Source organism: Equus quagga, unplaced genomic scaffold (genome assembly GCF_021613505.1).
Source record: "Equus quagga isolate Etosha38 unplaced genomic scaffold, UCLA_HA_Equagga_1.0 72115_RagTag, whole genome shotgun sequence".
Classification (NCBI taxonomy): Eukaryota; Metazoa; Chordata; class Mammalia; order Perissodactyla; family Equidae; genus Equus; species Equus quagga.
Genome location: NW_025802337.1, coordinates 260,466 through 321,692, shown reverse-complemented (window position 1 = coordinate 321,692; position 61,227 = coordinate 260,466). Strand labels below are relative to the sequence as shown.

Below are 61,227 nucleotides of genomic sequence, written 5' to 3'. Positions count from 1 at the left end.
CTTTATAAGTCTCTGCTTCTGAGAATATACTGAATGTCTGTTAAGACTTATGTGCCCACACTCTACCCACATTAATTTAGCACTGGTGATTTCCTGTCTTCCAACACATGTCCATATAATGTGGTTCCACTGTCCCCTGACACGGACTGGATCTTGGATGGACATCTGACCCACACTAGGCCAAAGGGAACACCTTGCACATTTTGATTGAATGGCTGACTGATATGTAGCCAGTTATACCTGATTAGTAGCAGGTATTCATGGGAGCTGTGGGAAGGCAGTTTCTATCCACAGTGTGGTCTAGAGAAGCTAAAGGAGGGAGATCTACAGAGAGATTAGACTGAAGGAGGTGTGCAGAGAGAAGGGTTCAAGATGGAGAGAGTTTGAGCAACTTTCCCATCTTTGGTTCCAGTGCCTTTGGGGCCTAGTTTTATTTGTGCTGTGTGTTCTGAAATTTGTTTTCTTATGAGAAGGTAAATATATTGGTCACTATTGCTGCAGCCCTGAAAATTAGCAAATAACGCAACCGTTTTCATATGCTTATTGATTCCATGAGTCAGTAATTTGGAATTTGCACAGGACAGAGTAGAAATAATTTTTATGTGTGGCAAGATGTCTTAGCCTCACCCGGAAGAAATTTGCAACTTGAGGTGACTCAAGGAAGGAACTCACCCTCTAGGTTTATTCTTCTCATGACAGAGAATGATTGGGTCAAGTTGTCATATCTGAAGTGGCACACCCTAGTTGGACCTTGTCTCCTGCTAAGCTACTGTGTGGGCACTGGGTCCTCCTCATGCTCAGAACACATGTGTTTCCCTCTGCCTCAGGTAAGCTACCACAGGAGTTGAGGCCAGGCTTCACTGGATGCTTCTGGCACAAACCTCCCCATAATTCCCTGGGCCTTATTTTCTTCAGGTATAAGCTGTAGTCAGACCAGGCTCTTAGACTCTCACAGCCCCCTCTTCTGTCCTTTCCCAAGAGCAACCCAGTCCTGGAAGGATACTGTGGAGCCATTGCTAGTGTGTTAATTTCACAGTTTTGAGTTGAACCAGAAAGAAATTGGAGGCCTGCAGGGGAAGAACCTAGACTCTTGAGGGAAATGTGAAGAAATGTGCCTCAGGAAGATTATTAAGAAGATTAAGAAATCTCTAGAATGGCCTGATTGGGGTCTGTGGGGTATGGAAGGGGAGCATTGTGTGGGTGTAGGGGGTGTTGGACTGAATAGATCCATCTACTGGCAGAACATGAAGCCCAACTAGAAAGTCTTTCTTTGCTGCCATCTTTCTGTCCCACTAGAGAGAAAGGAGTTTTGCCTCTCAGTATCCTCAGCATCTGTCCCTCAATGGTTTTGAATGAATGACAAGGCCTACAGTCTACTACTGCAGCTGCTGTCTTGCTTCCTTCTCTACCCTTGTGACCCCTCCCTGTGTCTCCCTTTATGTCTCCACTGCCCCTACAAACAGAGGGTTGCTTGCTTTTACCTCATCACCTCCCCATCCCAACCCCATCCACCACTGCATACATACTTCTACACACAGAGGCCTTTCCTCCTGGTTAGCACCACCACAACCCTTGGGGAATCTCAAGGTTTTGCAAAAAAGATGAAAGTATCTTGCTCCTGAAAACAGAAAAAGGAAATAAAAAGGCCAGATCATCTCAAAAGGCTATTTGCAGCTGTGCAATTTTAAAGATTTTTGTATATTCTATATAGTACCTGGGAGAAGGCAGGCTCAGAGATATGATTGGCTGGCTGACACAAAGCCAGCAAATCCTGATCTCTAAATCATTCACTGGAAATCTTGGGACTTTGTGGTCACATAGTGGACAGAGTCCTAGGTCCAGCAGCCCCACACACTGTGAGTAACAAGGAGATAAGAAAATTATCTTTTCTGCTTCCTACAGTTTGTTCTCTGGTTGTGACTGTGCACATGAGCAGGTTGGAGAGAAGAAGTATAAGCAGAAAAACGTCATTTGAGCGTCAGATGAGAAAAGGAAATGCAGAAGCAAATTCTAGAAGTTAGGAAATGGAGGGGAAGCCCTACAGCTCTCGGGTGTGGGTGGGGTGGTAAGTAGAGGAAGGGAACCTGATGACAGAAAAGGTGGGGTCCCCTGGAGAAGGGGAAACTTCCTGGCTGCCAGAATAGAGACTCACAGGAGGATAACCCAGAGATTAGTGATAGCAGGAAGCTGTTATCACTCCTAAAGATTGAGGGACAGTGGGAAGAGGTGGCATGAGAGCACAGAGCAGGGGTTGGAACAGTGACAGTGGATGCCCCAGGGATGAGCAGCATGAGCTGGGATGCCAGAGGGAGGATATCAAGTCAGGGAATGGATGCAGCTGCTGCAGAAAATGCTGCAGGAAGCAGAGAGAAAGGAGAAATATCCTGGTTTCTGCTTTCCTCCTGCATGCCAATCTTTCCTCAGTCTTCTCCTTGGCTAAACCAAAAGCCAGAGAGCAAGGGAGTCTGGGAAATGTGGTTCCTTGTGACACAGAGCAGAGCAAGTGAAGAGTGGGGAATGAATCTGACAAGAGGCAATTTGATTGACACAAGACCCCTCCCAGCTATGATCAAAGTATTACATCTACAAAAAAATTATTTGAATAAATCTGCAAATGAATCTTCTAGTAGAGTTTGCCATTTGGACCAATTCCTTCAGGATTTTCGATGTGAGTTCTGATCCTGGGAGACAGTTCATTTTGCTCTCAGACAATGTCTTTTAAATTTAGCCCAGACCATCTGCTCCCTTATGCAGGTAAGGCAATTTCTTGAAGGAAATTCTACCTCAGATGACAGACTCCCTAAGGACCCTTGAGTTTAATTTTCTCTGCTGTAAAGTGAGGCTCCTGACACTGCTAAAGTCCACTGACAAAAGACCTCTAGGGACACACCTGTGGTCAAACAGAGTCAGGTTTAACTCGCTGCGGCAGGGAGAGCGCCCCCTGGAGGAACTGTGGGGCATCTGGCTAAGAGGGAGCTGGGAGAAGCTTATTCTCAGGAGGGTGTAAGGAAATCAGACATCAGTTCTGAACTGGGTGTTGTCAGGAAGCGGGACAATTTAGTGACTGGGTATCTTAGTAATTTTTACCCAGGAGGAGGGAGAAGTAAAGTGGGGCTGGACATGTCATTGGTCAGAAAGCACAGTCCCTCTGCTAAGATGGAAAAGGGGGTGCTAACTTATTTTTGTGATTCAGTGCCCATAAATAAGGTTTTTTGGGGACACGGCCATGTCCATTAATCTATGGCTGTGCTATGAGAGTAGTTATGACAGAGCACATGTGTCCTGCCAGCTGAAAATATACAATATCCAGACCTTTAGAGAAAAAAACTTCCAGCTCCCTGGGCTAGAGGAAAGTGTTTTCTCCAAGACAGAGGTAGCTACTCCTGTCTTGGTGTTGAACCACATCCAGACTGTCACAGGGGTAGCGCAGGTTTAGGCAGACAGAAGGATCTGAGTGTCCCATGAGCACTGCTGCCCAAGGCCCCAGCCCATGCAGCCCACAGACATGAGTGCCTAGCAGTAACCTGAGTGCCTGGTGGCCTTCAGCAACAACTGCAGGCCAGCTGACCTGCCTGTGTCTCTGCCTCTGTTCTCTGGAGGCCCAGCTGGAGATCTGTTCTTGAGTTCCACAAGTTACCAGTGCATCTTTATAATAATATATTACATTCTTTTATTTTTCTCCTTAGCTGAGTTGGAATTGCATTGTTAGAAACTAAAGTATTAGAATATGAAAACTCAACCTGTATTGTGTGTATGTGTGTGTGCTACTTTAAAAGAAATATTCTTTTCATTTTCTAGACAGTGTATCCTCTTAGCAGAAAAGTAAACAGACTCTTTTTTTTTTTTTTTTGAGGAAGATTAGCCCTGAGCTAACATCTGCTGCCAATCCTCCTATTTTTGGCAGAGGAAGACTGGCCCTGAGCTATCATCCGTGTCCATCTTCCACTACATTATATGTGGGATTCCCGCCAGGGCATGGCTTGAGAAGCTATGCATAGTTTCGCACTCAGGATCTGAACCTGTGGACCTCGGGCTGCTGAAGCAGAAGGTGTGAACTTAACTGCTGCGCCACCAGGCCGGCCCCTTAACAGACTCTTCTGTAGTTCTAGTGACTCATTCATTCTTTTAACAAAAATTTATTATTGGCCTGCTATGTGACAGACACTTTTCTTGACTCGGGATACTTCAGTTAAGAAAACAACTAAAACAAACAAAAAAATTCTTCTGTTGGATGTTGCTAGGCCTGGCTATGATCACAGGCACAACTACAGCTATCTTTGAACATGAGGAGAGCTAATCTGATTTGCTAAGCCTGCAAAGTATACAGATGGAAAGAACCTGGATCCTTGATGACATGCTCTGGAGTTGAACAGGGTTCAGTTGCAGAAAATAGAATGCACTTTGGTTTTTCTAAGCAGGAAAGGATTTATTACAAGGTACTCTCTATATTGAGCATTCAGAACTGACTCCCGAAGCTATGCTGCAGAACTGAGCCACCAAGGGGGCTGCTGGCTCTTCTGTAATCAGCACTACAATGCCACTGCCACAGCCAAGGAAGGGCTTCCTACCATTAGGAAGCCCTGCTCGCTGCCACCTCCCGAACCGTGCAGCACCTGCTACCATCCGCTTCAGCAAAGCAGATACCTTCCAGCTTGCCTTTCAATTCTTACAAAATCAATAATAGGTTACTGAGGACTCTGCTAACACCACACAGGAAAACCAAAGTGATGTCGAACCTCTTAATCTCAAGTCCATGTGCCTGAGGTGCAGTAAGCCTATCACTGAGACATGGATGCTTGGAGATGAAGACAGGTTTATTCGAATTGGCAAAAATGAGAAGGCGGAAGGATAGGTTCTCTCAAATCCACCTTAATGAGAAAAGAAAGCAGGGGGTTTTATAGAGCTAAGGGGCTTGGCAGGAGGAGTTTTGCAGAAACAAAGGGGTAATACTGTCTCTTTCACTGCAAATAAGCCCTTGGGTAATCTGACTTCTGGGCATCAGTGGCAGCTGGGGGCTGGTTATCTGGTGATCATAACTTCCTTGAAGGCATTCTCTTTCTTATGTAAAACAAGCTCATAAATCCGTGTGACCCTTGAGTCACCCCTCAGGCTAAACAAGAAAACAGCAAATTGACAAGATTAACTTCTTTTCATCTATGTCTCTGTTGGGAACAAGGTCTAAAGGTGATCTTATTGAATATTTACAGTAACCCTCAGGTACTCAGCTTCAAAACAACACTCAAAACTGCAGGAGTGCAGCCCCTGACCCATTTCCATCCTCCACATCCCACATGAGTTGGTCTGATTTGCCAAAACTAAATCTCTACCAAATCGTAGCTGCATGGAACCTGAGAAATGTAGTTTTTAGTTTTCCCGCTTCTCCAGTACAGAAAAGACCACTAGAGGGAGCGAGGATGGCTGTGGCCATATCCTCCTCATGTCCTACTGCAGGACCTCCTATTAAATGAGAAAAATATTCCTTCTTATTTAAGCTGATAAAGCAATCTGACACCCAATGGTATGCAATCAGTTAGTGATGGTTGGAGTGTGGGAGCTTACATCTTCTCAGCCTCAACCTCATTCTCCCACATCCACCATCCCTCTTTAACCTTCCTCTTTATATCTCTTCCTTCACTCATGTGTAGTTACAATGTAACCGTGGGCCCTCCAGGACCAGTTCAACTGACCCCTTCTTATCAACAAAGTGATTAAGAATTGCCTTTGAGAAAATTTGCAAAGTCATGTAGTCATAGCATGCGCAGAAGAAAAAATCTTGACCTGAAATGACTGTGGAACCAAAGCTTCTCCTTCCCACAGAACCAAAGGACAAGGACAGGACTGGAACTTAAAAGCTGGACTCTCATCAGAAGGGAGGGGCCCCTCATTCAGGAAGATCCAGTGTTCAAACTCCTTCCCCACCCTATCATAAATGTTTAAAACCTCACCATAAATGCTTAGAACCTTATCATAAATGTTTAGAACCTTACCATAAATGCTTGAAGCCCACCAATCAAAACCTGTCCCACTAGTTTTTCCAACCAGGGCTTGTTCTCGCTAACCTCTTAAATTTTGCCCCAAATTCTGAATGAGAGTGACAGATCTGAGGGCACACACCTCCTGTCTTCCTGCAGATTGATCTCACAGAATAAAGCTGATTTCTCTGCCAAAAAGTGATGCCATAATTAATTGACTTATTTATGTGAATCTGTTGGAGAACCCCATTTTGTGCAGTAACATCAACATTAAGTAAAAGAGCTCAGAGATGAGACTTTCTAGAGGAGATGGTATCACAGTTGAGTTAAATTAAGAGAGATCCTTCTAACAGATGACTGAAATGGAATTTCTGAGCTCTGACTTCATTTAATCAGAAACACAAGACTGACCCAGCTTCTTTCTCCATGGAAGAAGGTAGAAAGACAAGTTTCTCAGGGAGATCGCCATGAGAAAACAAAGGTAGATATTGGGGTGATGCTTCTACAGGCCAAAAAATGCCAAAGGCTGCAGGCAAACCACTGAAGGCTAGTGTGGAGGCCTGGAGCAGATTCTCCCTCAACCTCATCGGAAAGCACCAACCCTGCTGACACGTTGATCCCAGACTTCTAGCCTCCAGAACTGTGAGAAGATAAATTTCTGTTGTTGAAGTCACCCAGTTTGTGGCACTTTCTGCAGCCCTGGGAATCTAGTACACATCTATACAATGATTTGACATAGATGTGTGGTTTGCAGTATTTTATATATATGAGGGGGAGAGGGAGGCAAGAAAATACTAAGAAATGTTAACCCATGTGTTTATCCTTTTTCATGAGAAAACTGTCTGCTTTGCCTCATGCGCAAAAGAATCTTACACCATTAATATGAAGAGAAATAAGAGAATAAAAATATGCATTTTTTAACTTTCAGAATTATTATTTTTTATTATACTTTTTTTTTTGGTGAGAAAGAGTGGCCCTGAGTTAATATCTGTTGCCGATCTTCCTGGTTTTTTACTCCCCAAAGCCCCAGTACATAGTTGTATATCCTAGTTGTAGGTCATTCTAGTTCTTCTATGTGGGATGCCTCCACAGCATGGCTTGGTGAGCAGTGCGTAATTCCATGCCCAGGATACAAACTGGTGAATCCCCGGCCACCAGGGTGTGGAAACAGATCATAAGAACTTAACGACTTGGCCATGGGACTGGCCCCCAAAATTATTTTTAAAATCCCATGTCAAAAACTAAAATTTGAGAGTAGATTTTTGAGTCTCAAAACTGTCTTTTGGGTAACAAAAGCACAGCCCTGCAGGACTTGGGGCATAATGTTTATGTTGTAAGAAAACAACCACAGAATAGTGCTTTCAACCTGCAGTTCCTGGTCCATCAATGGATTGTGAAATCAATATATTGAGTAGTGACCAACACTTAAAAAACACCAAATAGAACAGAATGGAAATATAAGAGCATGCAGTATATATAAATTTGAATGTGTGTCCTGAATCGTGATATAAAATGTAGTTCTTATTATATCACAGTAAGAAAAAGGTTTGGGATGACATTAGAACTAAGATGTAGGAACTTATCAGGACACAGCTGTGGGGGAAAGGCCTGAGGCTGAACCACTGGGTGGAAGGGAAGCTCCGCAGGTTCCCCATTGGCTCCCTGGGCATGGATGTGGGTGTGGGTCACAGAGGCCAAGAACACCTCGCCAAGATGTGGAGGAAAAAAGCCAGGATGTCAGTAGTTCCGCGTGGAGAAACCAGGGCACAAGGATGTGGAAGCAGATGCCGAGAGGACAGGTGACAATGGAGAGCGGGTGACTCTTCCCTTAACCTGGACAAGACAGATCTTGTCTTTTCACCCCAAACTGAGATACTGTTGAGGAAATGGGGAGCCCCAAAATCGATTGATGAAGTCCTGAATTGACTAAGACAAAGCCCGCTGACTTAGGCATTGTCAGAAAAGGACGCTGGGGACTGAAATTAATCTCAGTTTACTTAGAAATAAATGCACAGATTTAACTTCTGTGTTTGCGGCCTACAGAATTCAAACTTATTCAAGAGAACTTCCAATTCTGTTATCGCTTTCTTGCGGGGGAAACCCACCTCTGTGCATGGCCCTTGGCTCCCTCTTTGTAGGCCTCTCCTACATCTGTTGGGAAGTGGTTCCGTTTCCCAGGCACACAGCGCACACAGTGACGCGCGGTGGCCACTAGGGGGCGGAGAAGCCTAAAGATTATCTTCTGAGACATGGGAGGAGGAAGAGACAAGAGGAGGAGCAGGCAAAGTGACAGAGTGGGAAGGAGAGGGAGAAGGAAGACTAAAGAGGAAGAAGGAGGAGGAGAGGGAGGGGGACAAGTGGGAGGAAAAGGTAAGAGGAAGCAGCAGAGGAAGGAAGGGGAAGGAGGAGGAAGAGGTGAGTAGGAGGGCTGGAAGGAGGAATGAGAGGTGGAAAGAGCAGGGGAGGGGAAAGCAGGCTACTGAAGGGAAAAATAACTTTCCAGACAGCGGTTAGTGACATTTGTAGGTCTTTTACATTTTACAACATGTTATAGATTCTCTTTCATATTCTCCTGGCAATAACAACCCAGTTGGATAATGATTCCCATGCACATTTTATTTTATTTTCAACCTGAAATATTGTGGATTAAAAAATATACATTTACTTTATATATGACGAAGTGAAGAGAAACATTTGTGGGAATGTCAAGATGAATGGACCTTTACTATGTTTCACAGTTATTAAATCCATTTCTGCGGGAATTCTGAATGACATCAGAAGGTGCAATCCTCATGTCACAGCTCAGACACAGAGGCGACAGGATAGAGCAGAGTCTTTTCGAATACCTGGTCTACTCAGACAAGGGAAACAAAAGAAAAAATAAACAAATGAGACTACATCAGACTACAAAGCTTCTGCAAGGCAAAGGAAACCATGAACAAAAAGAAAACACAACACAACAACTGTAAGAAAATGTTTGCAAATCATATACCCAACAAGGGGTTAATTTCCAAAATATATGAAGAACTCATACAACAAAAAAATGAACAACCTGGTCAAAAAACGGGCAGAGGATGTGAAGAGACATTTTTACAAAGAAGATGTACAAATAGCCAACAGGCACATGAAAAGATGTTCAACATCACTAACTATTAGGGAAATGCAAATCAAAACTACAACGAGATATCACCTCATATCTGTCAGATGGCCATAATAAAGAAGACAAAAAATAACACATGTTGGAGAGGATGTGGAGAAAAGGGAACCCTCATACACCGCTGGTGGGAATGCAAACTGGTGCAGCCACTATGGATAACAGAATGGAGAGTTCTCAAAAAATTAAAAATATAAATATCATATGATCCAGCTATCACACTATTGGATATTTATCCAAAGAACATAAAACCAACAATACAAAGAGATCTATGCACCCTTATGTTCATTGCAGCATTATTCACAATAGCGAAGACTTGGAAGCAACCATCAATGGATGAATGGATAAAGAAGATGTGGTATATATGTATATATACAATGGAATACTACTCAACCATAAAAAAGACAAAATCGTCCCATTTACCACAACGTGGATGGACCTTGAAGGTATTATGTTAAGTGAAATAAGGCAGACAAAGACAAACAGCATATGATTTCACTCATATGTGGAAGATGAGCAAAGACATGGATGAAGAGAACAGATTAGTGGTTACCAGAGGGGTTGGGAGTGGCAGGTGGGCAAAAGGGATAAAGGGACACATATGTATGGTGACAGATAAAAATTAGACTATTGGTGGTGAGCACAATGCAGTATATACAGAAACTGATATATAATAGTGTACACCTGAAATTACACAATGTTGTAAGCTAATATGACCTCAATCAAATAATTTTTTTAAAAAGTCTGCCCTTAGGGAGTTGGCATGCTAGTGAGAGGATGAGAGAAAATAAATCAGTAACATATACAGCATGTCAGATGGTGACCTAAATGTTATGGAGGAAAATTAATCATAGAAGAGAGACAAAGAGGGGCAGGGCAGAGGGAGTGGTCAGGGAGGGTTTTGAGCAGTGTCCCCATCTGTGACGTGGGGACAACACCCCCCACCTCATAGGGTTCTGATGAGGAACAAAGGAGTTATTGTAGGTCTTAGAAAGTGCTCCATAAACGTGAACAATAAAAAGAGAAATTGAGAGAGTTTATTACTGTAATTGAAACATTTGGAGCTGTAATGTTTGAGGGATTGGATTAATTTTGATTAGCTCCACAGAGCAGAACTGCAAATAAAAATGAAAAGTACACAGAGGCAGATTTTGCTCTGTGGGAGAAAAAAATTTCTCACAATTAGGCTTGTCCATTTTGTGAGATAGTGAGCTCCCCATATGGGAAATGTTTAAGCAGAAATCTGATGGCTGCCACTGAAGGATGTTGTTGAGAGGTTTTCTGCACTTTGTAGGCAATGAAATTAGCTAAGTTTTATAATTCTTTCCAAATATCAGACTTTATGATTCAACTAAAATTTACCCATAAATTAATCTGACATGTATCGAATGACACACATTCACTCAATACATCCCTTTTGAACTCTTCTGTTGGTCATTTTTGGAGATTAAGCTTTGAGTTTAAAAACAACAAGAAACAAACACATAGATAAAGAGAACAGATTGGTGGTTACGAGAGGGGAAGGGAGGAGGGTGAAAGGGGTGACAGGGCACACATGTGTGATGATGGATGGTGATAAGTCTGTGGGTGGTGAACATGACGTAGTCCACACAGAAACTGAAATATAATGATGTACACTTCAAACTTATATGATGTTATAAACTAATGTTACTGCCGTAAAAATAAATTAAAAAGAAAAAAAAAGTAAAACAAAAGCACAGAGCTTACAGTCTAGTGGAAATACAACTGTTACATTGCATCATGCTCACAGTCAGCAGGGGGCATAACACATTTCTGCATAACTTTCATAAAGTGAAAATGTTTTCCTTCATGGTTTATTTGTGTTATAATACCTATAACCTGAATAATTGTCCACCGTTATCTCTATTATCATGCAGATTCAGAACAGCATAAAGGTCAGGATCAGAAACTTTGGGATGAGACATCTGGTTTTAAATCTCAGCAAAGTGTTCCTCTTTCGGTGAGCTGGGGCAGGTGACTCAGCTTCTCTGGGCCTCGGGTGTCTTATCAGCAGAATGAGTTTACCATTTACAGTTTAAAGGTGATGTTTTCAGGATTACATGTGATAATGCCTGTATAAAATGCTAGCACAGTGCCTGTGGAAGAATAAGCCAATAGACAGCAGTTAATAAAACTAGTTTTCATCCCCAGCCCCCAAACACCACTGACTACGACACACCCTAAATGACACTGATCTGACCTTGTTTGGACCCTGATTTGAAGAAACCAATTATAAAAACATTTTTGAGATAATTGGGGAAATTCGTATATGACTAGCTTTAGATGACTCAAAGAAACTGCAGTATGATTAATTTTTACTAGGCACAATAAAGGCATTGCGGTTATGTAAAAACGTCCTTATCTATGCAGATTTATCTTTATGGATGAACTCACATAGTGTGGTGGGGTGGAAGTCAAGGTGAAGAGATAAAATACTTTTCATCTGGCAAAATGTTAAAGTTGTGGAAGCTGGGGATGGACACATGAGGGACTCGTTATATTATCTTCTCTACTCTGTATGTTTGAAAATTTTCATAATAAAAAGTTTTAAATTATACTGAAAAAAAATGGCATAAAAATCTTCCTAGAACATTGCTAAGTATAAAAAGGCAGGCCATAAAACATTAAGAATTCATTTGGAAGAAAAACACATTCATTCATTGATCCATTCCACAACACCTACCATGTGTCAGGTACTGTTCAAAGTGCTGGGACAGAGGTGACCAAGACATGCACAAGTTCACACTCTAGAATGATGATAAACAAGTAAACAAGGTAATGTTAGAGAGTGATAAACCAGAGGTAGGAAGGAAACAAAAGGGTCAAGAGAGAGCAGTGGTTCTCAGCTGGAGACTGGGGATGATTGATCCTCCAGGGAACATTTGGCAACATCTAGAGGCATTTTTGATTATTAAAAATTGGCAGAGGAGGCTATGCTACTGGCATCTAGAGGGGAGAGTCCAGGGATGCTACTAAACATCCTACAATGTATAGGATAGCTCCCCACTGTCAATAGTGCTGAGGTTGAGAAACTCCCAAGTAAGATGGGGCTGGGGGCTTGGGTGCTCAGGAATAGACTGTTTGAGGAGATGATGGTTGAGATGAACATGAACAACAAGAAGGAGTAAGCCAGGTGCAGAGCTGAGAGGGGAGAATCCAGGCAGAGAAAGCAGAATGTTTGGAGCAGGAAGAGATCTCTGTGGGAGAGGAATAGAGAGAAGGCCTGTTATAGGCTGTGGTTGAAAGGAAGGGGTGGACCAGATCAGATAGGGTGTTCCACTAGGGTCTGTGAACCAGAAGCACCAAGCTCGCTGGAAATGCCAAATCTCAGGCCCCACTCCAGACTCACTGAGTCAGTCTACATTTTAATAAGATCCCTGCCCAGTTGACTGATATCCCATTACAGTTAGAGAAGCACTGCTCTGGAGTATGGTAAGGAATTTGGATGTTATTTGAACTACAAGGACCATTGGAGGGTATAGGTAGGAACCCAACATGGTAAAGTTCACTCTATCAGTTGTGTGGTGGGTACACGATATATCTGTTGTGTGGTGGGTACATGCTGTGTCTGCTGTGTTGTGGGTACCTGTTGTGTCTATCTTGTGGTGGGTCCCTGGGGCAGGAACAAGTGCGGAGGAAGGAGACCAATTAGGAAACAGTTGCAGTTGGCTATGCCTGAGCTGATGATGCAGGTTTGGACCATGGTGGTTACCATGGAATTGCAGAACATAATGGATTCCAGCTTTATCTGGAGATAGAATTTGCTAATGGATTAGATGCTGGGAGTGAGTGAAGGATAGAAGCAAGGATGACTTTTAGGTTTTGGCTTGAACATCTGGGTGGGTGGTGGGAGACTAGGAGAAAAGTATTTCAGTTGTGTTTCCTTATTGGTGGGGTTATGTATGCTCTGTGAGCTTGTGTGCAGGTGCATGTGTGTGTATTTCTGGTGTGTGCGTTTAGCACATGTTACTTTTGTGGTCAGAGCTCTCTCCTCTGGTGGATAGGCTCACTGTCCCCAGTTCTCCTGTTGTCAGCCATGAGTCTTTGCAGTGCCACACCTCAGTGACTTTGGGTTCGACTTTGTCAATTGCTTGGTCAATGGAATGTCAGTGAAATAGAGGCTAGAAATAGGCTTGCATGGTTTTGCCTGGCTCCTTTGCTTCTGCCATCTGCCAGGACTGGGAGAAGCACATGTCTTGTAGCTTCTGGTCCCAGCATAAAGAGACCTCTGAAGTTGACAAGAGCCCAACCTTCAGCCTGGAATCCAATCTAGTCAGTCAAGCCCTGGTGAGCTCACCCTAACCAGCTGCAGTACAGTCACCCTGCAGACCCATGAAGGAGAAAAGTAAATGTTGATATAATTTCCTGAGATGTTCTGTGTCTGTTTTGAGACATGATTGCAATAGAAACCTGTCTAATACACATACCCATGCAGAGTAAATGTTATTTCCATTATTGCTTTTTTTTTTAAAGTAATAATGGTAACTTCTCGACACTGATTGGTTAAGGGCTATCTTGGCTGGGTCTGAGGTTCCCTATTTTGTTCATCAGAGCAGCTTAATCATCTTGATAAGCACAAATGTGGGGAAGGAACAGGAGGAGGAAGGGCTCTTGCTCTCCTTCCCCCAAAGGGAAAGTGTTGAAAACAGGATTAACTCCAGGGCAGGATTTGGATAAAGGATAATCCAGAGGTGAGAAGACTCCCTTGCACCAGAAGACTCCCACCTGCTTCCTGTTGCCTGGAGTCTGTCTAAGGAGGGAGAGAGCCTTTATTCCACAATGAGAAAGACTTCACATGCAGTGGAAAAGAAGTACAACAAATGAGTTTTTAAGGTCTCTTAATTTTAAAACCCCACAAGTTCAAAGATAAAATTATTAAGAATTTCAAGTGATGACGATAATTTCTCTTTCTCGCTTTCTTTCTCTTTTTGTTCAACCTTTTTTTGGGCTCCTATCTTTCTTTCAGGCACTAACTCCATTCCTTCAAGCGTGCAAATGTGAAATACATAAGGGTCTTGCTTTGCAGGAGGTTGTCTGATAAGGGATAGAGTTAAAAATTGAGCAGGCCCTGGGCATCTGAAACTGAGTACCAAGTGGAGACTGGATATCCTGAAGTCGAGCTTCTCCAGTTCCACAAATTGTCCTCAGGTAGTCTATTTTTGAAACAAAGAGAAATACTGTTTAAAGGTACGTGCTTCATTTAGTGTCTGTGGCAGCCTTTGCAAGTGCTCTGACTCTGTTAGAAATTACCATCTCTGGAGCTGAGACTAACAATTCTGAAGAGTGCCCTCTTTTGGCTAATGAAAGCCATATAGAAAAAAACAAACCAAAAAACAAAGTAGACAAGAGATTTTCTGCAACATTTATTTGCTCTTCCCAGTGTAATCAGAAAGTGGGATTTGCGCTTAATGTGTGGTCTGAATACCAGCTTTGCCCCCTGAGGCTGAGAAACCTAACTGTCCACCACAATTCATGTTTTTACCTCCCATAATATAGAGTTACCATTGGTAATCAGTTGTCCTGCCAGGGAATTCATTTCCCAGCAGCCCTTGCATCTAGGTGAGTCCACGGACTGTTTCTCACCAATGGAATAAGGGTGGAAGAGAGGTGCGTCTCTCAGAGCCAAACCTTAAGGAGGTGGCCACTTTCTCTTCCTTCTTTCTAGCTAGATGCAAGGGACTTCTTTTTGCATTTAAGCAAGGTTTTATTCCAAAGGGAAGCATGACCTCTAGGTGCTGTCAGCACCCAAATTTACTCAGTCGTAGATGTGATTGGCTTACTCAGTACATACCCTGAGTTTCACTGAACCCCCATGCACATGGATCCACTGGAAACCTGTGCTCATGGGGTATCAGAAATGCTATTTGTGAATGGATTGGCAAGGAATGGTAGACATGCATATTGTACATACATGCTTTACTCATGAACATGCTCTGTTCGTCCACTGGATTTCACTTAAAAAACACAAGTTCACTGGACAGCCACATGTAAAAGAATGAAACTGGACCATTATCTTACACCATACACAGAAATTAACTCAAAATGGATTAAAGACTTGAACATAAGACCTGAAACCGTAAAACTCCCAGAAGAAAATATAGGCAGTAAGTTCCTTGATGTTACTCTTGGGGATGATTTTTTGGACTTGACACCAACAGCAAAAGCAACAAAAGCAAAAACAATTGGATGGGACTACATCAAACTAAAAAGTGTCTGCACAGCAAAGGAAACCATCAACAAAATGAAAGGCAATCTACTGAGTGAGAGAAAATATTTGCAAATCATATATTTGACAGAGGTTAATATCTCAAATATATAAAGAACTCATGTAACTCAATAGGAAAAAAAAGCAAACAATCCAATTTAAAAATGAGCAGAGGAACTAAATAGACATTTTTCCCAAGAAGACATACAGATGGCCAAGAAGTACGTGAAAAGATGCTCAACATCACTAATCATCAGGGAAATGCAAATCAAAACCACAATGAGATATCGCCTCACACTTGTTGGAATGACAATAAGTAAAAAGATTAGAGATGACAAGTGTTGGTGAATGTGGAGAAAATGGAACCCTCCTGCACTGTTGGTGGGAATGTAAATTGGTACAGCCCCTATGGAAACAGCATGGATGCTCCTCAAAAATTGAAAAGAGAAGTACCATGTGATTCAGTAAATCCATTCTAGGTATTCATCTGAAGAAAACAATTACACTAACTTGAAAAGTTATAGACTCCCCCATGTTCATTGCAGTGTTATTTACAATAGACAAGATACAGAAACAACCAAAGTGCCCATCAATTGATGAATGAATAAAGAAAATGTGGTATGTATATATATCATAGAATATTACTTAGCTGTGAGAAAGAAGAAAATCTTGCCTGTTGCAACAACATAAATGGACCAGATTAAACTAAGTGAAATAAGTCAGACAGAGAAAGACAAGTCCTGAATGACCTCACTTGTTTATGGAATCTAAAAGAAATCCTAAAAACCCAAACTCAGACACAAAATACAGATTGGTGGTTGCCAGAGTCAGGGGGTGGGAGTGGATGAAATGGGTGAAGGGAGTCAAAAGGTACAAAGTTCCTGTTATAAAATAAATAAGTCATGGGGATGTAATGTCATAACAATGTATGGTATACTTGAAAGTGGCTAAGAGAGTAGGTACTAAAAGTTCTCGTCACAAGGAAAAGAAAATTTGTAGCTGCGGATGGTGATAGATGTTAACTAGACTTATTGTGGTGATCATTTTGCAATATATATAAACAGCAAATTGTTATTTTTTACACCCAGAACTAATATAATGTTATATGTCAATTATCTCTTAATTTTAAAACCCCACAAGTTCAAAGATAAAATTATTAAGAATTTCAAGATGGCAACAGCAGAGCATTAAACCAAGTGTGGGACCCTTCTGAACACGGGGTCCTGTGCAACTGCACAGGTGATACCCTGTGAAGTCAGCCCTGTTTCTTTCTCTTTACTGCCTCTTGGAACTGCCCCTTCTCTTCAGGCCCCTGGCCTCTGTGCAAGTTACTGTAATTTCTCCACTGGACTGTTACAATAGTTTCCCTACATTCTGTTTCCTTTCCTATCCTGCCTCCTCTTTGTCCTGAGAGAGACCTTCATAAAGCACACATTTTATCTGGGGCTCTAATCCCCTCTCCTTTTAAATGTCCATGAGAATAAAGTATAACATGCTAAGCATGGCATTCAAGGCCCTCTATGACCTGCCCCATCTGCCTCTACTGTCTCATCTTCTCCAGTCTCCATACAAGGAAACACCTGATTGATGGAGGGTGTCGCCAGAGTAAGCAAATAAAAATACAGGATGCCTATTTAAACTTGTCCCATGCAATGTTGGGCTAATAATTATAAAAAGAAATTATTTGTTGTTTATCTTAATTCAAATTTTAACATGGGCATTAACTGTATTAGTCACTCTCTCTCTTTCTCTCCAAGTCACACCTCAGAGGCCACCCCTCCTGGAAGTCTGCCTGGCCTCTCCCATCACTATCATGGCACCAACACATGGCTCCTTGTTAGTATAGTCCGTGCTGCTTGGCCCCCAGCAGACACTGGGACCAAACAGCCTGATTTCAAAGTCTAGAAAGAGTCACTCTTCACTAATTGTGACAAGTTGCTTAATCTCTCTCTGCCTTACTTCCTACATCTGTAAAATGAGCATGATGAGGATGGTGGTGATGAGGGTAACAGTGCCTGCCTCTGAGTGTTGTTGTAAGGACTCAGGAGTTGACATGTGTATAAATCACTTAGAACGATTTCAGGCACATGGTAAATGGTAATTATTTGCTGTTTGATGAGTTCACTGTGAATTCCTGGCCAGCAGCAACTGTGTTCTATTTATTGCACCCCTGGCTCCTCATGCAATCCCTGGCACACAATGAGGTGTGCTTATTGAATACATTTGTCTGCTTTAGACTCCAACCTAGAATCTTGAGAAGGAACATTATAAAAGCTTACCTGGCCTAGGACCTTATCCAGGGTCAAGAAGGCTCCTGTTGACAGAGCTCCATCTTTTCCGGGTCCCCTGGGTGTCCTTCCTGGGGCAGCTCTCCACCCTGGCTTCTGCTCCTTTCACACACCTGCCTGTTTCTAGGTCTCATCACCTCCCTGGCTTTGCCCTTCTGCTGTCTCAGCGGCTGTGTTTGTTGGGTCTGCAGCTGAGCCGTCTCTGCAGGCAGAGAGAGGGGCTACTGTGCACCTCCCTGCCTACCCTCTCCTGGTCCAGCCTCTGAGCCAGGCTCTTCTGCTCCTGTGACCCAACTCTGACAAACTCCAGAGAATAAATGTTTCATATCACTCAGTCTGAGGTGCTAGAAGACAGGCGAAGTAGAAGGACAAAGGGGAGGTGGGCAAGGAACAGTCTGCGTGAGGTAAGTATCGGGGAAAGCCTGAGAGGGAACCAGAAACCCATATTATCCCTTTCACTCTACTGTCTTTGGGCAAATAAACTCTGGAGGTGCTCGGGGCCAGGGAAAAGACCTCCTGTGCTTTGGCCAAGGACGTCTGCACTGCTGTGTGTTTTCAGTTGGCCAGCACTTTCTCTCCTGCTCTCATTGGCTGGCTGTGGTCATCAGGGACCTGTGCCAGACTGAGCTGAGGTCCTGCTTCCCCAGGGTCAGTGTGAGTGGTCACAGCAGACCAAGGTAATGACGGTAGGGCCTGCTGCACAGAGGAACTATACAGAGGTCAGGGTTTGCAGTCAGAGTTGGGTTCAACTCTGGCATTGCTGCACACTAGCCAAGTACTTTGATCCAGTCTTTCAACTTCTCTCAGCCACAGTTTCCTGAAAAAATTGGGATCATGGTATACCTCTCTGGCAGATTTGGTGCAACGAGAAGGATAAACAAAAACTCATCTGCTGGGGCTTGCTTGAGTCATGAGGATGCACACAGCCTCTAGAGCAGGGGGAGCACTGAGTAACCACTGGGTGTTATTATTGGGGTCTTAGATAGAGGGCACAACAAGGATGCTGAAGTGTGATCTTTTCCCAGGAAGGAACAAAGTTTGGCAAAATGAAGGAGAGACTCTTTCCCTCCTCTTCTGTGATCTTCCTCACTTCAGAGAACTCTCTAATCTTCGTGTGAGAAGACAATGGGAGGCTCAAGATTTCTCTATAGAGGGGCAGGTCTGTGTGTGTCTTGTGGGCCTAAAACTGCACATACACAGAACTTCTCATGCAGTTGAAGACAATGTCAACAGAATAAAGAATGGACGATGATGAAGATTTGGGAGGCATGAATGTCCTCCATAGTCCCCAACTTTGTTAAACATGTTTTCATAATACAATGATTGGGAAGGCAATGTTTGAGGTGAAGAACACTGGCAGTGAGTTGGAATAACAGTCACAAATTTAGTCAGAAAAGTCCAGACCTGTTACTGTGTTAAGGGATGTTAAGGAAAAGAGTCATTAAGCCACCCAGGGTCTGGGTTATTGCTTGTTTATGTAAGTTGAAGGGGCGGGGATTAGACTGGAAGACCAACAAGGATCCTACAGTTGTAGCATTCACAGATCCATAATAGCAGCTTGGCTGAATGAGAATATCCTAGAGACGTGTACTGTTCTAGGAAGAACAGTCTGCATTAATTTGTGGGAATGTTCATCCCATTCTTGGTGTGGCCGCTATTCTAGTTGCAGAAAAAATTTTTGAGAAGGGTGGTTCTTACTTGAAATCTTTAGTTGCAAGCCAGAGGTAGGGGATGGGATATAGGAGAACAGAAGGAGTTTTGACTAAGCAGTCTGGAAAGAGACTGATGATGGAGCTTAAGGAGTGCTGCCCACAACAAGAAGTTTCACTGAGAAGTGAGACTGAAACCTTGCCTTTCCCCATCTCCACTACCTCCTCTTCCTCATCAGACCCTGCTTCTCCATTCCATTTTGGTGCATTCCTTACCTGTGCCTAGGCATTTCCTGTCTCATCATAGACCCCCGCCCTTGCACCATCCAGGAGATCCCTTCATCTTCTATGCATGGAATGATCTTTTGGAGAGGAAGGCTCTCTGCTTGAATACAAAGGCAAAACTTCAGGTTCACGGCCTCACATTCCTGGGTCCAAGGAGTCTTTCTCTCTGAGAACCTCCGGATCTGACCCTCAGAGTTAAGCAGGAGCAGCTTGGGGCCAGAGAAAGATCCCTAGGGGCCTTAACTAACTCTGACCTTGAACAAGTCCTTTAAAGCATCTTGGTCTCGACTGCCTTCTGCAAAAGTGTAACCATGGGCCCTCTAGGACCAGTCCAAACTGATCCCATCTTATCAACAGTGTAGTTAAGAGTTATTTTTCAGGAACTGAGACCTCTTGTCCAGTTCAGGCCAGTTGAGACCACCAACCCAATAACGGCCTGTGCAAATGTCTGATAATTGAAACTTTTGATGTCACAGGGCTGAAAACTCCACCCTCAGATCATACTAACACCACCATTTGTGAAGATGCATGCTATGAGGAGCCATGAAGCTTGACTACGCTTGTGCAGATGATCAATTACGTCACTTCTGCTCACCTCCAATCATCTATCTCCGTACTTCAGACCACACTGCCCTTCATCCCATAAGTCTTGCCCCAAGCCCTGGATCAGGCACACAGATCTGAGATAAGCCTCCTGTCTCCTTGCAGATAAATCTCACAGTAAAGTTGTTTTCTTTTCCCAAAAGCTGATGCTGTAATAACTGACTATTTTATGTGCATTGGATAGGAGAACCCCATATTTGTGTGGTAACAAAAGGATAGGGAGAAAGGAGAAAGGGAGCCTATTGTTGCACTAGACCAGTGATATTATGCATTCTGAGGAAGACTAGGTTCTAAAGTGGCTGAGTTGACTGGATTAGTGGCATTCCAGGTCCCTTTCTTAACTCATAAAGTGCTTTGAACATTCATAAGAAAGAGAACTTTTCCCTGGCTATAAAGATGAAGGAAAGTTTTCCTGGATAAGGTGACATTTGAAGACATGAACAAATGAGTTAGATAAAGCACCAAATCAGTCACAGTCCTGGCAGGAAATCAGGCAAAGTCCAGAAGGCAAGTGAAGAGAGGTTAATGGAGGGACCATTTGCAAAGGTCAGTGGAAGGTTTCAGGGGTATCACCAAGGAATGCTGACACACCCTAGGGCTACAGCAGGAACTATCTGCACTGGGTCTAATGGAGACTATTTCACAGCAGATGAGACTTGAAGCCTTGGTAGACAGTCCTGACAGAGCTGTGGCTTCTAGAACTGGAAGGTGGCCACTGTCGCTTGCTGCCCAGTATGGAGGGAGCTAGGAGAATAGATACTCTGGAGTCTCTGGCTTTCCACCCTTTGATCTTCTGCTGTTGTCTCCTTTTGGCAGGTCTCCACCAGAATCCAGACTGTAGAGGCTGCTGCACAGTCCTCAGAGGCCAGCCTGCGGGGCACAGAGCTGACTGGAAAAGATTTAGAGAGTAGATTGGGGTGATGGGAGGGAGAGAGAAGTGCAAATAAAGATTATCTAGGCCAGGCATTTCTCTTGAAGGATTTGCAATCTAGAGAGATAGCTAGGTGTTAATAAGTAACCATGTTATCAAGTAAATTGGAGTAAGAGTTATTAGAGCAATCACTTAGATTTACTGATCATCCTGTACCAGGTACTGCACATATACCCTTGTTCCATCTTCACAGCCTTCCCATGAAACCATCAGTACAATTCAACCCATTTTGTAGAGGAGACTTACAGAGATCGGTAATATGCCCAACTTCACACAGCCAGTGAAGTTAGTGGAGCCACCTGTGACTCCAGATGGTGTAACCCCGGAGCTCACACACTTAACCAAAATGCTGTGCCCCTCAGTCAAGAGCACAATTACTACCTGCATCTGGGTCTGTTGACCTTAGATGCTGCCACTGCCACACAGACGTTCAGATTTTGAAGGAAAGCCTTCAGAGCATTTATCCCACCAAAGTTGACTGAGGGTATTAATGCTTGATGACTCATTTGATCTGTATCTTCCCTGGGTTCTCACTGCTCCAGAGTCTCATTTCTGTAGCTTCAGAATTGATTCAGAATTCTGAATGATTTCAGTAGCAACAGAGTCATTTCTGTAACTTCACCCATTTACCTGCCTGCCACTAAAGTTCTCTCTTAATAAAAAAATTGCACAGTCTCTGACTTCATCCCTACTTGACCTTGTTGCCTAGCAACAGCTCCTTGTCCCCATTGTCTCCCACCCTCTAGCAAATCCTTGTAGGACCAAGGAAGTCAAAAGTGTTTAGCAGATGTATCTTGAAGTCTGGTTTATTTTCGGTTTTGTTTTAATACAAAATTGTTTTTTTCCAGCTTGTTCTCATTCCTGGGACCCCCAGCTTCATCATCTGTCCTCCCCAAGCACACATCAGGGATTGCCAACAGGCCCACTGAGCTCAAAAACCTCATGCCCACTGGTGCTAGTGCCAGATGGGCAGTGCTGTGGAGAGACTGATTACTCCAGGTCTGTGTAGGACAATCTCCTCACTTGGTTTCTTTCCCTGAAATCATTGAAACTTTATGTCAGAAGTGTAGGGAGAAGGGGTACACAGTCCAGAGTTCATCCCTGTCATCATCTCCTTGAGCACTGGGGGCAGGCTCAGATATGGGGCATCTAGGCCCAACACAAATATACATGGCATCCTCAGGGGAGCCCTGCTGATGGCAAAACCTGGCCCCTGAACACTCTCCTGCCTCTGACAGTATCCCAGTTCGAGACACTGGAGGCAGTGGAGAGTCCTGACTGAGGCCATGACCCAGCCCAGAGTGATCACACACAAGAGGGTGTGAGCATGAGGTCAGAGGGCTCCTTGAAGGCCAGGGCTCTCTCCCACTCTTCTCTTTACTGCTCCTACCCAATCTATTTGCTCAGCACAGAGTCTGGCTCACAGCAAACAGATAGAGGTCTCTGCTTATAACCTCAACTCCGCTCCTCTTTTCTCCTCTGCCTCCTGCCCTATTTGATTTCTCTGTTTCAAGTCAGAGCTCCTAGTAGAAAACGGTACTCATTCACTCTACAAATATTTACTGAGGGTCCACTTTGTTGATGGTTGTCAGATTTAGCAAATACAAACACAGTGTAGTTTACCTGACAATCCATCTTACCTTCTGTTTTAGGTGCTGGGAATCCAGCAGAAGACAAGTCAGACAAAAATTTCTGCCCCTGTGGAGTTTACATGCAAGAACAAGGAGACAGATAATAAACAAAGAGAAATATTAATTGGTTATAACTAAGTGTTATGGACAAAAAGAAGGAGATCTCACATTGTGTATATTCCCCAGACTTCTGAAGGAAAGCATGACCCATCTTGAGGTTAGTCCAGGGTCCTCCCTTTACTCACGTGTCTCCACCTCGTCTCCCTCTTACTGGTTGGTAACCATCCCTGTGGCCAGGGAGTGACCCTTGATGTGACTTATTTTCTGGCCGAAGTGTGAAGTACAGTGAGCTTCCCTGCCCCTCTCCCTGGAGGTGAGACTCAAGCACATGGAGGTACAACAGCTGTAGGTGCATCCTCTCTGGTCATGGGCTCGACAAGGACGGGACCCATCAGCGCCACGGAGGAGAGGCCTGTAGTATGTCCACCAGGAGATGCTAAGTCAGAGTCCTTGAATGTTAGCCATTTTACAAGGAGGTAACCTCACTGATGCCACTGCTGGACAGGACGAGGCAGGTGAGCATGCTGTTTAGAGGGATGAAGAGTGTGCATGAGTGTAGTCCTCTCTCTTCATCTGAGGCTCTTTGCAAATGGTGTGATCATTTCTAGAAATCACTTTTGATCTTTTCTCAGTGCCCCTTAGGCAGTATTTCTTGGGAAACAGTCTGTTCATCTGTTTCATATTTTATCTAATATTTGCTGCCTTTGTGTGAACCACCACCTCCTGCTTTGTCCTCAACACTGTAGAAGAAAGAAAGAAAGAAGATCAGCCAGGAAAAACTGTGAAAGACTTTCAAATGGTCGAAAAAGCTGACTGGGTATCTTTTCAATGGAATACTGGCATTGTCTCATGGATTCCACACCGAGGATCTCTGAATTTTTTTTTTTTTGAGGAAGATTAGCCCTGAGCTAACTGCTGCCAATCCTCCTCTTTTCGCTGAGGAAGACTGGCCCTGAGCTAACATCCATGCCCATCTTCCTCTACTTTATATGTGAGACGCCTACCACAGCATGGCATGCCAAGCGGTACCATGTCTGCACCCGGGATCGAACCAGCGAACCCTGGGCCACCGAGGCAGAACGTGCGCACCTAACCGCCACACCACAGGGCCTGCCTGGATCTCTGTTTCTATAGGAGTGTGCCCTTGATTCTTTTTCTAGGTTATTTTACAGCCTTGTAGCAACAGATGTTAACTCATGGAACACTGACAAGAATACAAATAATTTCTGTCTTGAGCAATGCACACGATTTCTCTCTGATAGAGAACGTAAGTTTCTGAAAATCAAATCCTCATTTGAACCACTCAACACTTTTACTGGTTTCTTCATTAATTAACAAGTTAAGTGAAATCTTTGGCACCTGTTTTTAATATATATTTAGCTTTTTTGAAACTTATATTTTATCAGGCCATATGGGATTTTCACTCTAAAGCTGTTACCAGAAGGAACAAAACCGTACAAAATCTAGGGTTAAATTTTGGGGGTGAAGACTATAAACCCAGAAATGAGGAAGTCCTGTGTGAGCTACTCTGGAAGGTAAAGATCAACCAAACAAAAACATGATGTTCAAGTTTCAGGGGAAATTACCAGAAACTACTTTATTAATAAAAAAATTCCACCATATTAGAAAGATAGCAATACCTCATTGTTCACTGTTCCTTTAACCCTCACAACAACAACGTTTGTTAGATATTTGGAGGAAATTTATTTCTGGCGCATGCCTTGACCCTAGACTGTTGCATTTATGTCCGTTTATCATTTTGTTCTGGCTGTATGGGTAGGGGTAGTTTTTATTTGGTTAATTTAACTTTTCCTATGCATAGGATATTTCACTGAATTGGCAACACCTCCTTGAAAAGGCCTTTTAGTCGCATGGAATTCTTTTTCTGAAAGACAAACAAAGGATTCACACTCTCATTTTTTTCAACTCAATGGCATTTATTGGGTGCTTACAAAATGACTAGCGTTTGCTACGTGCAAAGAAAAATTCACAAGAAACACATGCGTAAAAGTTCGTCTACATGGTCCAGTTCTCTTCTCACAGTTTTCTTGTTGATCTGAGAGTGCCAATAGCACAAGTAACATTACTGAGCTCTCCATTTTAGGTAGGAAATCAAGACACAGAGATGCTAGATGGATTGGCTGAAACCACACGTAGAGTAAGCAGCGGCGACGGAAGTAGTACTCAGGGCTTCTCATTCCTACTGTCTTCTCCTTCCCTGCCAAAAATACACTTCAATCAACAATTGCATGTAACTTGAGGGTCTCCCAGGTTCAAGGTAATTCTCAGTTAAAGGCTGTTCCTCCCACGATTTGAGGAAAAGGGAACAATGTCCACCCATTCCTGCAGATCTCAGGTTCATTTCCATGTTTCAGGGGTGATTTGTGCTTCCCTTAAGTCCCAAGGGTTTTTGTTTTGTGTTGTTTTTTTCACAATGACTCTCAAGGTTTCTTGGTTTCCCAACCATCCAGTGGGAGAGAGTGGGGCAAAGCTAAAGTCGCTATCCCAGCCAGCCCCCTCCCTGCCATCGGGCTGGACCAGGAATCTTGGACAGTCGTAGAAGCATCTCTGTGTGCCCCAGCACCCCGCTGTCTTTGGGTCTTTCCTCCTTTTCTCTGAAGGAATAATGCTCAGCTGTTCTGGCTCAGCTATGTTCTTCCCGAAGAACTTTCCTTGGGCAGCAGCTCAGAATTCATTCTTGCTTCTTCTGTGACTTCTCCTGGTGGGTGCACTGTGTTTCATCTGGAAACTTCATCAGGAGAAAGAGCGAGAATGCCAGACCAAAGGTAAAGCAATCAAAAGACCAAGACAGTGAGGTCGAAAAAAAGAATGTTGAAGAGGGGATTGGACACAGGGGAAAGGAAAAGGACAAAGATGAAGAGGATCAGGACCTGTTTTAATTGAGACATTTAATGCGGTCCTGAATCGCTCACTACCACCAACCCTGATCCATTTCCTTCCCCCTCCTGTGACCCTGACTGTGCCCCAGGATTCCTAGTTCTGAGCAGCTCCCAGGACTCACTGAACAGACAGCCCAGGAAGGGGTGTCCCGGAGGCCACTTTGCCCAGTAGACCTGGCTCCTCTGCTATGGACAGTATTGATTAATTTATAGTCTTTTTGCAGAGAAACTCCAAAGAGAACCCAGTAAGTTCTGTGCTTCCCTCCCCTCTGTGTAGGATTTAAGAACCTCTCAAGTGCCAGCTAGCTCATGAGATTTCTTTTTTCTACTTCAGGCTGGAGAAAAGCCCAAAAGTGGCTGGTGACTAAATTGGAATTCTTGTTTTTCATCTAAGACTTCATCTGCCTCATTTAATAGGTGTTTTTAACCTGATTCTTTCCCCTGAGGCCTTGCTCACTCCTACAGTATTTGGATTTACCTCGTATAATCCCAATATTTCTGGCTCACACCTCATGGATGCCCCAAAGTTTTTTAAATCCTCTGTCTAAAACTGAACTTCATGTCCTTTCCTGTCACCTGTTCTTCCTCCTGTGCACCCTTGATTTCTCAAGGCTGCCACCACCCACCCAGGTGGGCTCCTTTCTCACCTACCCCTCAGGGAAAGTCCTTTTTACTGCTTAGCCTGGGGCCCTTTCTCAGCATGGACCACCTCCCCTGGTTTTTCTCTCTTCTTTTATCACAGAACCCCTTCTATTCACAGCCGTCACCAACAAACCACTCTACCTTTTTGGTTTCTGCTTCCCTTTCTCCAAGAGCTACTGCTGTCCTTTTCCTCTAAAGACTCAAGACTAAATAAATAGGAAATGAGAAACAGGCAAGAGATCTGGAAAAGAACCAGCATAAACAACACATTGCTTTTGAAAAGTTATTACAGTGTTGGCCACTGTCTAGAGTCTCAGAGTAAGCTTAGAAAACAGACATCTGATTATATTCCTGAGTTCCCAAACCTCCTGTAGCTTCCCATTGCTTTCTGCAGTGTTAGTAGGGTAGGGGCTGCTATGGAGATTTGTAAATTCTAAAAGAATTTTTAATATTTTTGAAAAATTGTCTTAATGTCAAATTTACTGTAAACAAATACAACCTAAGCAGACTCTGTATTACCTGGTTAATCTCCTTGTAAACAATTAGCTGAGTGGTTCCAGTTTCCAAGCCAACTGCTATGTATATAATCCCATCAGTAACAAATGAACTCCCTAATGACAGATTTTTATTTTATTTATTTATTTGTATTTAACTTATTTTTTATTTTATTGCAGTAACATTGGAATATAACATTATATAGCTTCCAGATGTACATCATAATATATTTTGAATTCCGTGTAGATTACATCATGTTCACCATCCAAAAACCAATTATATTCCATCCCCTCACATGTGAACCTATTGCCCTCCCTCCTGCCCTCTTCCCCTATGGTAATCACCAATCCAATCTCTGTTGCTATGTGTTTGTTTCTCGTCGTCTTTGTATTCTACTTATGAGTGAGATCATACAGTATTTGACTTTCTCCCTCTGACTTATTTCACTTAGCATAATACCCTCAAGGTCCATCCATGTTGTCATAAATGAAATAAATCATTTCTTATGGCTAAGTAGTATTCCATTGTGCATATATACCACATCTTCTTTATCCATTCATCCCTTGATGGGCACCTAGGTTGCTTCCAAGTCTTGGCTATTGTGAATAATGCTGCAATGAACATAGCGATGTATGTATCTTTACGTCTTTGTATTTTCAAATTCTTTGGATAAATACCCAGCAGTGGGATACCTGGATCATATGGTAGATCTATTCTTAATTTTCTGAGGATACTCCATACTGCTTTCCATAGTGGCTGCACCAGTTTGCACTCCCATCAGCAGTGTACGAGGATTCCCTTCTCTCCACATCCTCTCCAACACTTGTTGTTTGCTGTCTTGTTAATTATAGCCATTCTTACTGGAGTGAGGTGATGCCTCATTGTAGTTTTAATTTGCATTTCCCTGATAGCTAATGATGTTGAGCATCTTTTCATATGCCTGTTGGCCATCTGTATATCTTCTTTGGAGAAATCTCTGTTCAGATCTTTTGCCCATTTTTTAATTGGATTCGTGGGTGTTTTTTTGTTGAGATGTATGAGTTCGTTGCATATTTTGGATATTAACCCCTTATCTGATATATGGTTTGCAAATACCTTCTCCCAATTGTTAGGTTCTCTTTTCGTTTTGTTGATGGTTTCCTTTACTGTGCAGAAGCTTTTTAGTTTGATGTAGTCCCATTTGTTCATTTTTTCTTTTGTTTCCCTTGCCCAGGCAGACATGATACTTGAAAATATGCTGCTAAGACTGATGTCAAAGAGAGTGCTGCATATGTTTTCTTCTAGAAGTTTCATGGTTTTGGGTCTTACATTCAAGTCTTTAATCCATTTTGAGTTGATTTCTGTGCCATGGTGTAAGGTGATGGTCTGCCTTCATTCTTTTGCATGTGACAGTCCAGTTTTCCCAACACCATTTATGGAAAAGACTCTCCTTTCTGCATTGTATGCTCTTGGCTCCCTTGTCAAATATTAGCTGTCCATAAATGTGTGGGTTTATTTCTGGGCTCTCTATTCTATTCCATTGATCTGTGTGTCTGTTTTTGTGCCAGTACCACACCGTTTTGGTTACTATGGCTTTGTAGTATATTTTGAAATCAGGGTGTGTGATACCTCCAGCTTTGTTCTTTTTTCTCAGGAATCCTTTAGATATTTGGGGTCTTTTGTTCTTCCATATAAATTTTAGGATTCTTTGTTCTATTTCTGTGAAAAATCTTGTTGGAACTTTGAGAGGGATTGCATTGAATCTATAGATTGTTTAAGGAAGTATGGACATTTTAACTATGTTAATTCTTCCAATCCAAGAGCATGGAATATCTTTCCACTTCTTTGTGTCTTCTTTGATTTGTTTTAACAATATTTTATAGTTTTCAGTGTACAGATCTTTCATCTTTTGGTTAAGTTTATTCCTAGGTATTTTATTCTGTGTTGCAGTTGTAAATAGAATTGTATTCTTAATTTCTCTTTCTGCTACTTTGTTGTTACTGTATAGAAATGCAACTGATTTTTGTGTGTTGATTTTGTATCCTGGGAAATACTGTATTCATTTATTATTTCTAAAAGGTTTTTAGTGGATTCTTTAGGGTTTTCTATATATAAAATCATGTCATCTGCAAAGAGTGACAGCTTCCCTTCTTCTTTTCCAATTTGGATCCTTTTTATTTCATTTTCTTGCCTGAGTGCCCTGGCTAGGACTTCCAATACTATATTAAATAAGAGTGGTGACAGTGGGCATCCTTGTCTTGTTCCTGTTCTTAGAGGGATAGCTTTCAGTTTTTCTCCATTGAGAATGATATCTGCTGTGGGTTTATCATATATGTCCTTTATTATGTTGAAGTGTTTTCCTTCTATACCCACTTTATTTACAGTTTTTATCATAAATGGATGCTGTATCTTGACAAATGCTTTCTCTGCATCTATTAAAATGATCATGTGATTTTTATTCTTCATTTTTTTAATGTGGTGTATCATGTTCATAGATTTGTGGGTGTTGAACCATCCCTGCATCCCTGGAATGAAATCCACTTGATCATGATATATGATCTTTTTAATGTATTGTTGTATTCGATTTGCTAGTATTTTGTTGAGGATTTTTGCATCGATGTTCATCAGTGATATTGGCCTGTAATTTTCTTTTTTTGTCTTGTCCTTGGCTGGTTTTGGGTATCAGGATAATGTTGGCTTCATCGAATGAATTAGGAAGCCTCCCCTCCTCTTCAATTTTTTGGAAGAATTTGACAAGGATAGGTATTAAGTCTTCTTTGAATGTTTGGTGGAATTCACTAGGGAAGTCATCTGGTCTTGGACTTTTAGTTTTTGGGAGTTTTTTGATTGCTGTTTCGATCTCACTACTGGTGATTGGTCTATTCAAATTCTCTACTTCTTCTTGGTCCAGTTTTGGAAAGTTGTATAATTCTAACAATTTATCCATTTCTTCTAGAATATCCAATTTATTGGTGTATAGCTTTCCATAGTATTATCTTATTATCTTTTGTATTTCTGAAGTGTCCATTGTAATTTATCCTCTTTCATTTCTGATTTTATTTATTTGAATCTTCTCTTTTTCTTGATGAGTCTAGCTAAGAGTTTCTCAATTTTGTTTATCTGAACTCTTGGTTTCATTAATTATTTCTACTGTTTTTTCAGTTTCTATTTCATTTATTTCTGCTCTGATTTTTATTATTTCCTTCCTTCTGCTGATTTTGAACTTTGTTTGTTCTTCTTTTTCCAGTACCTCTAGATGCACTGTTAGATTGTTTATTTGTGATTTTTCTTGTTTGTTGAGGTAGGCCTGAATTGCTATAAACTTCCCTCTTAGAACTGCTTTTGCTGTATCCCATAGATTTTGGCATGTTGTATTTTCATTTTCATTTGTCTCCAGGAATTTTTTGATGTCTCCTTTGATTTCTCATTTGACCCAATCATTGTTCAGTAGCATCTTGTGTAATCTCCACATTTTTGTGGCTTTTCTGATTTTCTTCCTGTAGTTGATTTCTAGTTTCATATCTTTGTGGTCAGAAAAGATGCATGTATAATTTCGATCTTCTTATATTTATTGAGACTTGTTTTGTGGTCTAAGATGTGATCAATCCTGGAGAATGTCGCATGTGCATTTGAAAAGAATGTGTATTCTGTGGTTTTTGGATGGGATATTTTACATATATCCACTAAGTCCATCTGGTCAGATATGTCGTTTAACCCCAGTGTTTCCTTCTTGATCTTGTTTTGATAATCTATCTGTTGGTGTAAGTGGAGTGTTGAAGTCCCCTACTATTATTGTGTTGCTGTCTATTTCTCCTTTTATGTCTGTTAATAATTGCTTTATATATTTAGGTGCTCCTATGTTGGGTGCATAGATATTTACAAGTGTTATCTCTTCTTGTTGGATTGTTCCCTTTATCATTATGTGGTGCCCTTCTTGTGTCTTGTTTCACTTTTTGTTTTAGAGTCTATTTTGTCTGATATAAGTATTGCTACCCCCGCTTTCTTTTCTTTGCCATTTGCGTGGAGTATCTTTTTCCATCCTTTCCATTTCAGTTTGTGAGTGTCTTTAGGTCTGAAGTGTGTCTCTTGTATGCAGCATATATATGGGTCTTGTTTTTTTATCCAATTGGCCAGCCTAAGCCTTTTGATTGCAATGTTTAATCCATTGACATTTAAAGTAGCTATTGATAAATGTGTATTTCTTTCAATTTTGTTACTTTTTTTTCTGGTTGTTTTCTGTTTCTGTTCCTTTCTTTTTCTCTTGCTCTCTTCCCTTGTGGTTTGATGGCTTTCTTTAGTAATATGTTTGATTTATTTTGTCTTACTTATTATAGGTTTCTGATTTGTGATTACCATGAGGAGCCTATATAATATGCTATGTGTGTAACAGTCTATATTGAGTTGATAGACTCTTTAGCTTGACATCTTTCTAAAAGCTCTACTTTTTCACTCCCTCCTCCCGCATTTCATGTTTTTGAAATAATACCTTATCTCTTGTTTTTCTTGTGTCTATCCATTACCCTCTTATCATTGAAATAGGTAATTTTAGTACTTTTGTCTTTTAACCTTCATATTGTCTTCACAGGTGATTGATCTGCTACCTTTACTATATTTTTACCTTTACCAGTGATTTTATTGCCTGGTTTATTTTATTTTATTTTTTTTGATAACTTTTTTATCCCCATTTGTGGTCATTGCTTTCCCACTTGAATAAGGCCCTTCAGTATTTCTTATAGAACTGGTTTCTTGGTGATAAACTCCTTTAATTTTTGCTTGTCTGGGAAGCTCTTTATCTCTCCTTCCATTCTGAATGATAACCTTGATGGATAGAGTATTCTTGGCTGTAGGTTTTTCCTTTTAGCACTTTAAATATGTCATGCCATTCTCTCCTTGCCTGTAGGGTTTCAGCTGAGAAGACAGCTGATAGCCTTGTGGGCTCTCCTTTGTATGTCACTTGTTGCCTTTCTCTTGCTGCTTTTAGGATTCTCTCTTTATCTTTAATCTTAGACATTTTAGTTATAATGTGTCTTGGTGTGGGCCTCTTTGGGCTTATCTTGTTTGGAGCTCTCTGTGCTTCCTGTACTTGAATGTCTGTTTCCTTCCTTAGGTTAGGAAACTTTTCAGCTATTATTTCTTCAAATAAATTTTCTACCCCTTTGTCTCTCTCTTCTCCTTCTGGGACACCTATAATACGAATGTTAGTGTGCTTGATATTGTCCCAGAGTTCCCTCAGACTGTTCTCATTCTGTCTAATTATTTTTTTTCTGTTCATTTTGGGTGATTTCCTATAGTCTTTCATCTAGCTTGCTGATCCATTCTTTAAGTTTATCTTTTTAATGATTGGCACCTGGGCTAACAATTGTTGCCAATCTTCTTTTTGTTTTTTGCCCTTCTTCTTCTCTCCAAAGCCCCCCAGTACATAGTTGTATATTCTAGTCATGAGTGTCTCTGGTTGTGCTATGTGGGACAGCACCTCAGTGTGGCCTGATTACCCATGCCATGTCCATGCCCATGCCCATGCCAAGGATCCAAACCAGTGAAAAAAATTTTAGCTTTTACTGTTGCATTTTCAAATTGGCTCCCTTAGGGTTTGAAGATATATTTTCAGATGTGTTCTAGAAATTAGTTTTTGTCTAGGCAAGTTTTTTCTTTTTAAAGATTGGCACCTGAGTTAACAACTGTTGCCAATCTTCTTGTTTTTTTTCTTCTTTTTTTTTCTGCTTTTTCTCCCCAAATCCCCCAAGTACATAGTTGTATATTTTAGTTGTGGGTCCTTCTAGTTATGGTATGTGGGAAGCCATCTCAACATGGCCTAATGAGCAGTGCCATGTCCACGCCCAGAATCCGAACCAGTGAAACCCTGGGCCACAAAGCGGAGTGCGCAAACTTAACCGCTTGACCACTGGGCCTGCCCCTAGGCAAGTTTTTTATATAACTTAGTGGAAGAAACAGTACCCTAAAAAAATAAAGTCCAATCCCTGGATGTTTTATCCTTGCAATACAGGCATTCAGCAGTCCAGTCCTCCTATTTTGGCTCCATCCTTGGATACTCCCTGCCATGTGCCATCCTGCACTGCCCTGACCACACCACCTGCAGTGCCTCATACACATCACTGTGTTTCACACTTCTGTGCCCAGTTCCTCTGTTGATTCAACACCCCTGGTTGGCCCTTGAATATCCCACTTACATAGACAAATGGAGACAGGTTCCTTACCCTAGCTGAAATTCTATTTTCCTCACCTATGAAGTGAGTTAATTGCACCCACTTCTATGAGCAGAGGTTAGGGAATGAGATAAAATGTGGAGAGCACCCAGTAAAGAACAGAATACACAGCTATGATCAGTGAACATTAGCCATTATCCTCATCACCTCATCCTTTCCCTACGTCTCTGATGAGGATGCAACCCCCCACTTCAGAGATAAGACAGAAGATGGAGGTCTCAAAACCCCCTTCTCCACCACCTGCACCTGCCCTTCCTGATCTGTTTCCTCTGATTTCAAGGGAGCACATGTCCTTTCTCCTGTCTTAGGCTATGTCTTCACCCTCATCCTGGACCACCCACTCTCCAGCTTCCCTGAGGGTTTCTCTATTCTGTCCATTCTTTCATTCATTCACTCAATAAAGATCCACGAGCACTAACTCTGTGCCAGTTACTATTACAGTAGCCCGGGGTACAGAAGTGAACAAAAGAGAAATTCCCCATTCACCAAGAACCTACCTTCTAGTCGGTGAGACAGACAGAAAAGTAAATAAATAGTAAAACATGCGGTGTGGCACATGATGATGAGTACTCAGGAGATAAATCAATTAGAGGAAGGAATATTGCGTCAGAAGTGCAATTTAAAATAATGTGGTGATGACCTAGGGGAGCAAGCCACAGACTACCTGTGGAAAAGCATTTCAGGTAGACAGAAAATCACAGCCAAAGCCCAGAAGCAGAAGCAAATGTGGCCTGTTTGAAGATCAGAAAGAGGCTGGTATGGCTAGAGGACAGTGAGTGACCTGGGAAATTGGAGCAGACAGTGTCAGAGTGGTTTGGCCTTGAAAGCCATCATCTGGCCATGGCTTTGTCTCTGAGAGGGGAGCCACTGAAAGGTTTTAAGCAGAGAAGGGACTGGAGCTGACTTTGGTTTTAAGAAGTTACTTCAGATGCTAAGCTGAGCCTAGGCTATGAAGAGGGGTGTCAGGATAGAATCCTGACAGCCAGCTGGGAGCTACTGCAGGGATCCAGGTGAGAGAAGAGAATGCCTTATACCACGGGAAGCAGTGGAAGTGGTCGGGACTGGATTTACTTTTAAATACAGTAAAAAGGCTTTGCTGATGGACTTAGATTTGGAATAAGAATAAAGAAGTGGATCAAGAATGACTCTGAGGTCTTAGGCCTAAGAAACTGTAAAGATGAAGTTGCCATTTACTGAGATGGGGAAACTGAGAGAGAAGCCAGTTGTCAGGGACAAGGCGGGGAGCTGCACAGGATTGGAAGTTCCACTGTGGCTCTGTCAAGGTTGAGGTGCCTATTAGGTATCCAAGTGGAGATGCAGAGTAGGCAGTTGGAGAACCAAGTGCACAGGCCAGACAAGAGGTCAGGGCTAGAGATACAAATTAGTCTTTTTGCTCCTCTGAATCCTCACTGTTGTTCCCACTGTCTCTTTTTCCTTCCTTATGTATTAGTTATCTATAGCTGCATAACAAAATTACCATCAACTTAGTAGTTTAAAACGGCACACATGCATCATTTCACAGTTTCTGTGGGTCTGAAGTCCAGGCACTGCTGAACTTGGTCCTCTGCTCAGGGTTTCACAGGGCTGCAATTAAGGTGTCAGCCAGGCTGTAGTGTCCTCATCCGGAGTCTCCACTAGGGAAGAATCCACTTCCAAGCTCACTCAGGTAGTTGGCAGAATTAATTTCCTTACAGCTGTACGACCAAAGCCCCAACTTCTTACTGGCTGTTGTCTGGAGGCTGCTCTCACCTCCAAGAGGCCACCTTCAGCATCTTGCAATGTGGGCCTCCCACCATGACGGCTTTCTTCTTCAAATCCAGGAGGGGAGAGGGAGCCTCTAGAGTGGGCCAGCTGGCAAAATAGACTCTTATACAACAATGTGATCATGGAAGTGACTGCCCATCATCTTTTCCAGACTTTACTGAGTAGAAGCAAGTCACCGGTTCAGCCCACAGTCAGAAGGATGAGATTACCCAAGGATGTGAACTACAAGATGAGTAACCACAGGGGGCCACAACAGAGTCTTCTGCCATACAACCAGCTAGAAGAACAAGCTTCTCCTATCTTCACCAGCTCCTTCCTTCCCCTTCCCTTTGCAATATGCTCCTCTTCACTTCTCTCTAGGACTCTAATTCCACACAAGGAAGGTCTCAGCAAAGAGAACGCATACATGGCCTCCACTGTCTTGTCTGCCATGATGGCTGACCTCCCCTCTACCACACCATAAAATAGTTCCTGCCAGTCACTAAAGCCTCCCAGTCACTAAATCCATGTGCATTTCTTGATCCTTTCTTCATGGAACTCCCTAAGTAGGTCTTCCTCCCTAATTTGGCATCTGCCTCACCAATTCCCAGGAACTTCTCCTGGTTCTTTCCCTACCCACTGGGGAGCTCCCTCTCAGAATTCTTGCCCCTCTTTCCCCATTACTGCTGATATTCCTCAGGCTTCAGCGCTGGGCTCTCTTGTCATACTACACACATTCCCTGCAGGGGCCAATCCATTTTCAGGGCTCTACCCCGTAAGCTGACCACCCCTCCCCTGCCGTCCCCTGATTTCTGGCTCTAGGCTCACTCACTGCCTCAGCCCAATGTTCACAGGACCTCTCCCTGTAGAGGCCTTGAAGGCATCTCACAGTCAGTGAATCCAACTCTAAAGTCCCACCAACCCTGCCGTACCTCTCTATCTGAGTTAATGACACCATCTAAAAATCATTTTCAACTCCTCTCACTCACTCTCATCCACCACATCTGACTAACAGCCAAATCCTGCTGTTGGCACTTCCTTCAAAACAGTGCTTAGTGCTTAGAGCACAGACTCTGGGGCAAAACTGCCTGGACTCAATTCCCAGCTCAGCCAGTAACCACTTGTGTGACCTTGGGTGAGTTATTTAACCTCCCTGAACCTCAGCTTCCTCATGCATAAAATGTGGGAAGTAAGAATATCTACCTCTCACTGTTGTTAATAGATGTAAAACCCTAAGCAAAATGCCAAGCTCATAGTAGGTTCTATATAAGTATTAGCTATGATTATTAGTAGTAAATAAATCCACTACTCTCTTTTCTGACCCCAAATCCAGGGCCTTGCTTCAAGTCTTCATCATTTCTTGCCTGGAGTGTTACAGCAGCTTCTCCTTGATCTCCCTGCTTCCTCCTATCTGGCTCTCCAATAAGGACTTGCTACATTGTGCAATCCCAGGAGGCATCATAACAGAGAATAAAATGTAAATGATGCCCCTGCCTCCCATCTGCCCCTACACCTGACCTACTGTGATTTTCGATGTACACATATTCTCATGTCAAAATTTCGGAGGCTCTTCTTCACTTTTGGACAAAGACCCCAATCCAACACCAGGCTCCTGATGACGCTGTCTCCTGGGAAAGTAGACTTGGGAGTTAACAGTGCAGGGGTCGTGAATGAACCTTTCAAAATGGAGGACAATGACATTCACAGAGCATTAACATGCATGGGTACTGTTCTAAGTTGTCCCCAGATGACTTAAGAAGCAAATGTTTGTGTTATTCCCTCCTAGAGATGAAGAAATAGAGACACTGATTAGTTAGTTAACCGACTTTTGGTTTTATGCCTAATGAGTCATGGATAACATATGGAGATAGAGACAGAAACTGTGGGCTAGTAGACAATAAGCCATAGGGCCTGCAACACAAAAGCCCCTCCCCAGGTAAAGCTATAAAACAAATTTATGTTCCTGGGAGTTTCTAATGGCCTCAAGAAGTGACATATTAACCATGAGAAATAGATGCTTCCTGCTGAGGCTAATTAAGTCAAAGAGACATTTGGGTCCCTTTGGGAGTTGGCTACACACTGCATGCAGGACACTGCACTAGGTCTTGGAAAAGATTAAGAAGATGGGATCAAGTCCCTAACCAGGTGAGTGAATGGACCAAGATCACTGTGAAGAGATTGGTGAATCCTCCATAGTTCTTTTCTGCATCCAGGATTGTGTCTCACACAATGGCAGACTTGACATGAGTTTGCACATGCTGGTGCCTTTCAGATACTGAGTAACAAAGTCATATATTTTAAGGAAGGAGAAGAGATGAGTAAGGAGCTCCCAGTGGAGTCCAAGCCTGTGCTCAGGGACCAAGAAGGGGAAATAGAAGAGTCTATTTCCTCTGGCCTCCCTCGACCTGGACACACCCTTGTGAGGAACATGGTGAAAGGTATCCAGGAATTTGCTGGAGATGACTGAAGAGGGCACCAAGGAGGGGAAGGAAAGGTAGCTTGGGCACAGAAAAGGCCAAAAATTATCTGGCTCTAGCCATGGAGCTCTCACCTCTCATTTTTCTGTTTTAGATTGGAGAAAAGCCCAGTCCTATGCTGGTGAGTCACTATGTCATTTCTATGGTCTAAGGATCCGGACTCCATCAGAAAAGATCTTCGTGTTCTTTCTCCATCTTACAGTTCTAAATAGTGGCGTAGCTGCGTGGGCCATGGATGGTGACCCAGGAAGATCCACACGGCACCTTGGCCAAGTTTCGCCCCATCCCAGTTCAGCACCTGTGTCTTTTCATTTCCAAATTTAGACCTTTTCTTTTTACATTCTTAAAGTCCTCCCACCCCACTCTCTCTTGGATTTTTCTACTTCTCAACACTTTCAGCACTATAGGCCTAAGGGTACAACTAGAAAGTCTCCATTCAAATGACATTCAGTCTCAGTAGGTTCTGTGCATCTTAGAGCAGACCTGGGACCTCTCTATACCTACATGCCTGTCTCCTCAGGGCAGAGGCACCACTTCATATTGGTTCCCTCATTGAGGACCCTACAAAGGAGGGACAATATAACCTTGTACCTTGTCTTTTTAAATAGGTAACTTTTATTGAGCAGCTACTACCATGTGCCAGGCATAGTCTGAGTTCTTTACATATATTCTCCTATTTATTGACCCTCACAACAGCCATAAGAGGTAGGTGCTATTATTATATCCATTTACAACAGAGGAAATTAATCTACAAAGACAGTAAAAACCTTGCTCAAATAATACATCCAGGAAGGGGTGACATTAGGACATAAACCCAGGAAGTCTGGTCCCACACTCCTCTGCTCATATTAGGTAGTGTTGGAATCAATCTACTCTGAACCCTTATGCTTAGCATGAAGAAAGCCCAGTGATTTCAAGTAACCTGTTCAAGGTCACACAAATGATTAATTCTGACTTAAGAGACGCTGACTCTTCTTCCACGTCTACCTCCTAAGTGTGAGTGTTCCCCAGGTGGTCCTGGGTCCATTTGTCCCTTTACACATCCTCCCTGGAAAATCTGCATGTGGATACTCCTGCATTCTTATCTTGACTTCTTTCCCAAGCTCCACTTCCACCAGCACCCTAAAATTTGTCTATCTGGATTGTCTCATGGCAACTCAGACAAATTTAAATTCAAAATTCTCCCAACCCATCCAAAACACTCTTACACTCTCTGCTTCTCTGGTATTTGTATTAATGACACCATTGTCTACTGCACAAGGAAGAACTTCAATCACCCAGGATTCCTCTTTCTTTATCATTCCATTTTAATCGGCTAGCCAATCCTTTCAGATCTTCTTTCTAAGTTGCCCTCAACTTCATCGTTTACTCTCCTTGCATTGCTCTACACCCGATAACTCTTTGTACTGTATCATTTCTCTCTTGTTCTGGCCTCACTTATGCAATATGTATTAACTAAGTGCTTTTCATTTGCTAGACCATAAAGGAAATTAAGTCGGTGCAGGAATAGAGAATAAAGGAGATGGACTTAATAGAGGAGGGAGGTCAGGGAACATCCTTCTCAGAAGATGACATTTAAGACAAGACACAATGGATAGAAAGGAATCAAGATATTAAGACACAGGACTTCCCCCATTCCAGAAAGAGTGGGGGGCAGATAAAAGGTCCCAAGTTGGGAAAGTTCTAGAGTGTATGAGGAACTTACAGGAGGCCCATGTACCTGGAAGGGGCAGTGTGAGTGGGTCTAGAGATGACAGGAGATGTAGTGCAAGAGATAAGCTGGGTTGTATCATGAAACATCTTACAGACTATGGTGAAGTCTTTGGGTTTATTTTAAGTGTGATGGGAAACCACTGTGGACTTCTGAGCTTCAGAACGACATCATTTGATTTATGGTTTTTAAGATAACTTTGACACCAGCTGTGTTGAGAATAGAGTGTAGAGAGACAAGATGGGAAAGAAGTAATTCAATTAGAAGGGTACAGTGGGAATCCAGGCAAGATATCATGGTGGCTTTGATGAAGATGGTGAAAAGTGGTTGTTGGATTTGAGATATGTTTTGAAGGAAGAGTTGAAAAAAGTTACTGATAAGTCCATTTCATAGGTCCTGCTTAGATTTTCAGCTCAAGCAACTGGGTAAATTGATAGGGAATTTATAGGATGAAATTAAAAGCTTTCTTTTGGAGTGGAGTCAAGTAGGCATTTGGATGTATGAGCCTGGAATGCCTGGATGATGGAAACTTGGGAGTCATGTGTGCACCTGTGGAATTTAAAATTATCTGATTGGATAAGATTCCTTAGGGAGAGTGTTCAGAGAGAAAAGAACAGAAGCTCAAAGCACATTCAGAGATTGGGAAAGGGAAGATCCAGCAAAGGAGATTGAGAAAAGTAACCAGTAGAATAAGAAGAATATTGCTGGAGGGTGTGTGTCCCAGAATCAGAGGAAAGAAAATATATCAAGGAGGAGGTAATGCTTATGTCAAATGTGGCTGAGAGTTTGAAGAAGGTGGGAACTGACAGTTGACGATTGGATTTGACAAATGAAAGTGAGTGCTGAACTTTTATGAAAAACAAATAAAGAATCAGAGACATAGTGAGGGGTAGGTTGGTTTTACTGCTCGGCCAGGAAGAGAAGCTGTGATCCAGGAAAGAGTTGTTTGGTTCTGTGGTGTGGGCTCCAGATGAACCACCAAGGAGACAGTTTAAGCTTTGGAAACAGACGTGCATAAGTATACTTAAGAGGGAAGGAATCAACTATAAAGGATTCTCTGAAATATATAAAATAGAGAACAAAACATAAATTTGAGGGCTTTTAGATGGAAGAACTGACAGGATTTTATAGATTTTCTCTTTGAAGTGATATTTGCTTCTTTACTTGGCAGGGACCTTATGTTACCATCTGTGAGTCCTCAGTATCTAGCACATAGGAAAACTGTCCACAGAAACAAACTGTGAAGCGAGTTGACTTTCAGTAATGGCCTGTATTGGTCAGGGTAGACTAACTGTTGTAACAAACAACCCCAACATCTCAGTAGATAAACATAATAAAACTATATTTCTCTATCTCTTCAGACTTCAGGACAGATCGTATAGGGAGGTGAGCTCTGCTTCACACAGATTTTCAGGGCCTCACTATCCTCTATATTCAGCCAGCAGATGGGGAAAAAGGGGTGGAAATACTGTGCAGAAGATTTCTCATGGGCCAGGCCTGGAAGGGGCCAACTCTTCTCCTCGGTACCCAAGGGAGGCTGGGAAATGTTCTTGCTGTGTCCCCCAGAGGACAGGGTCTACTGTTTGGTGTACACATAAAAGTGTCAACACAAATAATCCATAACCAATCTATAAGTGAAAACTGGGCTGGGTTTATTCTAAGCCAAATGTGAGGATCATGTAGCCTGGGAGAGTCCTTCCACAAAGGAACAGAGAACTCCAAAGAAGTGGGAGTGTACAGAGTGTTTATATACCATCAAAGAGCATGTATCACACATGACTGAAATGTCCCTTTTAAAATAGTCATGAGATTGCCTTGTCGGCACAGTGATTGACAGACATAGCGTGTAGTAGGGTCTGCTGTCTCCATGGACAGCAGAAAGCAAGTTTGTTGTCTTCAGCTGGGTGGTCACAGGTGAGCTGGGCAGTCACAGGTGAGTGCAGCAATCAATTCCTAGTCTGCAGAGAGATCTTTATCCTTAAGGAAAGGCTAATGGGGGGATAGTTGCACCCTTACCTTAAGGGCATTTGTTCTTGCCTTTGGGACATTGGAAATGCTCAAAGCAGATATACAATGCATGCTCAACAGCCATGTCAGGCCCTTTTGGAAAAGAAAATAAAGTTAGGCCAATCAGCTTTACAACCAACGGCTTCCTCATATACTACAATATATCCTATTACTTGTTATTTTTATCAAAAGTTTCTCTCATCTGATTCTTCCAAGCTATGAGATTCTGGGAAAGTGTGTTAAAGATGGGTATTGATCAGATCAGGGATCCTACACAGCTGGCTGAAAAGCCCTGGCCAACTAGTCCCCTGTGGCATCCCCTGGGGCTTCAGGCTGGCAGAGAGGGATGGCTGCAGGCTCTCCACAAAGACCTTCTCCATTCCTTCATTCTACAAACGTTAAGCACCACTTGAGAGCCAGGGACTGACTGCATTAGACAGTGAGAATGCAGTGATGAACACACAGTCTCTGCTTTCTCAGCTCCAAGTCTAGCCGAGAGACATATGAAACAAGTAATAACAGTACAGTGATGTGAGAGATTTGTACAAAATGCTATGGGATCCTTCAGTTTTGCATTCCTTCAGTATCACTTGCAGTCATCTCCCTCTTCTCAAGGGGAAATTCCAACCTATCAACTCTGAGAAGGAGAATCAAATCTACTTTTTATTTCACATACATTTTTGTGGTTTATTCTTTTTTTTTTAAGATTTTATTTTTTTCTTTTTTCTCCCCAAAGCCCCCCAGTACATAGTTGTATATTCTTCGTTGTGAATCCTTCTAGTTGTGGCATGTGGGATGCTGCCTCAGCATGGTTTGATGAGCAGTGCCATGTCCGCGCCCAGGATTCGAACCAACGAAACACTGGGTCGCCTGCAGTGGAGTGCGCGAACTTAACCACTCGGCCACGGGGCCAGCCCCTTTTGTGGTTTATTCTTTATGAAACACTGGTGTAAGAAAATTGCCTGAATTATCTCATTTCATCCTAACAACAGCAACCCAAAAAGGCAGACACTATTATTTCCCTTATTTTACAGATAAGAAAGTTAAGGCAAAGAGAGGACAAGTAAGTGGCCCAAGATCACACAGCTAGTAGAGCTCACCCAGGCAACCAGGCTTCAGAGTCTACGGTTAACCTAATCCATTATGCCGTCTCTTCTCAGCAACTCTAAGTTCAACGCTGATACCTACTAGATGGTAGGTTTTCAAAAAAAATTTGTTGAATTAATGAATTTTTACTGCCCTGTTTCATATACATTTATCTCTCAGAGCTTCATGTAAAGATCTGGATGAGCATTCAACCCAGGGCCCTATTTCCTTGGAAACCACAAAGTTAAGAGATACAAAATGTTGTACCCAGAACCCCCGTATCTGAAGTTCAGCATCTAGGCTGGAAATCAAGGCTGCTCTTCTGGGTCAAAGTAACTTGGATCCTCCAAACATGGATGGAATGGTTCATTCTTACTGGTATGATTTCCAGCAGCAAAGCTTTTGACAGACTCTGAGTTTTTATTTTTTTTAATTTTTACTTTTCAATTGTTTTATTGAGGTCATATTTGCTTATAACTTTGGATGTATTTTAGGTGTACATTATGATATTTCAATTTATGTATAGGCTGCACTGTCTTTACCACCAATAGTCCAGTTTTTATTCATCACCTTATATACATGCCCCATAACCCGTTTTCCCCTCCACCACCATTTCTCTGGTAATCACTAATCGGTTCTTCTTATCTATGAGTTTGTTTGTTTATCCTCCATATACAAGTGTAATCATATGGTATTTGTCTTTCTGTCTGACTTATTTCACCTAGCATAATATCCTTAAAGTCCATCCACAGTTTCACAAATGGCACCATTTTGTCTTTTTCTTATGACTGTGTAGTATTCCATTGATTGTATACATGTGTTCTTTATCCATTCATCCAGTGATGGGCACTTGAGTTGCCTTCATGCCTCGGCAATTGTGAGTAACGCTGTGATGAACACAGCGGTGCACAAATCTTTTTTGATTATTGATTTCATGTTCTTTGGATAAATATCTAATAGTTAAATGGCAGGATCATATGTTATTTCTATTTTTAATTTTTTGAGAAATCTCCATATTGTTCTCCCTTACTGGTTGTGTGACTTTGCATTCTGACCAATTGTGTATGAGGGTTCCCTTTTCTCCACATCTTCTCCAACCTGTGCTGTTTCTTGCTTTTCTAGCCATTCTGATAGGTGTGAGGTGATATCTCACTGTAGTTTTGATTCGAATTTCCCTAAAATTAGTGATATAGAACATCTTTTCATTTGCATGTTGGTCATCTATGTATTTTCTTTGGAAAAATGAAAAATATCTGTTCATATCTTCTGCTCATTTTTTGATCAGGTTGTTAATTTTTTGTTGTTGTTGAGTTGTGTGAGTTCTTTACCTGTTTTGGAAATTAACTCCTTGTTGGATATATGATTTGCAAATATTTTCTCCCAATCAGTGGGCTGTCTTTTCATTTTGTTGATGATTTCCTTTGCCCTGCAGAAGCTTTTTAGTCTGATGTAGTCTTACTTGTTTATTTTTTCTTTTGTTTCCTTTGCCTGAGTAGACATGATATTTGAAAAGATACCGCTAAGACCGAAGTCAAAGAGAATACTGTCCATGTTTTCTTGTAGAAATTTTATGGTTTCAGGTGTTACATTTAAGGCTTTAATCCTTTCTGAGTTAATTTTTGTGTATGGTGTAAGATAATGGATAGCTAGTCTTCGAAAAGGGTCCAAGACCATTCAGTGCAGAAGGGAAGGAAAGTCTCTTCAATAAATGGCATTTGGAAAACTGGACAGCCACTTGCAAAAGAATGAATGTAGACTGAATTTTTAAAAGAAAGTTTCACAGTGAGTGAGAAAGCAGGAAGCACTCAGAGCAGGGGGTTGTTTTTTCCCTTTGCAGCTGCAGCATGATCTTGGGAGAAATATTATTTCTGTTAGCTATGTAGTTGACTTTATCAAACATGTCTGTTATCCCAACCTGATGACTGGCAGGGCAGATTGTAACATTCTGAGCTAATTTTTACATTCTTACCCCGCTGTAATGGAATGCCCACTCTCCTATTTTGTTTTGTCTCTGAACTCAACCCCATGCCTCTCTTCAGCTTCCTTCAAAGGTGATTTTATGCCTGCTTTTCTTCAAGTGATTTGTGGGGCCGTACATCCTACAGGTCCTCCGGAACATCTATTCCCTTCTTGTGGTACCAGCGGAGGAGAGAGCACTTCTCTCAGCAGATGCCAGGGAATGGACACGGGATGCCTGAGGCAGTGCTTGTCCCTGTCTCAAGCTGTTCCTGAGAGGCAGTCCTGGAGTCTCCTGCTTACACAGTCTCCGGAGGGAGCCTGACTCTTACTGGGAGGGGCCAGGTGCCTGGGGCCAGACGGTCAATGAGGATGGATAGGCATTTAGGAGCTAGAGATACCCAGATAAACATATCCCACTGTTCACTTTAGAACATATAACTATAAAGTACTCCTATGTTTGTAATTCAAACAGAGCATTGGTGCCTCAAGCATTTCAGAAATCTCTTCTTCTACATGACAGGTGTACTGAAGTATCCAGGTGAAAGTGTATTGATGTTTGCAACTTACTGTAAAAGGCATCAAATAAATAAATAAGAATTTAAATAAAAAATGAGGATGGATGGGGGATGAACATAAGGACAGACTATAATAAAGCAAGTGTCATAAAATTCGCACTGTAAAATCTAGATAGTAGGTGTATTTGGTGTTCATTGGAAAAGGCTTTCATCTTTGCTCTATGCTTGAAAAGTTTCATGATAAACTGTTGATAGTGGGGTGTAGGGAGGGAAAAATTCCATTTTGCTGCTGATAACAGACACCGGAAATACCACTGGCTTCAACAAAACAAAGCTTTATTTTCCTTTCCAGTAAAAGGAATTCAGAAGGCAGCAGTCCAGAGCTGGTCTGGCAGCTCAGAGGTGCATCCATGCCCCAGCCTCTTTCTGTCTTTATTCTCTGCTATCTCAGCATGTCGCCTCTGTTCTCAAGGTCGCCTCTTGTTAACCAGATGGTCGCTGCACTCCAGCTCCAAGGACCAAGTTTTAGAGGCAAAAAGACGAAGGAAGTGGGAAGAATATAGACCTCTCTCGAGAAACACAACGCGACAACTTCCACTTACAAATCATGGCCTCAAACTTAGTCCTTTGGTCTCCCCTATTCTATAAGGGGGATGGGCACACTGCAGTACTCCCCCAAAATGGGTTTGATTAATAAGAAGAACCTGGGAATAAATACTGTACAACCACCAGCCATGTCTACCACAAAGCCTAAATTCAAACTGCTGGAATTTAATCAAGTTCCATTAGCCAAATTCACTTCAAGCCCTAGAAGCTTTAATCACTGTCTCAAGATGACAATAAAGTATCTTGGGAAGCCCTGGGCCACAGGTAGAATCAGTTATTCCCAAAGACACCTTACAGAAACAGCCTTCTCAGCCTATTCAGAGACTAACCTCAGAGAATATAGAATTCTGCAGGCAGAGGAGAAACAAATACATGTGAAAATACAAATGTAGCACAAATAAGGCACAGAGGGTGGATGGGTGAAGCTGCTCAGCAACACTCCAAATAAGAATGCTCTGAAAATGTAAGACATGCTCATCATTCACTGGCAGCACTGACTATGGAAACCAGAAAATTATATGATTTGCTCATGGATCTGAGACTTGAGTTTCAGAGGTGCTGAAACAGTAGAGTGGATCTGGTTTTCTTTCTGTTCGTACTTCCATTTGGCTCTGTTGTAAAAGATGTCCTCCTCCATGTGTCCACCTACGTGCACACAGGCATTAGCAAATGACCACAGAAATGTTGTAATTAATGCATCTCTTCCTCCCTTCACTCTTTAAAATCTCCTAATTTTTCTGATTAGTTCTGCTGATAAAACTATTGAGATATAAAAGACATAAAACAAGTGTATACAATGAAATACTGATATACACAAACATACAATGATTCAACTAGGTAAACACAAACAGTGTGGAAATTAGGGCTGTAATCTTTCTTCTTTTGTACAATCCAATACAGTTTCAGTTTTCCTTCTACCTTCCGCGTTGGTTTCTGTCCAGCAACTGATAAGGAACCCTCTTCTGAGCCAATCAGAAAACGAATTCTTCCAAAGAGGGACTCTGTTTCTGTTTCTCACAAGGAGCAGCTTTTCTTTCTTTTCTCTTTCCTCCAGAGCAGACTGTTAACTATAATGGAGAACTATTGATTACCTTCATTCCATGGGCTGTGATTTTCAGATGGGAATGCCAAGGGGTAAGTGGGGGAAATGGGTAAAAGCCAGGGCCAAGGCCCTGGAAAGAGGGAGGCTACAAAGCTAAGAGTGCGTACAGGGAAGTCCTCACCCAGAGAAAGTGATTTGGTGCTTGTGTGTGTGGTGAGGGGGCAGGTGGCAGTGCAAAAGGCAAGGACCTGCACCAGGAAATTTGGTAGAAAGGAGACAACCTGAATGAAGAAACTTGCCAACTGCATATTCTTAAGAACTTACTCTGGTCAGAAGAGAGCAAAGGACTCAGTCTCTCCTGGTCATGTCTGGGAACGTATCCTAAGACACTCTAAAAAAAAAAATGTGCCTCAAAAACTTATATGTAAACATGTTCATTACAGAATTATTTATAACATAGAAAGATCTGAACCAACCTCCATATACAATATACAATATACATATACATATACAGCAGTTGGAGCATGAATAAACAACGCATTGTCTAATCATAGAGGGCTTATCATACAGTCATTAGGAATCACGTTTTTAATAAAGAGCTTAGTTTATAATTGTAACAAAATTGGATTCACCTTGGATATCTAAATTGTGTATACAGTATGCTATTGTAGATTTTACTGTGTTCAACAGCCTTAAACAGAACTGTTTGTGTTAACATCTGATTGCTTTTCTTTAAGAGTAATTTGTATAAGTGGAATTTCTGGGTCAAACGATGGAACATTTCTGAGGTATTTGGTATATATATACTGCCAAAATACTTCCAGAAATATTTACATTCTTGTAAAGTGAAGTTTATCATTACCATTACAGATTATTTAAATTATATATTTTTCCCTATTTTAAAATTTACCATAATCAGGAACAAAAAACAAGAAATACCCTAAGAAATAAGTGTAAACATATTCCCCACTTGGAGGACAGCAGGGAAGTTGTACCGATTATAATAAGACTACTGTCCTCGCTGTACTAGCGAAGAAGAGTTTGAAGAGGAGCGGGTGCAGTGAAAGGCAATAGTTTGTCTGAGGTTGTGTCCAGGTGTCAGGAAAGGGTCCGAAGGAGCGCCAACTGCATAGACTTCTGCTCCCTTGTCCCCTGGTAGTTCCCGGACTTGCAGGCACTATGACTGGGGCCTCATGCTGGTCTGTTTTGGAGGAGTTGGTATTTTCTGAACAACTAATACATTGCAGGCACTGTAATTACTTGTAATAATTATTAATTGTTAAGTTATACACGAAAACTTAAAATTTAAAACATTCACATAATTTTCAAAGTATAGGGTACAAAGGACAAAAGTATTTTTCACTTTGTCCCCAACTCTCAGTGTAGCATGTATCCTTTCAGACGTTTTTTAAGGCAATGACATAAACACATGTATACAAATTTATAGCTTTGTTTATTTTTTAATAGAATCATTAGTATTGTTCTGCAATGTGCTTTTTATTCACTCAATATATCTTGATTATCTGGGTTAGTGATTATAAGTTGGTCTTAACTACCTCATTGAATTCCTTCATAGGTATGAGCCATTATTTAACTAACCAGTCTCCAATGGTCAGGTTCTTGATCGCTTTTTTACTTTTAAAAATAATGCTGCAGTGTCATCCTTATACGTACTTCTCTCTGGACTCATGCAAGTGCTTTGCTGACCCAGATCTCAAAGTGGAACTGCTGGGCTAATTCTGCACATTCCACAGGTCATATTTCACATTGTTTCATGAGTGACTGAAGTTCAAATAGGTTTGTCAAATGGCTGTTTTTACACAGTTTGTGAATCCTAGTGCCATTACCTAGTTTCCACACCCTTTTTGTCCCTACACCTGACACAGAGTGGGTGTGGTACATAATGTGCGTTTAGTAAATGTTTGCTGAATGAACGAATGATAAGATGGGTGAGACCTGGTCTTATTCATAGCTCTCCCATTCACTGGTCTTGTGATTAAGAAGTGGTATGTTCAGCCTCTGACTCCAGAGCCTCCACCAGGGAGTCTGCCTGGATCTTAAGCAGAGTCTGATGGGGATGTGATTAGAAGTTGGTGATGGGTATGGGTTGGGGCTTAGAGGAGTCCACAGGGTTGCTCCAGAGATGTGCACACCATCCAGTCATTTGTTCCCAACCCATCCCACATGATGTCTTCAGGGAAGGAGAGGATACATAATGGGAGAGGACCAAGGAAGAAGGGAGGGGCTAGGTCCCGAGATCTCGGTCCTGTCTCTGAGTAATCCACCTAGGCCTGCTCTCAGGCCCTCCACTATCTAGGGATATAACCAAATCTTGGGTGGTTAGGATGGAAGCCAAGCATGAACTCCAGCTTGAATCAAGCCTTGCCAGCTGGCAACAGCCCCACACTTCCCCTATCACAAAGGTAAACAGTGATGCCACAGACCATACCTAAAAAGATGGTGGAGATGTTTTTCTGAGCCAAGATACAGTTGGGAGCACTGGGCTGGGAATGTGGAGTTGCAGGGGCCCTGCCTCTGAGCTTAGAGAAGCTCAGCATTGTGTAGAGGCATGAGCTTTGTTAGGCTGTATGTGCTCCCTACTTGACATATTTGCCCCTTGTTCATAAGTGCCAGCTATCACATCTCTGCCTCTGAAAGACACTTCTCTGCTAGTGGAAAGACTAAGACCAGGGAAATTATCCATTGCTGGTGAGCCCAGAGGCCATCTGCCAAGGAGCATTGGTGAACACCTGGGGAAAGGAAGGCAGTAAGTGAATAATTTCCTTCCTAGGGATGTTTCTCCCCCAAAAAAACAATTATGAAAAGAGTGCACTGAAGCATACCAAGTTGTAACACTCTTACATGCATATCTAGGACACGCTTGCTCCTTGGAACCACTTCTTTGGAAAGTTGGAATAAATACATTAGTATGGACAAGTTCCAGTAGGAGCAGAGGAGGCTGGGCTCTGCTCTCTGAGTCAGACTAAAATAGCAGGTCACTACAGAGGCAGACACTTTTCTTCATAACTCTCCACCTCCCATCTTGCCAGATGGCAACCTGTTAATCTGATCAGCTAAATCAATTTAAAAGTCTAATATTTATTAGTTAATATGTTACCCCTCATCCATTCACTCATTTAACAAATATTCACTGGGGGTTCCATATGAACCACACACTGTTTTACCAGCTCATTACGTATCAGTAAACAAAAGAGACCAATACCCTTGCTTTGTGGAGCTTCCATTTGAGCAGGTGGAGACAGAGGGTGAACACATGATATGTTAAATGGTGAAAATTCAATGGGCAAAAGAGAGCAGGCTCAGGGGGATGAGAGAAGTTTGCCATAATCCTGTGATCAGAGAAGGTCTCAAGGAGAGATGGACTTTAGAGGAAAGACTTGAAGGAGATGAGGGAGTGAGCCTGTGGATACTGGGGTCAGAGAATTCCAGGTAGAAGAAAGAGTCAGGGCTGAAGTCCTCTTTCCCTGCCTGTTCAAATACCGGCAAGAAACGCAGAGTGGCTGGAGCAGACAGGGAGAGTAGGGGAGATGAAGTGAGAGGTGCAGGTCCTGGAGAGCCATGTGGGCCATTGTGAGGACTTCAGCATCTACTCTGAGTGAAATGGGAGCCTCCTCCTCAGCTTGTTTGCACTGGTCTTCGGTAGGGTCCACGCCACCAGCTCCTATCAGCTTCTCAGAAAGGAAAATCGACACTTCGGTTTGCAAAACACTGCAGTCTGAAGAAGTGCTGCAGCTGTGTTCACTCATCCTTTCCTTCTGCCCGTGCTCATTGAATTTATACCAGTGGTCCCATGGAAATGCAATGAGAGCCACACTGCCCAGCTGCATACACAATTTTAAGTATTTTAGTACCTACATTTACAAAACTAAAAAATAAACAGACAACAATCTTTTTTTTCTTTTTTGAGGAAGAGTAGCCCTGAGGTATCACCTGCCAATCCTCCTCTTTTTGCTGAGGAAGACGGGCCTGAGCTAACATCCATGCCCATCATCCTCTATTTTATATGTGGGACGCCTACCACAGTATGGCTTGCCAAGTGGTGCCATGTCCACACCTGAGATTCGAACTGGTGAACCCCAGGCAGCTGAAGCTGGAACGTGCACACTTAACCACTGAGCCACCTGGCCAGCTCTGAAATAAATTTTAATAACATATTTTCTTTTCTTTTCTTTTTTTTTCCTTGAGGAAGATTATCCCTGAGCTTACATCTACTGCCAATCCTCCTCTTTTTGCTAATGAAGACTGGCCCTGAGCTAACATCCATGCCCATCTTCCTCCACTTTATATGTGGGATGCTGCCACAGCATGGCTTGCCAAGCCATGCATAGGTCCGCACCTGGGATCCAAACTGGTGAACCCAGAGCCACCGAAGCAGAACGTGTGAACTTAACTGCTGTGCTACTGGGCCAGCCCCAACAATGCATTTTATTGAACCTCAAATGACTAAAATAGTATTATTTAAATTTTAATTAATTAAAAATATTAACACTGAGATATTTAATATTTTTTATTCTAAATTTTCAAAATTGTGTGTGTGTGTTTTACATTTCAGAACATTTCTATTGGGACTAGCTAGTGGCCACAATATTGGACAGCTCAAGTTTATGCTACACTCTGGGCTCTGCTAGATTGGGGAATGGAAGGAAACCTCTGTGAGCACAGCGTCAGTGTATGCTTCTCAATGTTTGTTCAGGGAGCATTAGCAGCCTTAGGAGACACTCCTATTAGGTATCTATTGCTGCTAAGAAGTCATGGCTGCTGACCCCCAGAGTTCTCAGCCCAGGAAGCCCCTGTGGCCTTAGAAAGAATATGACTGAAAGAATATATTAGAAATGGAAAAAGAATCTGTCTGTGCCCTGGAATATGCACTTCTTTTCCTGCCTTAGATATGTGATGGCTGGTGCCCCTGTCTGATTCTACCCTTTGTTGAACAGACCAGGTTACTGTCATGGGGCCAGCTGATCCAATCCTGGCCATGGTGCGAGGAAACAGCACATTATGCTGTCATCTGTCACTTGAGAAAAATGCTGAGGACATGGAGGTGCGGTGGTTCCAGTCTCAGTTCTGCCCGCAGTGCTTGTGTATAACGGTGGGCGAGAGAGGACAGAGGCACAGATGGAGGAGAACCAAGGAAGGACAACCTTTGTGAAAGAAGAGATCAGCAAGGGGAGCGTGGTGCTGATCATCCACAACATCACAGCCCACGAAAACACCATCTACCACTGTTATTTCCAAGAAGGCAAATCCTAAGATGAGGCCATGATGTGCCCGTGGATGGCAGGTGTGTCATTTTATTTTGTTACACTGCTTTTTCACAGTTTTACTCTTGGGGAAACTTTCTCTCCTAACCTCATGTCCATCACAGACCAGCAGATATCTTCCTAGAATCCCCACTACACAGGGAGGGTGGTTTCCTCCTGCCCAAGGGCCAAATATGTGGGTTTGCCCTGCTAAGGTGTGGGCATCACCTCTTGAGAAGCACACACAGAACTCAGCAGTAGCCTTGCACAGGGAGAATGTTGAATCTCTACAGATCCTTCTTATGTTTACTTCTTGAGGCTCTCTGAGGGCATTCATCAGTAACATGTTTTAGAATCTAGGCATTTTTCTTGTGAAATGTAACACACACAGAAAAGCTCATAAGATGTTAATGTAGAGATTACTGAATTATTATGAACGATAATCTATATAACCACTACTCACATCAGCACAGAGAACACTGCCTATTCCTTACTTGTGTTAGTTTTCTAGGGCCGCCAGAACAAAATACCACACACTGAGTGGCATAAACAACAGAAATTTATTTTCTCACATTCTGGAGGCTGGAAGTCCAAGATCAAGCTGTCAGCAGGTTTTGTTTCCTGTGAGGCTTCTCTCCTGAGCTCACAGATGGCCACCTTCTTGCCATGTCCTCAAATGGTCCTCCCTCTGTGTCTTCTCATGGCCTTTTCTCCATGTGTACACATTCCTGGTGTCTCTCTGTGTGTCCTAATCTCCTCTTCTTACAAGGACTCCAGTCAGATTGGATTAGGGCCCATTCTAACAGCCTCATTTTAACTCAATTACCTCCTGAAAGGCCCTATCTCAATTACAGTCCCATTCTGTGGTACTGGAGGGTAGGGCTTCAACAGGAAATTTATGGGGAAACAATTCAGTCCATAATATGCCCCTTCTCAAAATCCCCAACTGAAACATTGTTCCTAGGAGTGGAAGTGATGTGTAGTGAGAAATACTTATTTTCATGCTTAATAGATACTAGAAGTTTGTTTTTCAAAGTATTTATACCAATGCACACTCTCACCAATAGTATATGATATTCCTCAAATTTTTCTTCAGGTCCAACGACAAGTTTTTCCCATATGATTTCAATTCATTCCTTGTCTGTAGTCAGTGGTTTTCCATGACTGTGAGAATCAAACAGCATCCTTGACCCTTTTCACCTCACTTCCCTTCTTTTATCCTCAGTATATATAACCTGCTTACATAAGATGCATTTTCCTTATTTATCCTGATTATTGTTTTTCTTCTACTACAATGTAACATTCATAAAGGATTTCTCTCTGTTTTGCCTCTGCTGTATCCACATCTTTAGAACAGAACCTGGAGCATAATAGTTGCTCCAGAAATATTAATTGAATGAAGACATGAATCTGCTCCATGAGCTGTAAGAGGTCATCATGCCTGAGCTATTCTATAATCTACACCTGAGGTCTGTTTATTTAACCTTTGCCCATGGGCCTCTGATCTGTCCATGTTTTAATCATCTTTGAGGTGTGCATTAGTCAGGATAAGCTAGGTTATCCTCTGTAAGAAACAGCCCTCAAATCTCAGTAGGTTAACATAACAAAGGTCTATTTCTAACACATGAAACGCGTCCTCTGTGAGTCTGGTGGGCTCATCTTCATACAGACCTCCCTCAGGGACCTGGAGCTGTGTGGTCACCTTCACAGAAGGAAAGAGCCCACAAATCACTCACTGGCTCCTAAAGCTCCTGCGTGTGAGGTGCTCACATTACTTATACTCATATTTCATTGACCAAAGCCAGTCAGCGGGTTGTGCCTCACTGTATAGGAGAGGGAAATACAGTCCTAACTGTGCACCCAGGGGAAATGAAAATGTCGGTGGACAGCTCTAAGGAGCACTCTTCAGGCTTTTGTCACTGGACATTCTTTTAAAGCTTCATAGTCCAAATCACAACCAAAACCAGTCAGCATCTGACTCACACCAGCAGATATTCATCACTGTCCCTCCAGAACCTAGCAAATTGCTTGGCCCCTAGTGGGTACTTCATAAATAGGTATTAAATGAATGAGTGAAAAAAAAAATTCCTGGAATCAAAATTTCAGAGCAGGAAAACTATCCTTGGGCTTCTTCTCATCACAGACATTCATAAACTCATTTAACAAATATTTAACAAGCATCTCCTTTGTTCAAGTCAGTATTCTAGAAACTGAGGACAAATCAGAGAACAAAACCCAGGAAGATCCCTGCCCTCCTGGGGCTCCCATTCTAGAGGGTGCAGAGAGTAATAAATGAAGTAATTACTTGAACCGTATTTATATCAGATGGTGATGAGTCCTGGAGATAAAAGAAAGCAGGGAGGGGTTGACAGAGCTGGGGGCATGGAGATAATCTAACTATGAACAGAATGGTCTGGAAAGCTTCACTGAAAAGATGGCAACTGAGCCAAACCAGAATGAACTGAGAGAGTGAGTTGCACACCTCTGGGGCTGACTGAGAGGACCCGATAAGAAATCCCATCCAGCACAGAGCCTGGCATGTGGCTTCTTGATGGAGAACTGTGTACTTTATCCTTCCTACTCTATGCTTTGGAGAGTGAGGGGAGGCACTGTCAACAATTGCGCCGGGACAACTGGAATAAACAAGGACTGCCCAGCAAATGACAACATGTGGACATCTCACTTCTTGACAAATATTAATTTGGCCTTTTTTCCCTTTCCCCAAATACTGATTGTAGTGAGAATGACTCAAGTATAAATAGATGATTTTATGAAAGTATGATCAACTACTAAACCTGTTGGCCCCACAGAGAAAAAGAGTGATAATTCAGCCAAGAGGATTGGGTCAAGGCTACAAAAGAGAAGTGGCCTTTAACCTAGGATTTCTAGAAGTTCATTAATAATGTCTTTAAAGTATGACTTCACTCTCAGAGTCAGTGTATTACACTTTAAAAGAAACATTGGAAGACTGGAAAAGCCTTGAAGACAGATGAAAATCAATGGCATTTCAGTCCATCAGACCAGTGGAAGTGAGGTTTGGGGACAGTGCGACCTTCCCAGGGGTCTTCAGATCATAACTGGTTTGAGACCCCATCTTTGTTGCTCAGAAGGGCAACCTTGTATCTGATTAATACACAGCATTGTTAGAGGAGTTTTTCTCAACCTGGTGTCCTGACTATTTGCAGCAACAAGGCAGAGCTGACAGTGTGGGTGTGTGTGTGGCAGGAACCCTCCACTCTTTCCTTGTAACAGGACCCTGGTCTGGCCTGCCTCACTCTGAATTGAGTTGTGTAGAATTGCTTGTTTGTTTATTGTTTTTGTTTGGTTAGCAGGCTGGCTGGTTTTGTCCTTAAGCCTGTTATCTCATGCTTGCCATTATCGAATCCCATGGAACATTTTGTAGAATTTCTTTCCAACTTGCCACATTATTTTGAGTCTTATCCACTTCCAAGTTTCTGTGTGAGCCTTTCAATTTTGCAACTAGTCTTTTTTTTTCTGCTTGGAAAAAATCAAATTGATCAAGAAGCACTAAGACTTAAGTGATTGCTTTAATTTTGTCTTTAGTATAATTTGTTGGATAGGCTTAGCAAGGGAATTACTTAAACGCAGTTTGGATGATGGCTGGACATACGGCTAAAGGGACAGAGCCTCCCGGGACCATGCACTTGCAGCTCTCTCACACCTAATATTTCTTTACTGAAGATTCTTTTAAAGATGGAATAAGCTATGAAGAATCTGGATTCTTAGGATTTTTGATGGTGTCCTGCTGATGTTGCAGAGGTGATATTGTTGTCTTGAAGATCCCAGGATCATCCGGATCTTTCTAACAGGTGAATATTGCCAAGAGACTATAAGAAAATCACATAATTAACTGAGCCCCTGGGAGGTAAACCTCTCTGAATTGGCGTAAGTGCTGGCTTTGCATGCCAGCTCTGTCAGTTCCCCTAAAAACCAGTAGCCCTTTATGATTATCAGATAGCTGTGGTAACGTGAAGCCCTAAACCAGGAGAGACAGAACAGTCTCTTGAGGTCAAAAAGTTTCTTAAGAATCTGCCAGTCTGACAGGTTTCTGTCTTTATCGTGTTAACCTAGAGCTTCAGACAGCTGATGCTATTGAGAAGCCCTCCCAGGGCTGAGAGTGAAATTCTCAAACTGCTTGTTTCAGGTCAGAGTGGACAGACTGACACAGAAGTGAGAACACTAATATCTCTAGCTGAAGGAATCAATCAACAATCATTTATTAGGCGGCAGATGCTTGGTACTGTGCTGGAATCTGTAAGTGGAACATAAAGAGAAGTACAGTGTAATCCTTTCTCCTTAGAGATCTTGTAATTTATTTGTCATATTGGTCTCCTGGTGTTCTCCATTGTCAAGGTTTTCTTCAGTCTCTCATTCCTTCCTTTGCTCCTTCTTGTCTTCTCCCTTCCTTTCACTGTCCCTCCCTCTTTTCTATCCTCCCCTCCTCCCTTCACAGAAGGGGTACTGCAGGAATGTATAGAATAGGCGTAATCACTTTCTTTGGACACTGGTCACTGGCTCTCTACCTCCTTCCCTTAGCTCTCACCATTAAGAGCTGATCTTCTAAGACACTTTGGCTAAGACACCATTATCTTTTTATCTGGGTCCTGGTCTCTCTCCTTAGGCCTGAGCTCTATGCCCCTCATTGAAATGAAGGTCCACAAGGATGGAGGCATCTGGTTGGTTGGAGTTCACATCTGTAGTGTGGTACCCAGACCCCCGAGCAGTTTTGAGGGACCCCTATGGTGAGATCATGCTCACTTTGGAGGAGGCTTACACTGTGGATGCAGACAGCCTCTTCATGGTCTCCATGGCTGTGAGCATCAGGGACTGCTCTGTGAGGAACGTGTCCTGCTCCATCAGCGACACCCTGCTTGGTCAGAAGAAGGAAACTGTGATTTTCATTCCAGGTTAGTTCCTTGCCCTCTGCAGGCTCATTGTGTGGAGGGAGGCAGGATCCCCAACAGATAGATTGGAGGCTGGAGTGGGGATGGGGAGGTAGGGGTGTGGGGTGGAAGGGTCCGGAACCCTGAAGGGCTGGAGGCTACAGCTGAGCTGAGGCCTCTTCCCTTGTCACAAGGGGAAAATCAAATCGTCTTAAATTACATTAGTAGGAGCTTCTTTGAGGGTAAATCTGATAATTTTTTCTCTGATATGGTCCTCATCCTGCAGTAATTTTTATACATTTAGAAAAATCATAAACATGGAGAGTTGTATGAGCGGGAGTCTACACCCAGAGGTGCCGCCTGCTGAAGCCTCCCTTCCTGCCCATGGCATTTCCCAAGGGACAGAGCAGAGAAATTCTCTATCTACAGACTTTCATAAATTCATTCAACAAATACTCAACAAGCATCACATATGTTCAGGAAGGTTTCAAGAACAGTTCTATAAACTTAAGATAAATCACAGAAGAAAATACACAAAGAACCCTACCCTCATGGGACTCAAATTCAAGAGCAGTAGAAGGTGATAAATGAAGTAATTAAACAAGGGGTGAAATCATTAGTCAAACTGTGGATTATATCAGATGGTAATAAGTACTGTAGAAAAAATTAATTGTGGTGGTGATAATGACTGCTAGGGCATGAGGAAGTTGTAATGGTAAACAGAAAGGTCAGGAAAGACTTGATGGAAAAGGTGGCTGTTGGGCAAGTGAGCCATGAACCATGCAGATATGTGAGGACTGAGCAAGCCAGGTAGTAGGCATAGCATACGCAAAGGACCTGAGGCAGGAACATGTATGGCAGTTTCAAAGAACCCCAAGACAGAGGTGTGGCTGAAATGGATTGAGTGCAGGGAAAGTTGGAGGAGATGAATTCAGAGAGGTAGTAGGTCCAGATCATATGGGGCAATGTAGGCCACAAATGGACTTTGGATTTTAGTCTGAGTGAGATAGGAAACATTGCAGGATTTTGAGCTAGTAATAATATAATCTCACTTAGGCTGCTATACCGAGGACAGACTGCAGATGGTATGGGCAGAAGCAGGAGGAGGGCATTGTAATATTGTAGGTAAGAAGGGTGGGTTGCTTGACCAAGGATGATGACCATGGTGATTCACGATGGCTGGTTATTTTTATTCACCCTGGTCCTTCTCATGGTGACTCCAGGTGTTTCTGCTTCTTATCTCCTGGGCCCCCAGCCCTGGCAGTCACTGTAGGGTGACTCTTTCTCTCTCTGGGGTTTCTGAGAGAGAAGCCAGGAGGCCAGGGACCTTGGGGAGCTCTTTAGTTATGAGTCCTGAGGGGAGCTCTCATCCCAGGTCTCCTTTTTCTCACTAAATGGGACTTTTCTGTCTACCCTTTCAGAATCATTTACTCCCGCACATCTCCCTGGATGGTGTCCCTGGCTGTCGTCATGCCTACTCTGTTCTTCATTGCTTGGAGCATCTGTCTTATCAAGAAATTCCACAGGGAAAAAGAACTTCTCTCAGGGTAAGAAGAGTTAGAAAATGAAATGAAAGAAATTGCACAGAAGGAACTGTGAAAAGAACATGTGAAAAAGAGAAAGGATGTCACATAAAAGTAAAAGAGTAGGTTCACTGTCATGTTGAAAGAGTAGGTTCCTGTCGCTGTTAAAAGGGCAGTTCACTGACACCCAAAGGACACAGCTCTGACAGCCAGAGGCCTGGGAAACAGAGAGGAAATGAATAGAGGCAGCAGCAAGGGCTTGGGACTCTCATGTCCTAGGAATTAATCCTCAGAGTTTGCTTCCATTCTGCAGGTGTTGCATCCATTCACCTGGTACATGATGCACTATATTGTTGAACAAAAGCAAACCTAAGTCTGCTCTAATAATCTCCAGCTCCCTGATCTTATTTCATTTCTGGTATCTTAACAATTCCCTGGGCAAGGGGGAGGGGTGACAGTGGTGTTCACAGAAAGAACCAGTCTGCCGTATATTACCAACTCAAATTCTCTTAGTTCCTGTATTGAGGACATTCATTTGTTTCTGTTTACTATTTCAGAGCAACTTCAAGAGGAATTGCATACATTTAGTATGTCCTGAACTACTCCGGGCACTATTTGTCTTCTGCTTGGTTAGCCATTATCTCATGAAGCTCACCTCTCTGTCTGTCCAGTGTAGGATGGAGAACAACCCTCTCACATGCTGGTGAGCACCTCTGACAATCTCTTAGATCCTGAGCTTCCTCCTCACTAGCCAGCCAACAGGACACATTAGAGGAGATGAACGAGGGGTCCCAAAGCTGGCTGGAGGAATGCAGAGGACTGGGCTCCTCTCACTGTCAGTATCCCACCCAGTGCTGGATCACAGCTCTTCTGTCAGGGAATCCCCACAGCTTTCAATAAACTCTATGGCTTAGTTCCCACCACAGTATATTTTTGAGAAAAATTTAATCCATGATTACAGAGGTCTATCATACATAGTGGAGCTTTCCAAAGGTTACAGTGTAGTAGTTCTTGCTCTGTGGATCCTGGATTAATTTGAAAGAAGACTATACTGGCTTAACTATTTATAACCTAGGAGATGGTACAGACTGCACAGTCGAAGAGCCATGTGTGAGAAAGGCAATAAGCTCCCCCAAGCCTGTCTCATGGGTGCAGACAGGTGCCAGAAATGCCTCCTGCTCCAAGACAACACTGATGCTCTGTGTGTAGCCTGTGAGGGGAGGGGAGGTGGGCAAGTAGGAGAGCAGAGAATCCACTTGCCTGGTGCTAATGAGCACTCTGCATTTTATGATTTGTCACCGTCTGCTCAAAAGCACCAAAGAATCCAGGCTTTACCAGATACCATGGCACTGGGACCTTTCCTCCTTCCTCTTTTCAATTTCAAAATTGTCACGGTCAGACATATCAACTTGGGGAAAGGAGAAAGTCATTTTAACACAATGGAAATGTAGATTGACTAAGTAATAATGACTGCAGATGGAAGAGTCTGCATAATGTCAGGGTCTGAAGCATTTCCTACATCCAGAGGGGTCACAGCTGCAGACTCAGACCCATGTTGTTAAAGCAAAACTGGATGGAAATAGTTTCCTCTCCCTTTTGCCACACGTACCTCTCAGGCAACAGGTTGACATTTGAATTTTTTATCCTCCTTTTTTCCCTTTGAAAGGTGCCCTTGTTAGTCATTTGAATCACTTATCATCTGGTTAAACTAGTAGAACACAGAGGACCAATGAAGGGACCCTTTGCAGGGAGAAATTGGCCTTAATTGCTTCACAGGGAGAGGGATAGTGCCTCTTTGTTGATTTATGCCAAGTGGGAAAGTTTCTAACTCCAGAGAGTCCCAGAGATCTTATGTCTTGAATAGAAAAGGGGGCAGATCTGAGAATGTTGAGAGAAAGTGGGAGCCGTTAATTTCACTTCATTTTCTAAACTTTTCAACATTTCCTAGAGCACCAATTATACTTTCCCTGAAGTAACTCTCCTGTCACTCAAGAGACAAGTTCAACCTCAGTCATTCTCAGGCTGTGAGCTGCCTGCGACCCAGGATCAAGGGGCCTTCATGGAAAAGGCTGTCACATGGGATCTCCCATCAGCTTTCTGGGAACTCTCTGGAGACCAGGAATTGCACAATCTCCTGAGACCCCCAAGCCTAAACCTGAGTCTTCCTCTGCAGCTGATGTGATCCAGGACCCAGATACTGCTCATCCTGAGCTCTTCCTGTCAGAGGACCAGAGATGCATGACACAGGGCCCCTCCAGGCAGAGTTATGTCTGACAATCCAGAGAGATTCAACTGTTAGCCTTTTGTCCTGGGCCTGGAGAGCTTCTCCTCGGGGAGACATTACTGGGAAGTGGAGATCGAAACCTGATGGTGTGGGTGGTGGGAGTTTGTAGAGACAGTGTGTTGAGAGGAAAGGGGAAGCCTCAGAATGGCTTCTGGACCTTTGGAGATGTTTAGAAGCCATAACTGGGCCCTATCCTCTCTTGAGAAGATTCTCCTCCTGACAGAGTGACTTCGCCAGATGGACATCTTCCTGGACTATGAAGTTAGAGATATCTCCTTCTATAATATAAGGAATAGTTCGCACATATAGACCTGTGCCCTTTTGCTCTTCTCTGGGCTCCTGAGACCATTCTTCAGGCTGGGGTCTGATGACAGGCCCCTCTTCATCTGCCCAGCATTCACAGGGACCGAGGGGGTCATGGTGCCTGAGGGCGGCCTGATCCTTCACAGGGCAGGGACCCACCGCAGCCAGCAGAACGAATTCCCTGGCCTCAGAGCCAAGTAGAGAAGCTCTGGCCATCTCTACTATCACAGCACAGCACCCCATCGAGGAAAATGGACCTTTCTTCCCTCCAGTCACATAAGGGAACTTCCTCCAGAGGCCACCTCGACTCCCTCTTTAGGCCCCAGCCCCATCTCTCCCTCATTAGGCTATTGCTTTAGTAACTCATTTGCTTGTATCCATGGGGCAGGGTCTCATCTCAGGTGAAAGACTTCAAATGTAATGGAAAAGAAGTAGAGCAAATAAGGTTTTAAGTCATATAATGATGACAATTTCCCTCTCTCTCTTTTTTTGTTCTTCAACTAATGGTTTGAATCTCTCCCCCTTTCTTTCAGGCACTAATTCCATTCTTTCAAGTTTGCAAATGTGAAACCGATAAGGACCTTGCCTAGGAGCAGCTTGTCTGAAAAGGGATAGGGTTACAAAGTCAGCAGGCCCTGGGCATCTGAAACTGAGTTCCTAGAGGATATCCTGAAGTCAAACTTCTCACTCAAATTCCACAAAGTGGCCTCAGGTACAGACTATTTTTGAAACAAAGATAAATAGGATTTAAAGGCATGTGCTTTATT

General features: G+C 42.7%; 1 pseudogene; it reads left to right on the top strand.

Annotated features, from left to right (window-relative positions):
- Nucleotides 1-37,096: 37,096 nt before the first annotated feature.
- On the top strand, nucleotides 37,097-60,661 carry LOC124234158 (butyrophilin subfamily 2 member A2-like; annotated as a pseudogene).
- The last annotated feature ends 566 nt before the right edge of the window (nucleotides 60,662-61,227 follow it).